This window comes from Nicotiana sylvestris, chromosome 1 (assembly GCF_000393655.2).
Source record: "Nicotiana sylvestris chromosome 1, ASM39365v2, whole genome shotgun sequence".
Lineage (NCBI taxonomy): Eukaryota > Viridiplantae > Streptophyta > Magnoliopsida > Solanales > Solanaceae > Nicotiana > Nicotiana sylvestris.
Genome location: NC_091057.1, coordinates 174790363 through 174862451, shown reverse-complemented (window position 1 = coordinate 174862451; position 72089 = coordinate 174790363). Strand labels below are relative to the sequence as shown.

The 72089-nt window shown below is 36.0% G+C and overlaps 4 protein-coding genes and 1 non-coding gene across 5 annotated transcripts in view; 2 read left to right on the top strand and 3 right to left on the bottom strand.

Moving 5' to 3' along the window:
- LOC138877119 (uncharacterized) overlaps nt 1-3064 on the bottom strand; it is a 3351-nt gene extending 287 nt beyond the window's left edge. Inside the window, exons 1-5 of the mRNA XM_070156679.1 lie at nt 2040-3064; nt 1697-1925; nt 1448-1591; nt 963-1036; nt 1-545 (exon numbers count right to left, since the gene is read on the bottom strand). The exon at nt 1-545 is cut by the window's left edge and continues 287 nt beyond it. Of these exons, the coding sequence (XP_070012780.1) occupies nt 1-545; nt 963-1036; nt 1448-1591; nt 1697-1925; nt 2040-3064 (2017 nt within the window). The remainder of the gene's footprint in view (nt 546-962; nt 1037-1447; nt 1592-1696; nt 1926-2039) is intronic.
- Nucleotides 3065-4295: 1231 nt separating this feature from the next.
- On the top strand, nt 4296-4369 carry TRNAV-AAC (transfer RNA valine (anticodon AAC)). The gene has a single exon. It is a non-coding gene; the product is annotated as a tRNA-Val (tRNA).
- A 416-nt stretch (nt 4370-4785) lies between these two features.
- Nucleotides 4786-6353, bottom strand: LOC104227034 (transcription factor bHLH84). Its single transcript, XM_009779164.2, has 5 exons — nt 6061-6353; nt 5708-5980; nt 5536-5601; nt 5366-5431; nt 4786-5215 (listed from the first exon to the last, which is right to left on the bottom strand). Exons 1-5 carry the CDS (start codon nt 6304-6306, stop codon nt 5120-5122), a joined length of 747 nt encoding a protein of 248 aa, XP_009777466.2. The 5' UTR covers nt 6307-6353; the 3' UTR covers nt 4786-5119.
- An 11682-nt stretch (nt 6354-18035) lies between these two features.
- Nucleotides 18036-24103, bottom strand: LOC104227033 (uncharacterized). Its single transcript, XM_009779163.2, has 9 exons — nt 23888-24103; nt 23437-23517; nt 22545-22665; nt 22348-22442; nt 21748-21819; nt 19931-20191; nt 19711-19819; nt 18708-18894; nt 18036-18469 (listed from the first exon to the last, which is right to left on the bottom strand). Exons 1-9 carry the CDS (start codon nt 23909-23911, stop codon nt 18388-18390), a joined length of 1032 nt encoding a protein of 343 aa, XP_009777465.1. The 5' UTR covers nt 23912-24103; the 3' UTR covers nt 18036-18387.
- Nucleotides 24104-32671: 8568 nt separating this feature from the next.
- On the top strand, nt 32672-37464 carry LOC104227032 (mitotic checkpoint protein BUB3.1). The gene is made up of 9 exons (XM_009779161.2): nt 32672-32982; nt 33143-33273; nt 33652-33734; nt 34266-34532; nt 35309-35384; nt 36161-36241; nt 36798-36876; nt 36964-37064; nt 37172-37464. The coding sequence occupies exons 1-9, from the start codon at nt 32866-32868 to the stop codon at nt 37257-37259; spliced, it is 1023 nt and encodes a 340-aa protein (XP_009777463.1). The 5' UTR covers nt 32672-32865; the 3' UTR covers nt 37260-37464.
- Nucleotides 37465-72089: the final 34625 nt, after the last annotated feature.

The window sequence follows — 72089 nt, the reverse complement described above, 5'->3', positions numbered from 1 at the left end:
ACCTTGCCTTGTACCTTTCAACAGAACCATCAGATTTCTGTTTGATTTTATACACCCACTTGCAAGGGATAGCCTTTTTGTTAGGTGGAAGAGGGACAATATCCCAGGTGTTATTGGCCTCTAATGCTTGAAATTCCTTTAGTATGGCCTCCTGCCAAGCAGGATGAGAAGCAGCCTGTTGATAGTACTGAGGCTCATGCAAGTGCAAATCTGTGGTAGACATTTTAGAAGCAGTAGATACAGGGGCAGAACAAACATAATCTGCTAGGTAAAGAGGAGGATGGGATACTCTAAGAGACTTTCTTAGAGGAGGATGTACAGGTGGAGGTAGATGGAGAAGAAGATGATGGTAATGATACTGGAACAGCACTATGGGAGAATGAGATGGAGAAATGGGAGATGAAATAGCAGGAGAAGGTGCAGAATTTGCAGCAACAGGTGATGCACCTTGTGAAGGAACATCAACAAAACTAGAAGGGGATGGACGATAAGTATTAGAGGAATTAGTGGAGAAGGGAATGACACACTCATGAAAAATAACATCTCTAGAGTAGAAAATAGATTGAGAGGACAAATTGAGTAATTTGTAGCCTTTCTTCCCACAAGGATAGCCAAGGAAAATAGAAGAGATTGCTCTAGATTGAAATTTGTCTCTACTATATTTAGGAGAGGTAGCAAAGCAAAGGCAGCCAAAAGATCTAAGATGATCATAAGTGGGTGAATGTCCATGTAGTTTTTCATAGGGGGATATGTTATTAAGAATAGTAGAGGGAAATCTATTAATAAGATAAGTAGTTGTAAGGACACAATCACCCCAAAATCTAGCAGGCAAGTTGGATTGGAATAATAGGGCTCAGGAAGTTTCTAAGAGGTGTTTGTGTTTCCTTTCCACAACACCATTCTATTGTGGTGTGTGTGGAATAGTGGTCTAGTGGAGGATTCCTTGGGAAGAAAATAAAGACCTGGACTCTAGACTAGAACCTAGTTCAAATGCATTATCAGACCTGGAAGTCTGAACAGAAGTGTGAAAATGAGTCTGTACCATAGAAGTAAAGGCTTTAAGCACAGACACGGCATTGTTTTTACTAGAGAGTAGGTGAGTCCAGGTTACCCTGGAGTAGTCATCCACTAAAGTGAGGAACTATCTAAAACCATTATATGTGACAGTGTTATAAGGTCCCCAAATATCAATGTGGACCAACTGGAAGGGAGCAGTAGAGTGAGTAGTACTATTAGAGAATGGCATCCTTTGCTGCCTAGCCATAGGACAAATGAGACATATAAAAGATTGTTTAGAAGAAGTTTGTGAGGAAATAAAAGGGATAGATTTCATTCTATTGAAAGACATATGACCCATTCTTTGATGCCAAAATAGATCTGTTTTATTGATATCAAAAGATGGATTACATGAGGGACTAATGGGAAGGGGATTGGCAGAATTGAAAACATGAGAAACAGTAGAAGCAGAAGTTGAAACATTACATGAATCATCAAATGTAAAAGGAGAAACTAAAGGGTTGTCATCAAGATGAAGAAAATACAATCCATTGTCAGCTTTATCAATTCCCAGTGGCCGCTTCAGAGAAGGGCCCTGTAAGAAACAATGGGAAGTAGTGAGAACTGCAATACAATAAAGTTGTAAAATAATTTGATATATTGAAATTAAATTGAACTAAAATGATGGAACAAGAAGAACATTGTGTAGCACAATATCATACTTAAGTTGTAAAGATCCAATAGATACAACATTTACTCTATAGCCATTTGGCAAAGTAATTAAGTAAGGCCTAGTTAGTGGTTGAAGGTTGTGAAGAAAGTGTTTGTGAAGTGTCATGTGGTTAGTTGCCCCTGAATCTAGAATCCAAGTGTCAACATTTAATTGTGAAGATGCAGAGGCATGAAAATCCACAGAGTTAACTACAGAACTGCAAAACAAACCTGCAAAGTGAGCATATGCATGATTATCCCTAGAATGAGAGTCACTTGAGTTTTCAGAAGAAATGTGTGATTACTTTAGGAGAGTAAGTAGGTGTTGATACTGTTCAGTAGTGAATCCATGATTGACAGGTGGAAGATGTTCCATGGGTGACCCTAGTGGGGTAGAAGCAGTACCCTCAACTCGAACACATGATGCTGATCTCTTATTTTTGGTGAACTTGAAGTCAGCAGGAAAACCATGAAGTTTATAACATTTTCCAACAGTGTGACCTAGTTTTTTGCAATATCTGCATGACATGGACTGTCTAGGTTTCTTTGGTTCAAACTGAACCTTCTGATTAAATGATCTTTGCCCAGTAGGATATTGTGAATATGATGAAGAAGTAGAGGATGCAGAAAAAGAGACAGAATCACTAGAAAAGCTTGGGGCTGGAGAGGTTTCCCTTTGTCTTTCATCATGTTGTAACATGGAATAAGCTTTACTAACTGATGGAATTGGTGAGATCATGAGGATGTTGCTCTTGACAGTATTATATGACTCATTCAGTCCAGCCAAGAACCAATACAGTTTCATCTCATCAAGAAATTTTGGTAGAGCACCACATGAGCATGTGGGACCTACATAAGCAGTCTGAAGCTCATCCCAAAGACTACGAAATTTGGTAAAATAAGAGGCTATGTCTAAGGTACCCTGGGAAATAGTTCCAATCTTCTTTTGTATCTGAATAAATTTGGAACCATTAGACTGACCAAACCTCTCATTTATGTCCGACCAAATCTCTTTTGCAGTGTCATATCCTAGAATACTGGTGGCAATATCTCTAGATAGGGAATTAGTGATCCACGCAACCACCATATCATTGCACCTTTCCCAGTAGGGATAGTAAGGTGAATCACTAGAAGGCTTAAATTGACGACTATCGATCAGTGCCAATTTATTTTTGGCAGAAAGGGAAACTAGCATACTTTTACGCCATGCAACAAAACCAGTACCATCGAAAGGAGGAGATACCAGATGAGTGTCGGGACTATCTGAGGGATGAATATAAAGAGGATGCGAGGGATCTAAAGTGAATACAGCGAAACCATCAGATTGACTAGAGAGATTCACACTCTCATCACCCATTATGTATCTAAAATTCTCAATCACAGTAGGAATTTACCAGAAATTGAAACATGCATTTAGGAATTTAAGAAGAGAATATCGTCCTTTTTCGCAATCCGAAAAAGACAAGGCCTTCAAAGTCGACTAAACTCCGGAGAGGAAGAAGAAATGCTGGTTGAAACCAGAGGAATATCGCGAGCGAACCGCCATTAGCCCTCCAGATAACATAGTTGAGATGAAAAGCCCCAAATCAGAACTAGGGTTTCGATAAAACCAAAATTTGTAATCAACAAGCTCTACGGGTACGATCGGATGGAGATAATCGATGACAGGAACTCATATCCTGCTCTGATACCATGTTAGGAGTGAGATTTTGCGGAAGCTAAGAAGTGTTCCCATGGCGAAAACTCAGAGAACGAGAGAGAGAAGTTGAGAAATATCTGATCTCCCTTATTGAAAATGAATAATCTGTCTTTCTAGAATAGTCCACAGTCTATATATACTTACAGAAAAATGGCTATATAAACAAATGTAAAATAGGCTATCTTCCTAAGTAATATACAACTGAAAATAGTATAGCTATTGGGTTGGGCCTGCTGTCATTTGGGTTGTGTGAGGCTGTGTGGAGTTGTATATGTCAACAGATGAAGGGGGATAAAGCAGTTAGCAATGGTCCACTTTAGTAAATTCTGACACAAGCATGTGAAGGTGTCTAGGACAGAAGTTTTATTGTGTGTCTCACACGACTTACATTAGTTGTGTGAGGCTCCTTCTGGGTCCAAAAAAAATCTGGGTCCACAAAATTGTAAGACAAAAAAAATGTCTCGTACAACTAGTGTCAGTTGTATGAGACACAAAATTAAATTTTCCGTCTAGGACAATGAAAGGAATTGTGGTACATCAAAATATTTTCTCTGTTCAAGCACGTTCATCTATGCTCTTTTAAGCTGTGTGTATATCTACTAGGACAAATGTATATCTACTAGGACAAATGCAGTTAAATGGAACAAATTTAGAATTCACTCGGTCACAATGTTTATAACCTGAGAATGTTAGTAGAAGATCACTGGTTTGGCATAATGAAGGTCACAAGCATGAAGAAGATTTGCTAGCATGAAAGAGGCAGATCTAAGTAGTTATCGCTTATGAATGATTTTAGTAACTTTTCTTCTTTTCCAATGTGCCCAAAAAAAGGGACCACTGGACGATTTATTCTTACATATATATTTTTGAGCAGATTCAAGTCAACGGTGGTTTCGTGGTGTAGTTGGTTATCACGTCAGTCTAACACACTGAAGGTCTCCGGTTCGAGTCCGGGCGAAGCCAAAAGCGTACATCATTTTTTTCTCCCATTTGTTGCATATAACTCACGAGAAACCATCAGATACTCTGTAAACACCTCCCAAAATAGTATAATAGCATAGGAACTTGGAACAAAACGTAGCGATTTTTCAGACAGTGAACTAGAAGTTCAGCTTTTTCTATACTGTTTTACGGTTTGTGCAGTGATAATTCATAAATTTCACACCTTTAGATTAAGTCGATGTACAATTTGTAACTTTTCATAAAAAGTTTGATATTGTAAGATGGACAACAGAGTAATTACTTGTTATATATAAGTAATACATTAAATTACATTGATATATCGTGTAGACATTCTTTATCTTGACAATGTATATAACTTAAACCATTTTTCTGATAACAACCTCTCTGCCCTTCCGGAGATAGGGATAGGGGTAAGAATACGTACATTTTACCCTCCCCAGACCCCACTACTAGGTTTGTTGTTGTTGTTGTTGTTTCATAACCCCAACATTATGAGACAATGCTGAACAAATAGAACACCTAAACCTCCATCATGTTGTGGTGGCAGCCAGAGAGAAAATTATTACACTTAAATCTTTGATTATTAGAATGATTAGTAAGTCATGGATAACAGAATAATAGCCAAAGTGTTTTAGTTAAGGGTTAAATAGCAAATTATAAAAGTGGCAATAATTTGCCATCGCGTACGTGTATGATAATGCTCTCAATCCACTAATATACCACAACCATGCCTTGAGCTTTAGTTTAAATTTATGAATTTGGAGTGCCAATCTTCAGGTCAAGTCCAAGGTCCATTCCGTTGTATGCAATGGGAGAATACATCCATAGATCATCAGAGCTCAAGAGCTGCAACATCCAAATAAAAAGAATCAGGATCTAAAGAAAATAAATTAAGAATAAATGTCACAACATTTATTATTATATTATAGCATTTGAGCTGAAATAAATGAGCTCAATTGAACCTGCAACCTAAATATTTTGTGAAACATATCTTACCTTGATTTGGAGTTGCAAAAATTTGACATACTGGACTGCCTCTTCAAGCATAGTGCTAATATCAACCTATATATCATGATTATCTTGCTTATCAGATTCAAATTTTCGTAGCAGATTAATTACATGAACATTATTGATGCAGTTTCAATGAGTACGACTACTCCACATACCTTTGTTCCGTTAGGGACGAGACTTTGCAAGATCCTCAATCTCTCATTAATTCTTTCTCTTCTTTTCTGTAATAAGAGAAAAAATTATCCTAATTTAGTCATATAGTACCAGATTAATAAACACTTTCACTACAAGAAAAAATCTTATTAGCGACTAACAGCTGATGCTTACCCTTGCATATAGACTCTGGGGATCAGTTGCTGAGCCCCTACTGGCTCTGGATTTACCATTTGAGTTGAGGGGAGCAGAAACTCCTTTTGAGTTATCGCTCGAAGCCAATCCATATAACTCATAATTAGAAACATTAGATTCATCTTCAGAGCAGCAACTAAATGAGCTCTGCCTGTGAAGCACATTACTATGGTTTTCCTTATTTCCAATCTCATCATCAGCATTACTCTTCATATTCTTCTTTGGCTTTACGCTTCTCTTGTTCTTCGGCACCTATATTAGATATCAGAAATATATTCAGAAACTAATTAATAACAAGATGAAACATTACAAGTTCAGATATTAACACTCACATCATTAACAGGCAACCGCGATCTTTTCTTAGAGCTCTCTGATGAACTGTCCATTTTATGATCTTGTTCGCGAACTTGCATTTGATCATATTCTCTTCCTAGCTGCAAGCCTTTTCCATGAAGATCAGATTCAGGCATATTTTCACCTGATTCTATGCTTTCATTGCATACTTCTTTGTTCAAAAAGTCAATTGCATCCGCCTCGATTACATTGTTAGGAGCCACCTGATGAGAAGGGTAACTCATTTTATCTTTAACACTATCATTTGTCAGCAACGTCGCGTGAAAATGGGGAAAATGAATGCCACTACCACCACTATTATCACTACTTCCTTGTGAAAAACCGTACATAGTATTTTTAGTCTCGTCTAAAGAATTATACATTGGAACCTGGTTAGTTAATCCTCCTACATTCATGCTTGATTGATCATGACTTGTCCAAAAATTGGGAAGTCGAATGTTAGAACTGTTAGGTAGCTCATTTGGACAGTTACCAAACAACTGTGCCATGAAATCAGCTTCCTCAGTAGAACATGTTCCACTCAAGGAACTCCATTCCCCTTCAGACAATATGGCTCCCACAGGTTCCATAATTTTGCTGACAAGTAGAGGAGTTGGAGATGTGCTGATTTGGTTAATGCTTTTAAATAGTTGGGATTAGAGGCATATACCATATAGTAATTATATATATATAAGCATATTCCCACCCATATAACAACACAAATGTAGGAATGTCTATGTTGACTTTGTTTGGTACTGTATTTCAATTAATATCTGGTACAGAGGCGGATCCGGGATTTAAACCTTATGGGTTCAGCCTTTAAAATTTTTAGCATTGAACTCATTATATTTTTAAAGCTATAGGTTCAAATCTACTATTTATTGTAATTTTAGTAGATTTTACACATAAATTTATGTCCCGCATCGACGCTACATACGTCCCTGCTTGGTAGCTATACTCCATCAGTTTCGTTTTATATTACAGTGTTTAACACGACACGAAGTTTGAGGAAACAACGAAAGACTTTTGCCACAGACCACAAGTATCCTTGGAACTTTGCAGCCTTAAGCATGTTATGACATTTTTATGACCATAAGAGTGTGTTAAGAGTCAAATGGAAGTTTAAAGTTATAAGGTTTCGAATATTAGAAACGTGTCATTCTTTCAGAAACAGACTAAAAGGGAAAGAATATCATCTAAAATGCAATATTAGGAGTAAATTTAATAATTAGAATAAGCCCCAGCTCATTTAACTAACAATTATTTGTTCAGAATGGGCCAACACCAACAAAGAGAGACTTGGTTCAAGCAATTATGGACAACATAATAGAACCACTCAGAAGCTTTTAAAAAAACACTTGAAATCAATATTAAACAATGATTTGGAATATAGTTTCAAATCATTGAGAAAAGGATAAACTGTTACTATCAACTAATTAAACACCAAGTTAGGTGAAGATGGAAATGAGATCTGGTGAAATATAGATACTGCAGAATCATATCTGGCATTCTAGAGGACTACGTGCGGGTCTTTTTCATTCGTTTATTAAGCATAATAGAGTTAACTAAATGAAAATGACATCATTAAAAAAAAACATAGATCATGATGCTATCTGGTATTTGACATAAAGTCTTCCAGCTTAGCTCCTGTCTCCTCCAAAACAATCTTCTTCAGACACATTATCGTATAAAATGTTTTTGGACACATTTTCATACAAAGTTCTAAAAATTGGACTTTTAATGACACTCAGCGGCCAGCGATCTTGTGAAAATAGACCAATAACAACATGTCTTAATCCGATAATCTACTAAATCTGAGATGATGCAAGTCACATCTAAAATTATCCAGTATTATGGAGAAGTTGGCATATTTTGTTAATCCGGATTTTAAAACTTTAGATAACTTGGATCTGGTGCAGAAATTCCACAAAAATAATTAGCCTTTATTTGGTTGATGTATTTTTTACATACTGTTTGCTTGGCTTGGGTGAAATGCAGCAGAGGATTTCAATAAGAAACAGACGAATTAGGAGATTACATACATATAATGATAATACAACAACAACCCGGTAAAATTTCACAGGTGAGGATCTGGGAAGAGTAGTGTATACGCATATCTTACCCCACCAAAGACATAAAGAGGTTGTTTCCGACATATACATATAACGATACAAATAAGGAAAATCTTTCTTGCAATAGCTAAAGTGAAGTCAATAGTTTAATTTAATGGATCTAATAAGCTAGCTAGCAACGTTGTTGGTGCAGAATATCGACGGACCTAATTCTATGTCTGCTTACGTTTGCAAATTACTAAACAATAGCTGGCTAACTGGTGGACCTATCTTTTTCCTGATTAGGAATGTGAGGTTTTTTTTTTTTTTTGGTTGATATTTAAGTTATAAATGTTGTCGGAGTAAAGAATTTTTAATAAGAATGTAGCTAATCAATCAGATTATGACTTGTCATTATCTCGATATGATAAATAATGCCAAAGAATCATAATTAAAATTATATCAACTATAGCTGTTATGAATTTTAAAAAAGAATTAAAGACGCCAGAACAGTCTTAATCGAATTTTATCCAAAGGGCATTAGATGTGTGCGTGTGTACATGTGTATGGAGGGGTAAATACTCATTCATCCTTAACCAAAAGTCTTGGTTTCGAACCTTGTGTATGGAGTTGCCTTTGTTAGGGAGCGCTTTATCCCCAATATGGGACTTTCCAGCGCGAATCCGGATTTAGTTGGGCCCAATATGGATACCGGACACCGAATAAAAACCCAAAAAAATTACTAATATATGTTGTCTTACCTCTTGGGATGCACTAATCTGAAATTAAGATGGAAACTGAATCATGGCTCTTCAACCAAAAAAAATGATTAGAACTTATACCGAGAATCAAAGGATCATTAACCCAAAGTATCTTTTGAACAACGTCCACTAATGACTTATTTGGGACTTCAACCCCAGAGATTCCCGGCGGTGTTAACGCTTCAACACGCGTCGAACCACCAGTCCTACACGGAGACCTTCTCCTCCACTAATTTTGAACCTTTTTTTTTCCGGTCCGATGCACAAAGAATCTCACGTTTATAGGTTCGAGAAGGGCCGCACTTCAAGGGTGTGATATAGACGGTTTATCCTAACTAGAGGCAGATCCAGAACTTATATTTTATGGGTTCAATTTTTAAGATATTAACATTGAACCCATTATATTTTTAAAGTTATGGGTTCATATCTACTATTTTTATAATTTTAAGGAATTTTTACATATAAATTTTTGTTTCGCATGGAAAATAATGGGTTTAATTGAACCTGTAATCAACTATCTACATCCGCCTCTGATCCTAACGCAATTATTATTGACTGTTTTCACGACAAGAACCAATGAATCATAAGTCACACGAAAATAACTTTACACTTTACAGTTGTTTAAAGTTCCTATTTTGAACATTTTCGAATATTACATTTCTAAAATGACTGCCGGGTGCCTACCGTTGCACGATCTACTTAAATATTCCTTCATACCCAATTACGATCATACTAATAAAAAAAACATGCATAATACATTTATGAACGAGTACTATTTCCGTTTTCTATATTTTATTAAATGAAAAGCCCACCGCACGAGTTTAACTGATTAAAATATTATGAATTCTCTAGATTGAAGGGAAGTGGAAAAACGGAAAGAATAAGAGAGTTTTGTATCTGTTAGGGACCTTATACGACCAACCAGTCCATGGGACATTTAGATTTGTACGTGGAAGAAAGAAACTTTTAGTTTGCATCTCTTTTTCTAAATATAAATAAATACATTATATTATCATTATCATTATAACGTATATATGGCCTCTTCCAATTATTAGTTCGCAAATATATCTAAGTGATTTTTCACATAATGAATCCATTGGTTAATTAATTATCACATTTTCACACGTAATTGTTTGATCAAGATACAAACTTTAGCAGTAATTACTAATTAAAGTATGTTCCAATTAGCGTGAATTATGAGAAAATCTATCATTAGTTGAAGTTCGTTCTGTTAGTCAAAATATATGCTCGAAAATAAAAACTATTTTTCTCTATCAACAAGAAGAATTAAAACAAAAATTGCTACAACCAACAAAATCAAATTGAGTGGTGGCCTGCACGTCTGCAAATATGTCCATAGTTCGTAGTTTGTTTCTTTAACCTAGTGCATTAATTATTTCTTCCTCTTCTAAAAAACAATTTAGTGGGAAATTTTTCAAAACCCAACGAGTATGAATATTTCCAAGTGAGCTGGAGATTTTTAGTACTCTTTTTCCGTGTTATGCACATTGAATCAAACCAAAGGCTCCAAATGGTCAGAATAGAAAAAATCAATCAACTTGCATGAATAAGCTTACAATAATTGTATTTATTAATCTTGGAATATCATTTATTTTCTTTATCTTGAGAATACATTTGAAAGCCTTAGTCGCTGGAAGAAAGTTTTGTTGGAAGATAAGAGACCAATAAGGCAACAAAAAAAAAAACATTACTAAGAGACCAATAGAATTTTGAAAATAATTTGAACAAATTATTACTACAATCCACAATCATAATATTTTATTTTCATAAAAGGAGTATTTTCACTTGTTTTCCCATTATCCTCTGTATAGATATTCTGGAATCGATTACCCAGAGGATCACTGAACATCTGAAAAATAGTTAGTAAAGTCATTTTTCTTTTATTTGTGACAAAAACGTCACTTATCTTTACCAATATCACTTGAAAAGTTCACTCTATTGGATTTGTGTGAAACTTCTGACCTACAAATCTGATGTGGTATTTTATTTAGTCCACATGGAATATTCTTTTTCAGTCCACTTCTTACCTACAAATCTGATGGGTTCTGAATTCCATGTTTATGTTTTTAACCACGAATTATACTTTTACAATTGTATTTATTAGTATGTTAAGATCGATCAATTTGCCATGAATATGAGATGGAGGCATGGATGATTATTGATTATATTACTGAATTGTTCAAAACAAGGTTGGTAACCAGCATATAACAGTCATCCATCTGAATTTTAGAAAGAAAAACGAATAACCAGCAAAAGATTGGTAATATTAGAATGTAAGTATGATAGAATTGGTTATATTAGGTAATTTATGTTCACCCGATTATTTTATCCCATGTCTGGTACAATCGAGTTAATTTTATCCATGATCATTGAACTTTTGTGTTTGTTATCCAAAAGTTACGTAAAAATCATTCAACTTTGTGTTTACTACACAAAAGTCAATTTTCTTTCTTTTGTTACACTAAAATTATTTTACTTTGCTTTAGTTATCACAAAAGTCACATTTTTACTTGAAAAGTCTATTATGCCCCTGATATTATATAAAGTTATAAACCTTCATATTTATGTAATACCTTCTATATTATATACTAAATAATATATTTTTAACTATGTATTTTACTTATAAATAAAATAACTTAATATTATTTTATTTATTATTTTTATAATATATTCGTATATTTAATTTTTTCTTAACGTTAGTTTTCAAATATATTAATAGCGTTATTAAATTTGTTAGTAACTTTAATATATATTAGTAGAGAAATAAATCGGCAAGTACATTTTCGTGAGAAAATTCGCAAGTAAACAAACAAAGAAAATGATGAAAAAATCATATATTAATCTGAAGGAAGGTAACTCCACATGCAAATTTAGCTGGAGATATTTTCTTGGGGATTTACTTTGGAAATTGGTTATTTGAAAAATTATACTACTAGAAGTTTGGGAAAAAAAGTCCAAAAAAATCGATCAAAGGTGGTCGGTAAGGGCCAATAACCGTCCAAACGCGACCATTAACGTGTGGTCGGTATTTTGAAGGTTCTGAATAACTTTGGTCGGTCAATTAAATTCAAAAAAAGAATTGCTGAAAAAAGTTATTTTATAACGCTACTAATATATCTTAAAAATTAAAGTTAGAAAAAATTAAATATACGAATATATTATAAAAATAATAAATAAAATAATATAAAGTTATTTTATTTATAAATAAAATATATTATATAGTATATAATATAGAAGGTATTACATAAATATGAAGGTTTATATAATATCAAGGGCATAATAGACTTTTCAAGTAAAAATGTGACTTTTGTGATAACTAGAGCAAAGTAAAATGATTTTTGTGTAACAAAAGAAAGAAAAGTGACTTTTGTGTAATGAACACAAAGTTGAATGATTTTTACGTAACAAATAAAAAGTGACTTTTGGGTAACAAACACAAAAGTTCAGTGACCATGGATAAAATTATCTCGGTACAATCTTTTTGATTCCGGAATAAACTTATACCACAATTGTTCAAATAGAAGAAATATAACATATTAAAATACACCAGTAATTAAAAGAAGACACCATTATAATCTGAAAACTCATTGGAAATTCGAGTAGACTTTTCAAAGATGTGTTAGATCAAAGGGACGTTCATGTCTCATGCGACGAGGCTACCCTAAATTTTTTCAGAGTTTCTTTCGGCCTCTTTACCTTTTGAGAGGGTGCAACTTCTAATCTAATTTACTTTTAATTTTTAACTACTAATTGATTGTGCTAGGATATATATATATACACACATATTATTTGTATTCAATCTTAAGTGTAATTACGCGTTTTCTCATGCATTATATTAATACTTCTTCCACTATATATATATAAAGTCAAATTTAAGGAGTTAATAAGGAGGATCAACTTGCTCAAGTAGAACAGGTAGTATTTTTACCTAAGGAAAAACAAAGAAGAGCTAAATATTTATCACAAAGAAAAGGACTTTGCTCAAGTTAATTTAAGTCATATTTGGAGGTCATAACTCAAAACTTAACTTTTAAATGTGATAAATATTTTTAGAAAATGGTGAGGTCCTCGGGGACCTACGACCCATGTAATGTTAGGTTGACGGGTGAAATTCAAAAATAACCAGATTTATAATTGGTCGTTCAAAAATAGCTCAGTTTCAAAAGTAATCGAAATTTAGCCATTTTTCATGTAAAGATAAATCTGAGCGAAAACACTGTTCAAAACCTGGAAAATACGTCAGCATATTATACTGGAATTCCAATATAAGTATGCTGGAACTCCAGCATAATATGATGGAGTTCCATCATAAGTACACTAGAACTCCAACATAATACACTGGAGTTCCAGCAAGTATATCGGTCCAGCATAATATACTGGAGTTTGGAGCATCGGTGCTCCAGTCTCCAGTATATTATATTGGAGCCAGCAAAGTATACCATTCCAGTATAATATGTTGGAGTTCATACACAGGTGCACCAAACTCCAGTATATTTTGCTGGACCGGTCTCTGCTGCAGCAAAATAGTGGCTATTTTTTATTAACTTGGTAAACGCTGGTTATTTTTGAATGACCAGTCCAAAAACTGGCTATACCGTTGACTATTTTAAGGCCCGTCAAAATGATAGGCTAATCCAGCCCAACCCATCAAATGACAAGGCCGTGTGGGCTGGACCGGTCCATATTGACACTCTACGAAAATTTCACTTTTAGCCATTCGGCTGAAACTTTTGACAAACACTAGCCCAAAAATCTATTATGCAGTTTGAAGCCAAAAATTAATTATCATAGCTAGCCAAAAACTTAAAGATCGGCACACCCTTTCCCTTTTTCAGCTTTTTTGCGTGCAAGTGAGTACACTACTAAAATTTCGACGGAAGAATTTATTGAAAAGAGATTAAAAAAAATCGACAACAAGCATTATATATCAGAGTTCAGCTCTTTTCATGAAGAAAAAGATCGCCACTAGAAAATGTTAACGACTTTTTCATTTACTTTTGGTTGATGAACTGGTTGGAGACTTTTGAATTTAATTTTCTGACAAGATGTTGTCAGGAATTTTTTTCTCAATTTGATAGTTTCAATAGTAAGATTGATATTACATGCACTTAATAGAATTTTATTTTTATTCAAGATATGGTTATACAGGGAAAAAATCGCTATACATGTCGGGTCATTTTACTATACATTACTCCATTGATAATGAAAATTTTTAGTTGCCAAAAAAGAATAATCAATTTTCAGTTTTTGCTTGTTTTGCATCTTTCCTTTTAAGAATTGTGGAGTATATTATTTTTTTTTGAGAAACTAAATTTTTTATTTATATAATACTATGTAAGTTCAAACATAACATCCGTAGAGTATACTCCATTTGTTACAATTCCTAGACTAACAAATAATAAATAATTAAAAATCACAGTAAGAGCATCTCATCAATTACAAATGTGTTGTCATTCAATATACAAAAATGATTGTCACTATATACAAGATATACAAATAGACTGCCTTTATACAAAAAAATATACAAAATAGACTATCATTATATAATTTATATACTAAATACACTATCATTATACAAAATAGATATCACTATACAAAATAGATGTCACAATACAAAATATATACAAGAAAGACTATCACTACATAAAAAATGGTAGGGTACAACCGTACAAGGGAGAAAGGTAGTGGAAGGTACATAGAAAATAGGTTGTCACTATTCGTAAAATATACAAAATAGACTCTTATTGTACAATTTATATACAATAGGCTGTCACTATACAAAAAATATACAAAATAGACTGTCACTATACAAAAAATATACAAAATAGATGTAACTATACAAAATATATACAAAATAGATGAAACTATACAAAATATATATAAAAAAGACTGTCATTATACAAAAATACATGATACACTCCAAATACACAGTGTGCACACATTACACATACAAAATTGTATATAATTTATATACACTATGTTTACATATTAGAAAATACACATTTGATACATTGTTCAGACAGATTATACATTCACGATACAAAATACATTTGGGGTACACAAATATATACACTTTAGATACACAAGCACACTCGAAATAGGCTCAATATACACTGTCGTACTTAGGATACAATATTTATACATTGCAAAATAAATTATTATATATTGCGCCAGTCAGGGGTCGAACCTTCGACCTTCATCTTAGGAGACAGACGCTCTATCCACTAAGCTATAGGTGCTTATGTTGTCATACTCATTCCTTTCGGTTACTATATGCAATATATTTGGACCGAATGGACATTTTTTGTAAGTAGGACAAAACATGGGCTATTAAAATTTTGAGGGGTTATAGAGGGTAGTTTTCCCTATGATTATTTAACACCAAATAGGAACTTTGCTGCTCATCTACCGCTTGGTTGGGTAAGTGGTATAGGTTCACGAAGAAAAAAAATAGAGAAATTAGTCAATTCATAAAATATTATTAATATTAGCCAATTAATTATTTGTAGCCAAAAAAATATTACTTTTTTACTTTCTTTTTAATGGGTGTTGTTGGAATTGATTGGATACATCTTATGGAGTTTACATCTCAGTTTTGAGATGATTTGGTAGAGTTTTGAGGTGGTTTGAATTGAAAATTCGAAGTAGAAGATGAATATGAAAAAAGATGATATGTGTATCACACTGCGTATCACATATGTATCATATTTGTATCAAAAGTGTACTACATGTATATCCATGTATACCTATATGTGAGATACATGCGTGATACCAAATCAGTCCAAATCACCTCCAATCTTCCTCAAATTTTGTATATTGACTCATCTATATATTTCAATGAATTTAAACCATACCCATTAAAAAATATTAATTTTGCTTAGATTTTTGGAATCTTGTATATATTTTTTAATATTTCATCACCTTGTTTGCTACCTCATCCATGAAATTTCCTTTCCGTCTTGCATCTAATATTGTTGATCACGCTAATAATATAAAAGAGATCTTTATGTGTGATTCTTGTAGAGAAAAATGCTTATATGTTTGGATCTTTAATTTTTATTTGTGCGTGGCTAATTTTGGTAAGTCTATGATTCATTGGTAGAGATTGGTAGTTAGGACTTATTTGGGATATTTCCGTAAGATTCCTTTCTTTTTTCTTTTTTCTTTTTTTGGGGGGGGGGGGGGAGCTCCTACAGTTCTCCTCCCAAGAATCTTGAAAAATGATATTGTATAGCCGTTGTCAAAATAATAGCCGAAAAAATATTATTTTTTTTTGTATATATGTACATTTTGTATGTTATATAAAAAAAATTATACAAATTTTATACGTTTTTTCAGCTACCAAATTTAAATAGTTTCTGGCGCGGGCTAAAAGTGATAATAACCCAAGAATCCTCTAAGGCCCAAATAGTAGAACGATTCTAAGGCCCAAATAATATATAAGATGAGAACCAAATGCTCTAAAACAAAAGGTCAACAATAACTGGGGAGAAATTAAAAAATAGCCAGATTTACAACTGATCGTTCAAAAATAGCCCAATTTCAAAAGTAATTGAAATTTAGCCACTTTTCATGTAAAGATAAATCTGAGAGAAAACACTGTTCAAAATCCGGAAAATACGCTAGTATATTATACTGGAGTTCCAGCATAAGTATGTTTGAACTCCAGCATATTATACTGGAGTTCCAGGATAAGTATGCTGGAACTCCAACATAATATGATGGAGTTCCAGCATAAGTACACTAGTACTGGAGTCAGCAAAGTATACCGGTCCAGCATAATATGCTGGAGTTCATACACAAGTGCACCGAACTCCAATATATTATGCTGGACCAGTCTCTATTGCAGCAAAATAGTGGCTATTTTTCATTGATTTCATAAACGCTGGCTATTTTTGAATGACCGGTCCGAAAACTGAATATACCGTGCTATTTTTACCAAAAACTGAATTCTCCGCGAGGATTGTTGTATATCTAAATTAGAGAATTTAATCTATATGCCCCCTAACAAAACCATTTCAAAAAACAATGAGGTCTCATGCCTGTCAACTAGTTTTGGAAGTCTAAATAGTAAATGGTTGGGAAGTGGAAAAGAAGCAAAGAAGCAGAGAAGGACGCGTTGGCCTTTGTAATAGAAAGGGGTTTTATGACCAAATTTGATAGCATTTTATAAGTAAGGTTAATATTGGTAGTTTTTTTGCTCTGGACTGGAACTCTTGGGTAAGATGCCTTGTGAAAATTGAAATGACTGCCTTACCCCAAGATGGGACCTAATAGCCTAGCTCAAGGGGTAGAGAAAATGAAGTATCAGCATCAGCTATAGCTCAAGGGGTAGAAAAAAAAAAATCCAGACTAACGAAACGAACAATTAAATCCATTTCCTGTAACAGATAAAGTTTAGTTCTCAGTTCCCTGCTTCTACAGAATGAACTAGTGAACTAAAGTACTAAATAATGCATATTTGTATTGTATGGCACGTTACTGACATTCTCTGTATTCGCATTTCTCTCTCTTCCCCTTAAGTTGCAAGAGCTCACCCCATCCCGGCACCCCCAGTCCCACCCCGTTCAACAGTTTGTTTTTTCCTCCGGAGGGGGAGTGGCAGTGAGAGGGCTCATGTCAGCCCTGGAGCAAAATATAACTGCACATATGAAAGCTGGCTGTGTATTCAATGTCATATTCGGTTGACTGGTGGTTACAAACAGGCATTATTGACATGATTGAAACTTTGAAAGTTGAACAAGAAAAGAGCATTATACAGTTATCAGGAGTGTAATCTTGAAGCTCAAGTACACCCTAGAAGAGGAAGTTTATTATTGATGCAAGTAATAGAAAAAAATTCCTTAACCTTCAAATAACATGCATGAAGCTTTGCTAAAGAAGTTTTCTCCTGGGACGAGAATGTTCCTATTAATGTGAGAGCCCAGGTCTGCAGAAAAGACTAAAAACATCTCTACATACTTTTTCCAAAATATCAAAAACATTTCTTGACATATTTCCGTCAGTATCATGATAGAGAAGTGTCTATCGTTTCTGATAGAAATGATAGTAACGATCTCAGGCTTGCATATCCTTGTTAAATCAGATTCTACATATTCTTCACATGATTTCATCAATTTCAAAGTCATTAACACAATCTAATTGATAACAATGAGAAGAGGTGATATTATTTCATTTCACTATGTTACTCCATTTAAATTTCAAACAGAAGTAACTAACAAAACAAACAAGAAAAAGAAATGTGAGGAGAGAGAGAAGGTTATCAATGAGGTACAGGAGAGCTGGGAAGGCATTAATCGTTGTCACAAGACAAGTTCTCTATAAATCACAGGCAACCAAGAATTCTGTGTTCCACCCAAAACAGTGACATGATGACAACAAAGACTGAGCGCGTACAAGCAGCAGAAGAATAAGCAACTCTGTCGGTCCTGTTGATAACTGATGTATAGCCATAACTCAGGCAACCAATGACTTTATGGCCATAAACTTACCACTATTCATTATCAGGCAGCTCCTCATCTAGACCACTCTGAGCAATTCTATAGTACAGGATAGCCATGGTTGCCATGCAAGCCCTGAACGTAAGAAGAAAGTAGAGAAGTTTCATGTCTACCAAAAACTAAACTAACGATAATGATAATAATGAACATAAACAACCTTTACGTTTTCATCTGACAACTAGCTTTGACCTGAATCTATAGGTAAGCTTAGGGTGTCAGCTATGTACAGTAAAGAAGCAGAATTCAACAGAATAAATTTGATCAAGAAAGGGAGCAATAAAATGGGGAAACCAAGAATCAGAGTTAGCATTACATGATTGCTATAATGAGGAGGAGTTTTCTTGGATCCATTCTTGAAGACTTATGATGGCGCTGACGACCTTCAGTGACTTCATCAGTATTTGATGCATCTTTTCGTGGTGGTGCAGTTACTGGTAGTGTTGGTAAGGAACTCGACCAAAATGGGAGCAATGATCTCAGAAACTTATGACGAAATGAACCTGTTGATAAAAGACATTAGTTTGACAACTACTACACCAGTTGGGTCGGCTACATGAATCATATATATCTAATCCGCTCTATTCGGGTTCGTCTCATTTATATACTCGGTAATTTATCTTTCAAGACAGGTGATGTTATCTTTAAAGCTGACAATTCGCTCATGCTTACCCTTACACTAACATACAACTCTTTATCTAAATTAAAGGACTCCCAACAAGTACCAGACTTAATGTAATCGCACCACAACGACTAAACTTAAAACCCAACTAGTTGATATCATTTATATTGATAATGTTCTTTGCTAAGATCATATGGACTCTGACAGATTATAGGTCTTCTCAAACAACTTTACTCTGAGTGATTTTAGGTTCAACTGATCCCTTTTAACACATTCAATCACATTGTGGCACAGACGGACTTGTGCATTTGGAGGTACACCTCATTTCTCTTTCAAAGAATTAGTTCGACAACTCTCAAAATCACAACACGACTTGCATGAATATAATTAATGGTTTCAAACGGAGGGAAATCTAATTGCATTCCCTCCATCGACAAGAAAAGCTCCAAGAAATAGAGAGAACAAATAGGTAGTTAATTGTACTTCCCACTTTTCAGAAAAGTCCCAATAGTTTCAAATTGAGACCATTAGATATGATTTCGGAAATACCAAGTGCTATCCAAGAAAAATACAAGCAACAATAAGGGCATAGGAAAAAGTATTAGTTGCAAATAGCAATGGAATTTTTTTCTTTCATTTGACCCATGGGAGCTCACGTAGGAAAAATATACACATTATGAAAAGGAAGAGAGCTCACCTCTCTTCGTGTACTTTTTCCGGTTTCCATCTTCATCATCAGCAAAGTACGAAATTTCAGAGTTTTGCCTTTCTACTTGCACTGCGGTCTTTCGTGTGGTGGCTCCAGGCTGCGAGGAGTGTCATTGTGAACAAGATGCAAGAAAAACCCAAAACAACACACAAAATCAAAATCTGATGTATGTAATACGCAGCTTGCAACATGAAATAAAATTGCTTACACCAGAAGGACTTGTGCTTTTCATGAAATTGGACTCGTGATTAGACATAGATGAAGGTGCTGAAGTGGGACCATCTATCTCCACAATGTCCATGCTTGCGGGTTTGGAAGAACCTGCGGCAATTGCAGCTAATCCTTCAGAATTTCCAGCAGCTGAAACATGCTTCAATGGATCAGAAGCAAAAGCCGGTGGAGGACCTCGAGGCTCTGTTCCTGGCAGAGTCACTGGATGGTTTCCAAACAAATTCTTCTCCAGGCCAGTCTGCAAAGCAGCAAAAGGTCAGTATGGCCTTGACTGCCACTGGATTCACAACTGGTTAATTCATCTAACAAGTTACAATCAGCTAATGGACAATAAATTCAAGTGTGATCCTTACTACAATCACAATCTGGTTTGCAGAAGATAGAAAGTTCACATGAAAGCAAATGAATATGATGGTACAGAGATATAACAGAATATAATTTGAATTTTCATACATGAAGAAGTTAGTACTACATATGGTGAAATGTGGAGAGTATATTCCAGGAAAACCAAGATAAGCTAGAAAGTTCAATTTTCCAATGTTCGGTTGAGGTAAATTGTTAAAGATGTTTTAATCTAACAATGACGTGAGAAAATGACTTGTAATATTTATGGGCTAATCAAATATAAGGTCTAAATCCATGTCACTTACTTCAACCAACACACAAACATTGTTGTTGAAACCCTTTAATACTCACCACTTACCATCCACGTACCATACAACCTACCTCTATGCCAACCAAATATTGAAAAATGACCTAAAGTAGTTCTCCGAAGTAAAATATTTTGCATGGTAAAAATTTCAAGTCACACAAATGTCAAAACACACTGGGTGCGCTTAAGAAATTGTTCAAAAAAGAGATATATTATTTTAAAAGAAAAACAAAAGAGAGCTGAAAATTAAGTTAATAACGAGAGGGTATGGATGGATAAAATTAAAGAGACAAGCACAGTTTATACTTCAACTTAAATGTGACTTCTTCATAAGACAGTTTTCCTTAACCACTTAAATAATATATGAAGTGCATTTCATCAGCAGGACAGTGCCTGTCTAATCAAAAGCCACCATGCATTTATCACTCTATTATTTGTCAACCCTTATTAAGAGGTTAACATGCTTCAGAAAATAAAACCTATTTGATACCTGATACTACTCTGTGCCAAATGTTATCAAGACAACTAACTATCGTTATATGCAACTGTTAAAACAAACCCCCTAGACCAGAAAGTAAACACAGTAACAAGGAAACATCCTCCGAATTTCAATTGGTGAAGGAGAAATAAAATCACGCTTTGATTGCTTAACAGCCATCATCTCGGTAAAAAATCACCTTAGCTGTCACAACCTTGCAAATGTGCACTTCAACAAGGAGACAATTAGAAGTTGAGAAAGATCCTTAAGGAGCCAACTAGATCAAAAGGAGGTTGTTTAAGCAGCATTATGATGGTCCGGATCAAATCCATTACCAGGTTGTTTGATGCATCTATATAGTCCACAACAAGGCATAAGCTACTTCCATGTGATTTTCTTCACCTCAAAGAAGCACAGACACAAAATCATAAACATTCATTACTAGAATCATTTACGAAGTTTGGCATAGTTAAAGAGGAGATTGAAGTATGCATGGGCCAAGATCCTATTCTTCATTTACATGATGATCCAATTAACATCTTATAATATTCTCAAATCAAGCAACAAAGAGAAGCACCTCCATAGTCATGATAAAGCAAACTATCCAATAAATAAATGACCCAAAGTGGATAAAGGCACTTGCTTGCAACTGACAACACACTACCTGCATAATAGCTTCTTTCAACTTTGTATGAAAGCGTGATCCTGAATCTTTAACACTTTTAGGAGGCCATATCTGCATTAACAAAGCACCTCCTGGACATGAATCGTGATTGAGAAACTAATATAGCTAAATTAAGCTTAAGATAATACACCAGAGCACGTGACTAAGAAAAAAAGATAATGCATCAGAGCAAATCAAAAGTTCAAAACACCACTAAGCATTGATGCCAATATATCCAAAGTGGACATTTCTAATGATGTCAAAATGGTTGTTTTTTAACAAATTTTTAAGTAATCATCTTTTTTTTTTATAACCAAGAAATCCCTGAGGACCAAAGGCACAAGGTTCAAACTTGGTAGATAATGGGCCTGCCCCTCTACCCTTCTCCACTTAAATACCAGGTTTTTTTCTACGGGAGGATTCAAACCCATGACGTGCGCCTAACCCACACATCACAAGTTGCGCTCTTACCACTAGACCAAAGCCCTGCGGGCCCTCGATCCAGCCATTTCTTCTGGAGAACTTTCTTGACAATCAATTTCTAATGCACAAGATCAACATAAAATAAATTGAATGATAATTGTGGATAGCAGACTGTACCGAAGTTGAACATGAAGGACACACATAGCCAGCTGGAGCAGTGTGTGGAGGAAACGATTTTATATGTGAAACCAAGCAATTTGTATGTATTACATCTGCAAAAGCAACCACAGGAGTAACTTATACTGTAAGAAAAGTTATCAACTTATTAAGGGAAGACATTTTATATATCGCAACGGATTAGCAAGATTACATACGCAAGCAACCCAACCGAGTAGTCCCAGCATCAGTTTCCTCTTCAAGCACAGAGTGACAACTGCAGCATTTTGGAGGCCAATCATACTCTCCATCTATGACCCACTCTGAATAGGTGCGGATCTGAAATTGGGATTTCTTAAAGGAAATACAAAATGATGGAAGACAGAAGAAAGCAAGCAGACCTCCAACAGCCCAACAAGAATGTTATAGAAAATAAAAATTGAATTGAAACAATGCAGGAAGGTAGATAGCATAATCTAGATTCCAAGAAGAAAGTAAGAACATAAAAGTCATCAGGTCTCATAAACATTAGTGCACAATACCTGACTACTACAAAAAAGTGAACAGCGATGTGTATATCTTGATCTCATGAACTTTGTTAGTGGATTAAGCGAAAAGATCAACATCGCCAATTACATCATAAAGTCAGAATGACTACTCAATCAGCAAATAGTACTGACTTTGATCAAAATCGTTAAAACTTAATGAGAAGATTGATTGTATTAGATCCTTCTGACCCCTTCAAACTAATTTCTCAAACAGCTTATTTCATGATATAACTGGTCATTGAAGATTAACCAAACATATGCTATCAAATAAAAAGGATCTCGCATTTAATGATTCCAGAGTTCCAGACAACTTCCTTTTTAGGATCGAAAATTGAAAGATATGGTTGTCTGATCCTCTGATGTATACAGATATCAGTGTAATCATCTGAACAAAGGTTCTATCACTCATCCTACTATCAGATCACCAATAAATACAATTCACACGTATACAAATGGAAATACAGATGTAAGCTTGGCACAAGTAACTGTAAGCAATTGGCTTCCAATACTAAAGCAACTTAATATGGTCAAAGACGATAGTAAAAATAGGAAAATACAATACCACGCATATACGATGCTCGGGAAAGCATATGCATTCTCCACAAACAGGGACTTTGTGCACAAAACAGTACAGCTTAGTAGCCTGCAAGCCAACACATTGACAAATCAATTAATCATACAAAAACATCACGACTCAAAGTCCTCAATGGCCATGAAGCATGCAACTATCAGTAAATTACACGTTTTTACCGCCCTCCTTGATAAATCTAACCAATCCATATATAAATTAACAAAAATACTAGCTGAAATTCAGTAAAATGAACAATGTGCAATGTAAATAACAACTATAAGCATCCGATCCGAATCAATTTTTTTAGAACGCACTTTTGTCTGAATTTCATCGAGTGCTAATATTTTCCGCACAGTTACAAATTGTTTGATCATCTTAACGAGCAACTCGTCTATCGCGAGAGAGAGAGAGAGAGAGAGAGAGAGAGAGAGAGAGTTAATACCTTTCGACATTTGCAAACCACCATTGCAGTGGCTAAAGTAGCAGTGATATAGATGAGTTGAAGATCGCGGATTTGATAAAGAATGAATTATTAGGGTTTACAATTTGGAGAAATCGAATTCACAATTCACAAATCAAAAGCAAAATTCAGAGACTCAGGCTCAAGCGTGTGTAGCGGAAATAACTTCAGATTTATGTTTAGTTTAGAAAGGTTCACAGATCCGTTAGATGTTTGGGAGTTGTGATTGGTCTGATGACGCTGGAGCTGGTTACTGGATCTGTGCAGTGTGGGCTCGATGTTGGGCTTTCTTATGGTACCCTTGACGGGCTTTTTTCAACCCAAAGTTTGGGCTGATTTACACTAATAGACAACTTTTGAGGCTTTGTATTTAGAAGTTGGCCACTTTCAAAATAAGATTTTTGGTAAGTTTAAAATTGAAAACTAATATTCAGACTCATTAGTCTAATACATAGATTGTTTCCATTGATTACACAAAATATATGTCCACTTTTTAAAATATATATTTTATATTAGTCCAGCATAGTTAATTGCTCAATTAATAAAATGTCATAATTTTAATATAGTGTGACTACTTTGATGATTGTTTCTCGGGCGATTTGCAGTCATACCCTATATTTATGTCACCTTTATATGTATCCTATTTTTAAAAACTGTTGATTTCGTAGCCAACTAACAAAAAATCTGTAATAATATGACCATTATACCCCTTTCAAAACATAAAAAATGCATCACGCATAAATTAATTTACGTTTCTCCTCCATCACTCCGTCTCTCCTCAGATCGCCTCTCGCAAACCAGATTTGAACGAGATTCAAATTCCAAATTCAAAATTACAAAATACATTGTAAGTATTCAAATTCATCTTCAGAATTCAAAATAGTTATTGAAACTGATTGATTTCAAGATATATGTTTCACACTTGAATATAAGTTTCGGATTGATTTATTGAAGTTGTTTGACGGATGAAACATGAACTCTTCACTAATATGCTAAATTTGCATTCTAAATTTGTTTCACGTTGAATTCTAACATTCTAATTCGACAAATTCAAATATGCTGAAACTTTTCACTGCATAATATGCGGAAGTTTTTGGTTTATTTGCTAAACAAGCTGAGTTTTTACATATGCTAAAGTATTTGTCTTGTAGTGTAATTAAGTTGGAGTTATTTAGTTTATATGTAAAAACTTCAGGAAAACGAGCTGAAACATAGCTGCACTGGGTAAAAATAAAACATAAATTAAAATTTAATATTGCACAAAAACTTCAGCATAGGATGATGAAGTTTTTTAGTTCATCTTTAAAAACTTCAGCAAAACGAGCTGAAAATTTCCTCCTCCATTGGGTAAAAAATAAAACATAAATTAAAATTACATATTGCACAAAAACTTCAGCATTTAGTTCATTTTTAAAAACTTCAGCAAAACGAGCTGAAGTTTTCCTTCTGCATTGGATAAAAATAAAACATAAATTAAAATTACATATTGCACAAAACTTCAGCATGGGATGCTAAAGTTCTTAGTTCATCTTTAAAAACTTCAGGAAAATGCTGAAGTTTTTTAGTTCATTTCTTGAAAACTTCAGCAAAATGAGCTGAAGTATTCCTCCTGCACTATGAATTTAATTATGATTTTTTGGAAAAACTTCATACTAAAAAATGCTTAAGTTTTCCGAAATATGTAAAAAAAATTGTCATATAGTTTTTAGTATGCTGAAGTTTTTTAGTTCATTTGCTAAAACATGCTTAATATTTTGTCCTGCAATATGTAATTTTTTAATGAGTTTTTATTAATGCCTACTGAAGTTATTTAGTTAATTTCCTCTGTATCTAAGTTTAAAAGGGATTAATATTAAAAAAACGCACAAAAACAATAAAACAAAAACATCATTTTTCATTAAATAAAATAAACATAAATTAAAATTACATATGCTGAAGTTTTTTAATTCATTCTTAAAAACTTCAGCAAAACGAGTTGAAGTTTTTCTCCTGCACTATGTATTTTATTATGACTTTTTGAAAAAACTTCATACCAAAAAATGCTTAAGTTTTTCGGAATATATAAAACATTTTTAGTATGCTGAAGTTTTTTAGTTCATTTACTAAAACATACTTAATATTTTGTCCTGCAATATGTAATTTTCGAATGAGTTTTTGTTAATTCGTACTGATGTTATTTAACTCATTTGCTTTGTTATTTTTCGAGTTTAAAGAGAATTAATATTAAAAAAAACGCATAAAAACTTAAAACAAAAGCAGAATTTTTCATTAAAAAATAAAACGATAAATTAAAATTACATATAAAGGAAATAACATAATAAACCTTTAACTAAAAGGATCATCCAAAAAAATAAAAAAAATAATCATCCATATCGTCATCGTTGTCGTTACTGGACGATGGACGAGCGTTTTCATCATCAAGATTATCAAATTTGGCCAGCATTACAAGCGTATCAAGCTTGTTATTGATTTCTTCCAGCTTTGTGTCGTACTTCTCTATCACCTCATCCAGCTTCAACTCAAACACCTCTATGATGTTTTGCTTAATTTCGTTAACTATTTGCCTGATGACATCATCCATTTTATTCTTTTTGTATTTTATCTGCTAAAATGTATGTGTTTGAGTGAATAAACTCAGAAGGCATAGCGTACTTATATAGGCGAAAAAAACTTTTGCATAGTATATAAAAAGGCAAAGAAGAATTTTAAACATCTAATAAAAAGCGTGCATAAATGTGATAGGAATGTAATTATTACACTAACACATACCCCTAATACAATATAATTACTACTTCAATTGTTTTTGTTACGTTTACTCATGTATACTATGCAATTAATGTTGAAACATGCTGAAGTTTATTTAATTTATTTGCTAAAACTTCAGCCCAATGTGCTGAAGTTATTTTGTTCATTTCTAAAACTTTAGAATTTAATAAGCTAAAGTTTTTGTCCCTGGATTCATTAATTTTGTCAGACAGTTTTTTTAAAAAACTTCAGCCAAATATGCTGAAGTTATTTAGTTTATTTCTAAAAAATTCAGCACTTAATAAGCTGAAGTTTTTGTCGTACATCTTTTTTTTTTAAAAACTTCAGCAGAAGATGCTGAAGTGATTTAGTTCATTTGTAAAAACGTCAGGACAAACAATCTAAAAGTTTTCCTCCTGCACTATGTAATTTTCTCCTGCATGCTGAAGTTAAATTTAGTTTATGCTCTAGTCTTGTCCAGCATTAATCGCCTTCTTCATGAGTTTTTTTCGAAAACTTCACTACAAACAAGCTGAAAATATTCTAGTACATTTGCTTAACTTCAGCTTCAATGTGCTTACATTTTTTATGAGTTTCATAATTAAATTCTTCTGTTCACTTTCCTAATACTTGTCACTAAACATGCCTCTGCAGGATGAGTTTGATTTGCGTTGTTATTACTTTCAATGGGAGGTGGACTCATGATTTCAAATACTTGATCATGATACAAAACTTGTTCTGCTTAATAAGCAAATATCATTCAATACTTTTCTGAAGAAAATTAGTGAAGTTACAAATATTGATTCAAGCAGATATTCACTAAAAGTATGGTTTGATATCAAACTAAATACAAGCAAAGGAATGCTTGTAACTTCAGATGAAGAACTTAGTACCTGTATACATTTGCTTACAACTGTTTCAGCCTACAAGAATTGACATTTCGTCATCGAAGAAATACAACATTCAAACAATCTCTTGCATATGCAATAGATTCAGAACCTTTTGCTGATTATCAACATGAACTAGGACAACCAATAATGGAAGTAGACAATGAGTAACAACCTTCTAACATTACAGCTGCTCCAGAATATATAATGCTGCAACAACTACCCGTTCCTCCAATAAATTTATATAATTGAAAATTTTATGACCAAACGCTGATCTCGGAAAAAAGTACAAAAAATCGGAAATAAAAGAAAAAATTTCTAATATCCAAACATGCTCTCATATTGTTCTTTTTCATAGTTACCTACCCCTAACTAAAAAGTTAGGCTATTTTTGAATTCCCTTTATTTCAGATATTCAGTGCTTTTGAACGAAATATTTTCAAATGAAAAATGTGATATTTAACTCTTTATTTAAATACTTTCTTTTTAATTCAATATTTATGTACGTACTACAATTTGAAGATGAATAGCTCACAATTAATGCACAAGGTTATAAAAGAAGGAAGAAAGACATAAACGGTCAAGAAACAAGTTAGGTTCGTAGAGGGGTCGTCCCATGTGCTGGTACATGAAAGGGGTAATAATCCAGTGCTTAGGTGGCTTGTCTTAGCAGAGCACTACTCTGTGAGCACAGTGCACGACGCAACTCCTGATAGTGGCAGATATCGAACCTGAGGGGTATCAAGGTACTCATCCTCTCTTAAATACTTCTCTCGAAGATCTGGGAAGCGCTCGTAGAACCAAGCACATAACGGAAATGGAAATCCACCAACTTTATACTCAGTTGAATGAAATTTGTTCTGCTTGTCCAATGCATCTTTCAGTAAGTAAATTCTGCTTCTCATAACACATATTACCCCAAGGATATTCAACACAAGCTGTATCATCTTCAATTATAGTTGCATACTCCTCCAGCACAAATGATTCAGTCGTTTTTTCAAACAAAATAGACTCCACAACAAGAATTTCCATAAGCTTCACAACATTGTCATCACTCTCGCATACGTGTCTGAAATTCACAACATTCTTTGGAATTGCATTCCGAGTCATAAAATCTCGAATATCCTTCAAGGTCACACCCTTAGACTTCCCAAAATAGCACTTCAGAATAGTGCTCTCTCGATTAATTATTTTTTCAATATTATGTGTTGTGATCCGCAAATCGCACATAATGTGAAAGTCTTCAAGGGTGAAGGAAACATCATGGCCAAAAATCTTGAAACTAATGGAGTCTCGATCATTGGTGAACATTCGAGAAAGACACAAATAATGAACCAACTTCATGCTGCATTTGAAATTCTCCATAGCCATAATATATATAAATGTACCATTATTAAGCTTATCCCGCTGTGCAGGAGTCAAGAAACTTGCAATTAAACTCTTCAAATTGTGGTTCCCCTTCCAGTAACCACGACAGTTAAACCAATCTCCAAACTAATAATATCTATCCCCTGGTTTTGTAGGTGGAACAACAGGGACTAAAGGACCTGGGGGTATTATAGGTGGTTTAGGTGTTTTCGGATCTTTAGATGCTTTAGCTGCTTTAGGTGCCATCTATTAAAAAAAAGTAAAAGATACAAAAAATAACATTAGAACATTATCAAAAAAATAAGGTAAAACTTCAGCTCTAAGAAGGCTGAAGTTCACTAGTTACAAAAACTTCAGTTCCTAGAGCTGAAGTTCACCAGTTACAAAACAAAAATTTCAGCTCCTAGAGCTGAAATTCATCAATTACAAAACAAAAACTATGAAGTTCACTAGTTACAAAATAAAAACTTCAGCTCCTAGAGCTGAAGTTCACCAGTCACAAAACAAAACATTCATAAAAAATATGTTGTAGTTTTTACAAAAAACAAAGCATAAATTCAATTCCAAAATAATGCTGAAGTTCATAAAAAATATAACAAAAAATACAAAACACTAAACAAAACTTCAGCTCCTAAAACCAAGGTATCATTGAAGTATTATAAACTTCACACTTTAATTGTATCATCTATTTAACTCTCAAAATTTTTAAAAATTTCGACGTCTCCAAACACTGAAGAATTTAGAATTTTCATCAAAAACACAAACACACGTTCAAAAAACATAAAAACACAATCGTAAAAGTAAAACTAATGCACTAATAAAACTAAACCCTAGGAAACTATTTTATCATAAACACATAACTATCAAAACCAAAACCAGAAATTAAATCGTAAAAATTATACTAAAATAAAACCCAGAAAGTTAATGCAATGTAATTGTGATTATACGTAATGTTATTGGGGAACAAACAATTGAAAAATCAAAAACAACGACGAAAACCGTCTGATTTTAGAGAAGAACAAATCGAAAAATGCGAATGACGGGAGAGAGAGACAGAGGCAGTAGAGGACTAACGTATACTTGGAGAGAAAATAGTCTTTTAATAAAGAAGGGCAAAATAGTCTTTTTAAAAGGCTTTTAACAAAAAAACAGGTGCGAGTACAAACAGAAAAACAAAGCGGCTACAAGTTAAAAAGGAACGACCAAATAAGGCGTCACATGCAATTTTTACTTGTTTCTTTCATTAAGTAAGTTTTAAAACAAAATGACAAGACAATCCATTTATCTTTTAGTTGTTTCAAACATTCACATAAATAAACCTTATCAAGTTCATCACAATCTTTTGATAAAAAATTAGACATGTTACAAGGAAACGGTAAAAAAAATAATTTTAAAAGCATAAAGTATTTATTGTCAAACGAAATTCATCTTAACTTGCTACAATGCTTAATGATACAATTCACTAGTTAATACATTATTATTAGAATTACATGGCATGAAATTGAATGTTAGTGGCTTAATCCTTTTTTTTCCAACCTAGTAGATTCATAGTCATAGTTGTGAAGTACGTTTTTCATATTAATTTAAAAGCAAATAGAAACAATGTATCAATCCAATTATTCCATAACTTTTTCCATATTCTGAATCATAGGAGCAGACCTATATATGAATTTTGGATGTTTAAGCACCCATTAACCTTAAATTGGAGTAGGTATAGTTCCATAGAAAACTTAACGAAGTGGATATAAAATGTCAGAAAGCACACAATAAACAAAAACCTTAGTGGGTGCTTTGGTTAAGAATGGATGCTGAAAGCTTAATTATGTTAAAGTGCGGGAGTTCGAAACTCAATCCTAGTCTGGTGTACTTTTAACCAGGCAAACTGTTTCTTTTTTCTTATATTCTAGGCTACTTTCTTCCTGTTTTTTTTTTTTTAAAATAAAAATATTTCCCTCAATAAATTAGATCTTTTTATTTTTATTTTTCAAGCACACTTTCTTAACCCACTACTACTTTTTTTTTAATTTCGCTTTTGCATGCTGACCTTTAGTTTTAACTTTTTATTTTTATTTTTGTTTTACCTAACTCTCTATAGCAAAGAAAAAAAATCTTCTTAAAGAAAGATCCACTAAACTTTTTTTCTTTCATCCAATTGCATTCTCAATGCAACACAGATTCATGATGTCCATAATATTAAATTTGAGTTTTCTTATTAACTTTTTTCACTGTCGTATTAAAATAGCTGTGTACTTATATAATGTGCAATAACTTTTCGTCAAAAACAATTAAGTACCCAGAAATTCAAAATTCTAGATCCACCACTGCTGAATCAAGAAAAAGGCATACTTGCCGTAAAAGTTCGAAAATATACGCTGAGAATGCATCAATTACATGTCTTTATATTTTTATCCTTTTAATATTTTTGGCAATTGCTACCTTTAGTTGAGAGAGATGGCTCCGACCTCCAGAATTCCATAAAACACTTCAATAGCTCATGAAATGACTAACTTAGGAGTTGTTTGGCCATGAATTTATTCACTTATAGCCCGTTTGTCCAAGCTGGAAAAATCAGTTTATTTTGAGAAGTATTTTCTTTTTTTCAAAAATGCCTTTTTCAAAAGTACTTTTGGTGAAAAACATTTGTGTTTGACTAATATTTGAAAAACACTTCTAAGCAACAATTTGTGTTTGGTCAAACTTTTAAAAAGTGCTTCTAAGTGTATTTTTCTCAAAAATGTGCTTATGGAAAGACGCTATTTTTTCTGCTTCTCCAATATTGCTTCTGCTTTTCCTCAAAAGCATTTTTTTTCTTCTAAAAGCTTGGCCAAACACTTCAACTTTGATTTTTTTTTGTTGAAAAAAGTACTTTTTAACTTGGAGAAGCTTGGTCAAACAGGCAATTCTTTCGGGAATAACTTATACTTTACTTCAAAATCATATAAAATTTTCAAATCCGACTTGGGGTTAGATTCCAAATTTGGAAAAATGCTCTATACCTATTTTCCAACTACATCTTCATAAATTTCATAAAGTACTCTTTTCTCTCCTTTGCGAAGAGTATAACCAAATACTACTGTAACTCCTCCATCTTCTAACTTCAACTTCATAAATTTCAAATAAAGGGAAAAATATTTGAAATTTATGGCCAAACGCCTACTTAGGACCCGTTTGGCCATAGATTTTGCCAAAATAAATTTAGGTTTATTTGGCAAACACATGTTTGACCATAAATTTTGCCTATATTTTGGAAAAATCCTAAATCCCAAAACTTGCTCAATAGCTGGTTTTGGGCCAAAATATTTACAGACGCTAATAATATACATGTTTTTCCAAAATAAATTTGGGAATTATGTTTTGAAAACGTATGTCCAAACGCATTTTCATCTTCAAACCAAATTTCACCCAAATCAAAATTTTCAAAATAAATTTGGGAATCTATGGACAAACGCTAGCTTAAATTATTAATGTGGTATTTTGTCGATCATCTTCTTAAAATATTTTTTAGAAATTTAAAATGGCCATGTTTGTTTTGCTAGTTTTTTTTTTTTTTTTTTAAAATGGTAGGTTAGGAGTACATTGCAAAACCTTCAAGTCAAGCAGATTGTTTGACTAATTTTCAATTACCAACTAATAACAAAATTAAATATTTTGGTGTTTGACACGTTTGAGTACTTCAGTTCCTCTAGTGCAGCAAAACGGAAAAGACGTTAGGCCCTACCCCGCTTTTTAAGCTCTATAAAATTCTTTTGCCAAAATTTAAAAACCCCAAAACAATCAGTACTCCTTACTCCCAATCTGGCCCCAATTTGAATTCAAAATCTGGAAGCATTCATGTGACTTTTTCATTTTTCAAAAACTCTCTCTCCCCCTCCCTCCACTCTCTGTGAAACCCTAGTCACACACTCCATACGCTCTCGCAACCTCTACCTCTCTTTTAAATCAGCAAACGACAGCGATATCATGACGGCGGTGCCGCAGTCTGCCGGAAGAGAGCTCGCAAGCCCGCCCAAGGACGGCATATCCAACCTCCGTTTCTCCAATCACAGCGATCACCTTTTAGTTTCCTCTTGGGATAAGGTTATTCACTCTCCCTTTTCTGTATCCCTAAGCTCATTTGACATAAATTTCGACTAATTCATTCGATTTCTAATTTTTATCTATTTATTTTTTTTTGGTTATTAGATCTTAGTTTGTTTTAGTGTGATTTTTTAAGTTTAGTTGCTTTGCGTTTTGTTAGACGGTTCGTTTGTACGATGCGAGTGCGAATGCGTTGAGAGGAGAGTTCATGCACGGAGGTCCAGTGCTCGATTGTTGCTTCCACGATGATTCATCTGGATTCAGTGCTAGTGCTGATAATACCGTTAGAAGGTAATTTGATGTTGTGATTTTTTATTTAACCTAGTGTGTGGATTCGGTGCATTGCTGCATTATCCTGGTTAGACGAATTGGAATAGTACTCTATTGCCTTTTTCTTTGATTCAGTGCTCTATGCTAATTTTTAGGTTCTCTGGTTGGTGAAAATAATTAGGAGATGAAAAACTGTGATAATGTTGGAAATTAGATGATGGATATGACCTTTTCATTTTCAAATGACTTCCTGATGATAATTATCATCATTTTGTGCGAAGGTCGTAAATGGATATCGTAGTTTGAGAATTAGTCATTGTACACTCATATATTTAATGTTATTTCTTATTTACTAGTATTTTGACATTGACCAGTTGAAAATGTTTTCCCCTACTTTAGGCTTGTGTTCAACTATGGAAGAGAGGATATCCTGGGAAGGCATGATGCACCAGTTCGCTGCATTGATTACTCATATGCAACTGGTCAGTTTAGATACTCGTGACACTTGTAGAATTTCTGATTGGCTGTCTAAGTTTCTTATTGTTGCTTATTTTTCTCCAAGTCAATTCTTATACATCTGAATGCGTTGAATGTTATGTTCCACGTTGTAAAGCTACGAAATAGAACTCTGAACCATTATTTACTTTCTGTGTGAATTTCTTAAGCAGTTCATTTGCTTGGACTCTTTTTTTGCCATGTTGTATTTCAGCTGAAATGTCAAACATTTTATACGTGACAATCCATTTGTGACTTTGTAGAAGTTCCTGTAAAATATCATTCTCGCTCATACTAATGCATATTTTACATCTGTCACTGTTGAGGTCAAATGTCAATCTCATTCTCATGCATTACTTAGTATAATATGGTCCAAACCATGAGTCTTAGTCCATGATGACTGTGTGAATCCTATAAAATGTTGATTGGAACTCTCAACGTGGTGTTCTATTATTTCAACTCACAGTCAGTACACTTTCAAATCCAATAGAATTATGTGACTTTCTTCTGTGGTGCAGGACAAGTGATAACTGGCAGCTGGGACAAAACCTTGAAATGCTGGGATCCTAGAGGTGCAAGTGGACAGGAACGTACTCTTGTTGGAACGTATACACAACCAGAGCGTGTTTATTCTCTTTCCCTTGTTGGGAACCGTTTAGTAGTAGCAACTGCTGGAAGACATGTAAATGTCTATGACTTGCGGAACATGTCTCAACCTGAACAACGCAGGGAATCTTCCTTGAAATATCAAACGAGATGTGTGCGATGTTATCCCAACGGAACAGGTTTATTTCTTAGTCTCTATTTTCTGCTCTCTTGTGGAACTCTAGTGGTTCAATATTGGACTCTGTCCAGTTTCTGCATATTTTGACTCGATTATCAATTAACACAACTCAAAATTTTCAAGTAATGCCTTGATGTCAAGGACCTTTTTTGAATTAAATTAGTGAAAGGAAAAATGGAAACCCATTGAATCTGTTTCATAAGCTGTATTTCGTACGACAATAGAAAGGAATGCAGAACATCTTCAATTCAAGGTGACTAATTAAAGTCCTCCTTCTGTTGTTTAAGATTTTCAAGTCAAATTAATGAACAGGCACTAGATGTATCAATTATTGTGTTTTCTTGATCTTAGTAGTCAATAAAATTATTATAGCTCTGTGAGGCTTCAACTGTAAATCACTCATCTATACTTGCAGTTCCGAAATATCTGGTGTTCTTCGTAAATGAGCTAATCTGATTCAGTCAACTAAACGTCTGGAGAATCCTAAATGAAATTTATCACGGAAACATATTTACATTGCTATTTGTATGTAAAGCGTAATGATGCATAAATAATCTCTGAAGTCTTCCATAATGAATAGTATTGAATATTTGAAGCATACTTAATGGCAGCTGAAGTTTTGTTGTAAATCTTTGGCATTAAGAAATTAACTCGTTGGTTATTGAATGCTAGAGCTTCGACACAAAATTAGATTCAGTTTAAGATTTGTGTTATCATCGATTTTCTAATATCTTTGATGCATTGCCTAGCCGTTCTCACTGTAAGAGGAATTTGCAGGTTATGCTCTAAGTTCTGTTGAAGGCCGGGTAGCGATGGAATTTTTTGATCTCTCTGAGGCCGGTCAGTCGAAGAAGTATGTACTTTTCCTAACAATCTTTATCCATATTGTAATTCTTTTCAAGAGATCGCTATTTTAGTTTTCTTGGTTTTTCTTGGCACTTACCAACATTCCTAAACCTGTGTAGTTGCATATTCTAGTTGGCACTTTATACCTAAAACATAGAATTAAAAAAGGTGTTAATTTAGAAATTGACACCTGTCTCCGCTACCAAATAGAAAGAAGCTATAGAAGAGAATTTTTACCACAGAGATCCATTCTACTATCACGGGAAATTGAATGGGAAATAAAACCTTCACATGTTTTTACTTTTGCTGTATTGTTTCTTCTTCTAAGATATGAATTTTTATGTGGCCATTCATTACGTTATCAATAAACAGTGAATTTTTATGTGGCCACTTGTATATTCAAAGGTTGACGAGACTCAGACACCCAGTCATCCTGAAATTGAAAATAAAAATGGTGAACCATGCCCCAGTCTGTACAAACAGAGTTCCATTCTGCAGTCGAGGGAAATTGAACGGGAAATAGAAACCTTCATGTGTTGTTACTTCTGCTGTAATGCTTTCTTCTTCTAAGATAGTATGAATTTTTATGTGGCCATTTGTATGTTCAAACGGTTGAATGACGAGGCACAGACATTTAGTCTTTCCTGAAATTGGAAATAAAAATGGTGAACCATGCACCAATGTTTTTCCAAAACCTGTGGATATGAGGCGATTCTGCAGTGAACTAGGCGGATAATTTGTCACTGTTTGGCATTTACTGATATATAATGATTTTCTGTGCAGATATGCATTTAAATGTCATCGGAAAACTGAAGCTGGAAGGGACATAGTCTACCCTGTAAATGCAATTGCGTTTCACCCAATGTGAGTTCCAACTTTGCCTCAACTTTAATTATTCCTGTGGAAATAAATGGAATCATTTCACATTCAGCAAATGCATTTAATATTATTTTGAAATATATTGACAAATACCTGCATAGAAAGTGGAGAACTACATGTATGTATACTTTCTCCAGTGGACCAAGCTTCTTAATGAAAGTAGAGATGAAATTGTTTTTATTAGCATGCTTGAGACTGAACAATGGCTGATGCTTCTTATGATAAATCTCATCTGAACCATCACTGCCTTCAATTATGAAATTTCTGAATAAGCAGTCTACCTAAAATATCTGAAGTTTTACAATTAACCTCTGTACTGGAGTAGCTAACTAAGTACTTCAGCAATGTTGTCTGTTATTACTAACATTTCATGTTCTATCTGGTAATTTCGAATTTGATTACTTCCTGTTTTGTGAAAATAAATTTCCTTGAGTTTGTTTGTTTGGTTCGTCGACATTTTGATGAGCGATACATGCTTTTGATTCCACGCTGTTGACTTTGTCATAATATTCTTGGCTAACCCTTTGCATGTGAACTGCAGCTATGGTACTTTCGCCACTGGGGGTTGTGATGGTTATGTTAATGTCTGGGATGGTAATAACAAAAAGAGATTGTATCAGGTAAATAATTGTTAACATGCTTTTGATCTCTATCACTCTGTATCTGACTAACTGATATGCTGATTGTCTTTACTGGTCCAACTGCAGTACCCTAAATATCCTTCAAGCATTGCAGCATTGTCATTTAGCAGAGATGGTAGACTCTTGGCTGTAGCATCAAGTTATACATTTGAAGAGGGAGAAAAGCCGTAAGGATGAACTCATCTTATCAGGCTCTTTTATTGTGAAATTTTTTAACTCGTTACTCCATATTTCACTTAGCCATTAAGACTTAAACTACGATTTACCCTTGCAGCCACGAGCCAGATGCCATAATTGTCCGCAGCGTAAATGAAGTTGAAGTGAAGCCAAAGCCAAAGGTTTTGCCGAATCCTACCACTTGAAAACTATTTCAGAAGCTCCTCCTCGATCCTCTCGAGTTGACTAGTTTATCATACTTTAGAAAACAAAAAAACTCTTATGTACTTAATATTTCAATTTGACTTCCAGGACTCATTTCTCTAGCGGGAAATTCTGGAGAACAGTTATAAATTTGTAATTATCCAGTTAGCAATTGTACCTTTTCGACTCCGTAGTCTCATTTGCTGACCCGCTTGTGTTGATCCTAAATCTGGAAAATAGAGCAATAGGCGTAATGGCCTTTGTTTCTAAACCGCTCTGGGTTCAAATAGTCCAGGAATGGGAACAGATTTTGACTATCAACCTATATTTGTTACCCAAATTGCTGTGCGCATAGCTTTTATTTTTGAGAAACATCTATATCAGGATTGAATGCCAGTTCAGAGAATACATTCTTGCGACGCTAAAAAATCAAAGGACTACAGTGGGAAAGAGCAGGTCAATGTTGCATGTAACTTTAAGAGCGCATAAACCTAAATATTGGAAGTGCCATCCAGTGGAAACCTTGAATTATCCAGTGGACATTGCTTTTCATAATGCGTGGTATACATTCATATCAAGTGATCTCACTAGTACAGCCCATCTGCATTCTGGACATTGCTTTTCATAAACCTGCGTACAGTATCTGAAAACTTCCATTATCTTCAAGCTCAAGCCAGGTTGCTTAGAGATTTTTCTTTAGCTTTTGGGATACAACCAAAGCCCGGGTTAACAGCCTTTCATTCATAAAGTATATTGGAAAAGCTTTTTTTTTAAAAAAAAAAAAATATATTCCCCAGCATGGTCACTAACATTTCAGTCACCAAAACCCAGACGAAGCTGCTTGAGCACCTGGTACAGCAGCTCTACTCGTACCTCTAGGCTGGGCAAGTATCTCGTCAATAGTTCTGGTCACCAATATCATCGTGAGAAACATGAAGGAAGAGTATGCAAGATGTAAAAGAATATAGAAAACATACTCGTTTCTCAAATGCGTTCACCCTTTCTTTGTTGCTTGTTGAGTTCAAAGTAGGATTGTTCATTCGGATCGGATATTCGAAATCCGAACCGATCCATTCAATTTCGGATTGGATCGGATTTCGGATTGTGTTTATTAAAATTTCGGATTTCGGATCGGATGCGTATTGGTATATTATAATCCGATCCGATCTGAAATTCGAAATCCGAAATTATTAGGCAATGTATAAATACTACACTTTAATTTCGGATAGTCAGTACTTTCTTTACATTTTTCTCCAAGTTATTACCTTTACAATGGCTAGATTTAGCTATATTGGCACCATAATACTCTCATAATTGCATAAACATGAATTTTTCTTAATGTATTGCCTCTTTTACAAAGAAAATATACATATTAGTTTGCAATTTTGAGGCATAATACAATATGAAACCCGATCCGATCCAAACTTTAAAATCCGATCCGATCCAATATAATTTAAATGGAATTGCATTTTCTAGAATCTGAAATCCGAAAGCCGAAATGTACTAAATCCGATCCGTGCACAGCCCTAGTTCAAAATACTCTTTCTTGCAGGGTGATTGATGAGGACGAAGGCAGAGACTTTGCTGGGATATTTGAGACTCATGATATGTGCTTATCATTGACAAATGAAACGGGGGCTTGATTAGTTGTGTGAGGGTCTTTTTTGTCTCACAAATTTGTGGACCCCAATCTTACACTTCTGGGTTTACAAAAATCTGGGTCGACAAAACTGTGAGACAAAAAAAAATGTCTCATACAACTAGTGTCAGTTATATAAGACACAAATTAAAATTTCCCTGCTACAACAGAAAGTAAACTTCCACTATTGCTGACCCAAAATTTTGAGCCCCATGATTAATTTGTGAATTTAGATAGAATTGGCTGCAATTCTAGATTGATTTGGTGGCCTTGCACATTTGCTACCTATACCCTTGGGCCTTGACAGGCAAAGGCCCAAAGTTTACTCAAGGAGTCAAAGTTACTTTCATCTTAATGGAATTGACTCCCCCTACGGAATTAATATAGTGGGGTAGGGAAAAGAAATTATCAAGAGTGCTTATCCTTGCTAACAAGTTGTTGTTTTAACAATACAGTACAGAAAGGAATAACCGGGAAAGCCAATAATGTTAAGCAACTTACAATTTGAGTCCATGTTCAGAATTACTACTATAATTACGCTTAAAAAGAACCACGAAAGACTGCCATTAACTACTCATTCAGTTAATTCGGACAAACAAATGAAAGATTCATGTCATTTGTTGAGAATTACTGGCTATAGTACGGAAAACAATAGGGTCAAATTAACCAATTAATACACCAGCGATTCGGTGAATGAAATCTTAATAATAAACACATGATAAATACGTCTAAAACTTAGAAACGCAACTCTTTTGTTCTCGCATTCTGACAAGTCATTAACTTTACTTTTGTTTACCTTTTCCCCGGGAATCAGTCAGTAATTCCCGATGCAAGAAACGAAATGTACACATCTTACAGAAATAGCTAAAAGCCAAACTAATACTACACATAAGATATCGATTTAAATAATTATCTTAACAGCCTAGCTTAGTAGCTAGGGTATGTTAAAGGTACGTAACTATACAAGTATTTGTTAAGTTCATATCCAGTCGGTGCATATATGGTATTACACATATTAACTTAATTAATATCTTAGAACTACGTACTTGCTCAGTGAAAAAAATAAAATGCAGAGTGACCTGAAAAATGTGTTAGTGAAAGTAAATGATATCGATGAAATAGTCAAGGTGCATACAAATTAACACGATACAAATTATTCGAAAAAAGAAAGTAAAGCAAGAGAAAATAGAATAAAGTGAATGGCAAGGAGGGAATTCAATTGTGTAAAGGAATGAGTTGAGAAGGGCAAAAGGGATTCCTTATACTGTATTCCAATCTTGGTGAAGTGTATATCTGGTGTATGAGTAAATATGCCGTATACTACTCTTTGCTGATTCAGAGCTCACGCAATTAGCTTTGCTTTTTTGTTGTATCCCTTTCAGTATTGGAGTTGAACGAGAAACTCAATTGGTAAAACATCTGCTATTTGTGATATCTTCTAGTTTATTTGCAAAAGTGAAATTCAAAGGGTTTAATATTTCTGGGTTAATAATTATAAGGGGATAAGAATTATATTTGAATGGATAAACACTACCTACTACTATTGAAGTCCCTGAGTCATACACTAATGAGTCACGTAACTTCCACATTTTAAAGGATTTTTTCCTTTTTAATTTTTTATATTATTCCAATAGTTTGATACACCACGTGTTTGTAATCAGTTAAGGAACAGATTCAGTTGATTCAGGGGTCGACTTACGTGATAAACGTTTTTACCTTCATTTTAGGAGTCGCGGTCATGTCACATTAATTTGAAGTAATTAAGTTAGAAATCAAGTACAGTACTATGTTAATTATACAAAGGAATTGAGGTGAAAACAACAAAGAAATCACAATTTCGCCTAAATATTGATTATATCATTGTTTGTAAATTGAGATAGATCATATTATAATTATAATTATTATTGTCAATACTGAACTTTAGAAAAGAGTAATACCAACTATTGTATGTGTTTTTTCCTTCTTTTGAGTGAAGTGGGTGAGTTGGCTAGGTACCAAGTGGTTTATTCTCATGATAATTGCCACAAATGATAAGCCAATTGTACTAAGTGAAAAAGAAATCAAGAGTTGTCGATGAGTTGGAGTGGTGGCAGTTTGCACCCTTTGCTGTATTGCTTTTGCCAAGTAATTTGCGTTTGCTCCAAACTATACAGAGAGAAACCCGATCATGTTTAAACTCTAAGTCCTGAACCAAGCACTTAATTTTTTATTTTATTTTAAACAAACCATATGTATCGGGTTCAATTAAAAAGTAGAAAGATAATGGATAAACCATATAGGTGAAAGAATTCAAATATATTGGTGAGACACATGCTATTGAAAACACTCTCTCTTGAACTTGTGAATAGTTTGTTGGAACTGTTGCAACTCTATAAATGTTGTTGATATTGTATTGTTATTGAATTGTTTTATTATTAAATTATTTTATTATTGTTATTGTTGTTATTGGATGTGGTTGAATGACATCAATGCAATGCTGCCATTATAGGTTGTTATTGGTAGGTATTGTAGCTTAAAATCAGCAGTATTCTGGATCGCATACCGATCGAAATCAGTAAGAAATTTCAATATTAAAATCCCAAAAAATTAAAATACCAACCGAGATTGGTCGGTATCTGCAACGTGAAATCTCCAGGACTAAAAATTTACCGACCGATTTCGGTCGGTATTTCATTTTCAAATAAGATGTAAAATTAATATATCGACCGATATCGGTCACTAAATTAAAAAATAAATCAAAATTATTTTTCAATATACCGACATCCTTCGTTCGGTATCTTTAGTTTTTCTAGAACATGTGTCAGTTAATTTGGTCAATTTTTGGTTGAATAAACCGACCACTATCGACCGGAATTTGCGACCGACTTCAGTCACTACTCGTTACCAACCAACCTTATTTGGACGGATTAAAGTCGGTCGGAAAGTAGTCGATTTTTCAAGATTTTTGACTATTTTCGATCAGTATTCCTGGACGTTTTTTGGCAGTTTTCTAGTAGTGTCATTTTATATGGTAATATTTGACTGAACATGATTTTAAAGAAGGAATTTTTACCCCCAATAACAAAGGTTAACACCTTATTTATTTTAAATAAATACCTTTTAAAAAAATTATATTCTATAGATACATTTTAATGTTTATAGCAAAATATCTAATTTTGGTTACCTCTTAACCCTAAGCCACTAAATACGCTATTAAGTTACACTATTTTCTTTCTCTCTCTACTTTGATACATGCCATTCTCTTCCCCCATTCCCAAAAAACACGATGCTAAATCTCAAAATTTCTCTCACCCACATCACCTATGTTCTCTCCGATCCCAATTTCTCCAATTCTATCGGAGCATGCATATATGTTGTAAGCACGTGATTTTAGCCCTATATGAGAATTACTCCCAAAAAATCCAAAAATAAAATGATTTTTCTTTGGTGTGCAATTTTGTGATATTTTGTGATATTTTGAATAATTATTTGTATTTGTCTGTGCGTGTTTATTTGATAAATTAATAAAAAATACAAAAATATGTCGCATTTTGCATGTAGGATTTAATTCTATAGTTGTTAGTAATTAAATTTGTTTTACAAAAATTAAAAAATTACAAAAATAAGCATCGTTTGCATTTTTAGCATTTAATGTCCAAATATACAATTTTATGCTTAATTAATACTTAATTGTGCGTTAATTGTTATTGGGAGTTAATTTGCGCTTTTATAACTTAATTTAATTCTTAATAATAGTTTAAGTATTTTTATAATTTAGTTTTAGAGAAATAAAAGAAGAAAAGAAAGCAAAAATATAAAGAAAGTCGGAATTAGGCCTCTTCTTCAATTTCAAGCCACAGGCCCAAAAATTGGCCCAATCTTCCCTACGACCCAGTCCATTTCGAACTGGGTCGACCCAGTCCATAACCCAAAAGACTCAAACCCCATTTGTCTTTCATTTTTACAAAACAAAAACAAAAAAAAAAATAAGAGAAGAAAACCCTAAAAATCTAAACCATCCGCCAAATTGGCGTGAGGGTCATTCATGATAATGAGAGTGTCGCCCAACGATGTTTTAGAAATAACAAAGGGAAAAGCAAATGTTTAACATAATTGTCAAGCCCAGCACCGTCGGAAGAGACTATAAATCTATTGTTTGTTGTGTTGTTTGCATTTGGCATGTTTTGAAGACTGGAATGACGAAGGCATTTTGTTCTGCTACCTAAACACTTTATCCTTCGTTACCCCTTTTTGAGCCTTACTTATTTTTCTTTCATACCCCTCGTTCGGAATCAGTAAAAACGACTAGAAAACGCGAGCATGGCATGAAAACATGAAAAAAAAGGAAGAAAAAAAAAAGAAGAAAAGAAAACAACAAAACGAAAAAGAAAAGAAAAGAAAAGTGATAAAAAAAAAAAGAAAGTCAAATGAAAAAAGAGGAATTGGGAACTACGTTTGACCTGATTCCTCAAAGAGGATACGTAGGCGCTTCACGGCTCGGTCATAGTTTTGAAAAAATATAAATCAATCAAGTAAAATATCCCCAAGCAAGAAACTGGGGCAAAAGTTGCGTTTGTGGTAAATAAATCTAGTTCCGAAAGTTGTAACTAATAACCCAGAATTAATGCATTTTTGAGCCTTTAATACCCTTTTTTTTCTAGCCCTATCCAAAACCCACATTACGGTCCAAAGAAAGACCTTCTGACCAGTCTTCAAAAGATGCCAAGTCAGACAAATGAGAGTCTTACCGGCGAACATAACATTCTGTTCCACAGCAGAAAGGACTCTAATCTCCAGCAGAGAGAGTCATACCGGCAACACTCCAAATCCCCAGCTGGAAAGTGATACAAATGAGAGAGTCATATCGGTGAAAACCTTCACAGGCACCATAAGGCGATGAAAGCTGAGAGAAGAACAAAAAATGAGAGAGACTTGATAGTGAAAACCCTTTGGGCACTACAAGTCGAATAAGATTAAGAATCCAATGGGGAATCGCCAATTGAAGATCTTGAAAGATGATTGACGGTAGAGGATAGGCCACATACGCATGTCATGGCCATTAGAGTCGGTATCTGCGTTTGATAGGTTTTTATTTATAGTTTCTTTTGTAAAAGAGTCATCATTTCCTTTGTCTTTTATTTTGTTTCTTTTATCTTTCTCCTTTCATAGAAAAACTCCCCAATAGAGTCTGTCTGGTCATAACAAGTGTGAATTGACTTCAAAATATGTCATCAGCTTCCCAATTATACAAAATGAGATCTGACTAGTGCATCCAAATGGTGTAGTCAGCGAGGAACAAGCGCGAGGCCAGTGTCAAGAAAATATCCCCAGCAAAAGGGAATTGACAAAAGGATTGACGAGTGTCAAAAGGGATATCCTTGCCAAAACCAAAGTTATAAACCTCAAGGCCAAAGCCAGTGGGCAAATCAAGGAGAGCAATGAGCATGATTTGGGAAATTCATACTAGGACTAAAAGGTCGGGGAAATGTCAGCTTCCGAGTTATGTCACAAAAGAAGACGGATATCCCCAGCAGGAAGGGATTATCCCCAGCACATAATATCATCCCCAACAAGCTGTGGAACACAGAGCAAGGAAGGAGAAAGGGAAAAGCCATCCCAGTAGGGGTATCACAACCAACCACCATGTTTTAAACTAACAAATTTTGTTTGATTTGAAACAGGTAAAGGAAATGGCATTGATGCCAGAAATGCATGCCGCAAGGGATATTATCAAACTGGGGCAGAAAATTTTCCTTCCGCTTAGAAAATTTTCTGGAAGTCAGGTACCCATGCGGGAAAGAATAAAGATAACGCCAGTCTCAAGGGAAGTGGTCTTAGAACCAGTGTTGCCCCCAACATAATAAGTTCTATGGAGGAAGTTGTTCCCCAGCAAAGGGATGAAACTTGAGCTCAGTGAAGCACTAGTTCTGAAAGAATCAGAATCCCCCAACAGTGTTATCCTCGACAGCGTTATCCCCAACTGATAACATTTTACCCCCCAACAGGTAAGTAAATAATTCCCCAACAGTGTTATCCCCAGCAAGTATTCGAGGTAAGACATTTTCAAGTCTTAAGGATATTTTGGGTTCATCCGCCCTCAAATAGGATATTTTGGGTTCATCCGCCCTTGAATAGGATATTTTGGGTTCATCCGCCCTCGAATAGGATATTTTGGGTTCATCTGCCCTCGAATAGGATATTTTGGGTTCATCCGCCCTCGAATAGGATATTTTGGGTTCATCCGCCCTCGAATAGGATATTTTGGGTTCATCCGCCCTCGAATAGGATATTTTGGGTTCATCCGCCCTCGAATAGGATTTTATTTTCAAAGTTGTTGTTGAAGCCAGGCGCCCACCTGAATAACGAAAGGAATACTTTTCTTGTCTGTCCATTGCATATTTTAGGCGCCCACCTGTATAACAAGGGAATACATTCCACGCCTTTGCCAATAGGAGACGCACTTCCTAAGTCTAGTTCTGCCAATAGGAGACGCACTTCCTAAGTTAGTTTCACCCATAGGAGACGCATTTCCTCCTAAGTTTAGTTTTACCCATAGGAGACGCATTTCCTCCTAAGTTTAGTTTACCCATAGGAGACGCATTTCCTCCTAAGTTTAGTTTACCCATAGGAGACGCATTTCCTCCTAAGTTTAGTTTACCCATAGGAGACGCATTTCCTCCTAAATTTACTTTTACCCATAGGAGACGCATTTCCTCCTAAGTTTAGTTTACCCATAGAAGACGCATTTCCTCCTAAGTTTAGTTTACCCATAGGAGACGCATTTCCTCCTAAATTTACTTTTACCCACAGGAGACGCATTTCCTCCTAAGTTTAGTTTTACCCACAGGAGACGCATTTCCTCCTAAGTTTAGTTTACCCATAGGAGACGCATTTCCTCCTAAGTTTAGTTTACCCATAGGAGACACATTTCCTCCTAAGTTTAGTTTGCCCATATGAGACGTATTTCCTCCTAAATTTACTTTTACCCATAGGAGACGCATTTCCTCCTAGTTTAGTTTACCCATAGGAGACGCATTTCCTCCTAAGTTAGCATTGAAGTTGGGAGCCCGCCCATATAATAGAGGCATACATTTCTGTCCTTTTACTTTCAGTTCTAGGTCGCCCACCAGTAAAATGCGGGAATACATTTCAGTTCTAGGTCGCCCACCAGTAGAATGCGGGAATACATTTCAGTTCTAGGTCGCCCACCAGTAAAATGCGGGAATACATTTCAGTTCTAGGTCGCCCACCAGTAGAATGCGGGAATACATTTCAGTTCTAGGTCGCCCACCAGTAAAATGCGGGAATACATTTCAGTTCTAGGTCGCCCACCAGTAAAATGCGGGAATACATTTCAGTTCTAGGTCGCCCACCAGTAGAATGCGGGAATACATTTCAGTTCTAGGTCGCCCACCAGTAAAATGCGGGAATACATTTCAGTTCTAGGTCGCCCACCAGTAAAATGCGGGAATACTTTCTGTTCTAGGTCGCCCACCAGTAAAATGCGGGAATACATTTCAGTTCTAGGTCGCCCACCAGTAAAATGCGGGAATACTTTCTGTTCTAGGTCGCCCACCAGTAAAATGCGGGAATACATTTCAGTTCTAGGTCGCCCACCAGTAGAATGCGGGAATACTTTTAAGTTCTAGGTCGCCCACCAGTATAATGCGGGAATACTTTCTGTTCTAGGTCGCCCACCAGTAAAATGCGGGAATACATTTCAGTTCTAGGTCGCCCACCAGTAAAATGCGGGAATACTTTCTGTTCTAGGTCGCCCACCAGTAAAATGCGGGAATACATTTCAGTTCTAGGTCGCCCACCAGTAAAATGCGGGAATACTTTCTGTTCTAGGTCGCCCACCAGTAAAATGCGGGAATACATTTCAGTTCTAGGTCGCCCACCAGTAAAATGCGGGAATACATTTCAGTTCTAGGTCGCCCACCAGTAGAATGCGGGAATACTTTTAAGTTCTAGGTCGCCCACCAGTATAATGCGGGAATACATTTCAGTTCTAGGTCGCCCACCAGTAAAATGCGGGAATACTTTCTGTTCTAGGTCGCCCACCAGTAAAATGCGGGAATACATTTCAGTTCTAGGTCGCCCACCAGTAAAATGTGGGAATACATTTCAGTTCTAGGTCGTCCACCAGTAAAATGCGGGAATACATTCATGTTCTAGGTCGCCCACCAGTAAAATGCGGGAATACTTTCAGCTCTAGGTCGCCCACCAGTATAATGCGGGCATACATTTCATAATTTTGCATTGAAGCAACTTTTTAGTCTTGTATTACAGAGTTTGGAATCAGTAACCCCACCAGAAGGCGGAAGGTTACAACAGGAATCCCCAGCAGTAAACAATAAAATCCCCAGCACCGGGAAGCAGAAGGTTGCAACAAGAGGTCCCAGCATAAACTCAAGTCCATGTGTCAAAAGGAAGAAAAGCATCGGAAGAAAAGCACCGGAGGAAACACAAGCCGACAAGAAAGCAAGGCAACAAGAACAAATTTTAGTCTAGCCTAGCTTCTTGTTTTCTTTTAAGCACGGTGTAACAAGGAGATCGGTAAGCAGTGATAACAGCATGCAACAACAGTAACATCGCAGTCCCACGGTAGTCCCAGCTACCAAAAACTTCCCGAACTACATTGACCTGATTCCTGTTTAGCCCAGGATATGTAGGAAACCTTTGAAGCAAAGGTTCGGTCAAATCTTTTTCAAAAAATGCTTCACACGGAGTACTCGGATGGGCAAAAATCGCTCGCTTTATCTTTGCACGAAAACCCTTCGTGTATCCGGGCAAAGAGGGGCAGCTGTAAGCACGTGATTTTTGCCCTATATGAGAATTACTCCCAAAAAATCCAAAAATAAAATAATTTTTCTTTGGTGTGCAATTTTGTGATATTTTGTGATATTTTGAATAATTATTTGTATTTGTCTGTGCGTGTTTATTTGATAAATTAATAAAAAATACAAAAATATGTCGCATTTTGCATGTAGGATTTAATTCTATAGTTGTTAGTAATTAAATTTGTTTTACAAAAATTAAAAAATTACAAAAATAAGCATCGTTTGCATTTTTAGCATTTAATGTCCAAATATACAATTTTATGCTTAATTAATACTTAATTGTGCGTTAATTGTTATTGGGAGTTAATTTGCGCTTTTATAACTTAATTTAATTCTTAATAATAGTTTAAGTATTTTTATAATTTAGTTTTAGAGAAATAAAAGAAGAAAAGAAAGCAAAAATATAAAGAAAGTCGGAATTAGGCCTCTTCTTCAATTTCAAGCCACAGGCCCAAAAATTGGCCCAATCTTCCCTACGACCCAGTCCATTTCGAACTGGGTCGACCCAGTCCATAACCCAAAAGACTCAAACCCCATTTGTCTTTCATTTTTACAAAACAAAAACAAAACAAAAAAAAATAAGAGAAGAAAACCCTAAAAATCTAAACCATCCGCCCCCCCTCTCCTATCTTCTTCTTCTTCCTCAAGCCCCAAGCTCCTCCCATGGCAGCCCTTCCCCCTCACACCCCTGCCCCCCTCACGTCAACACACACACAACACAACCACTCTCACCCCCACGACATCCCCTCGCTGCCATGGCTGCGTTTTTCAAGTTCGTCGAGCAACTTCTACGCCACCATTGTTGCCCGTAGTTGCTTCTCCTCCTGCTGTTGCGTTTTCTTCTTCTCCAACACTGCTGCTGCTGCGTTTTTCATCCTTCATGTTGCTGCTGTGTCGTCCAAACAAACCACCACAACTGCTGCCCGCCGCGTCCAGCCATGGACGAGCTTCATCGAGCTCGAACTCGAGCTCCCATGGCTGTCGTTGCATCTTCTCCGACACCGCTGCTGCCACTGTTTCGTGCTGCTGCTCCAGCAGTGTTGCTGCTGCTGCCTTCTGCTTGTGGCGGGCTGCCATTCTTCGTTTTAAACGATGCCAAACGACCACCTTCTTTGGTCGTCCGTTCGTAGTCGTCTTCGACGTCAAGTTATCTTGGTGCGAGATTCGTTCTCGGACAGATTTGTTTACAATCAAAGTTCGTCGTTGATTCATCTCCGGTTAGTTGTTTTTGAGTTTTATTTTTGTCCATATTTTTGTTTGATATTTTCCGGATCCAAAATCGTTAAAGAATTCAATTCTTGTTTTGTTCGTTGTTCATCGTTGAAATTATTTTTCTAGTTTGTTCATGTTCATGTGCTTTGTTAAAATTAATTTTCAGATTTCAAAATAGAAGTTTAATTAGTTGTTTTCATGTTTATTTCATGTTTGTATTATTGTTTAAGTAAGTATTTGTTAGTTTGATGTTTGTTAGATTCAAATTGAAATTTAATCAACTATTTCTTCAATTTGTTTCATGTGTTTATGTATTGTTAGAAATTGTTAATATTGTTAAGTTCAAGTTTAAGTTCATAATTGTTTCTTCGTCGATCTTGTTATTTGTTTAAAGAATTTAGTTGTATTAAAGGAATATATTGTTTTAATCGTTTAATCCGTCATGTTTGTTGTCTTAAAATAGATTCATTCATGTTCATACTTTGTTTGGATGATCTTGAATCCGAATTTTATATAGTTTGATTTCTTGTTTACCATTTATGATTATTGCTTGAATTGTTCTCATAATCTTGTTTTAAGTTTAATATAAGAATTGTTTGTTGTAATGTTGTTAGAGTTGATTTTAAGTTCAATATGATTGAATTTAGAAATCTTCATACTTTGTTTGTTGTTGTTGTTGAATCCGAAAATAGGATTGTTTGTTGCTAAAATATTGTTCAATCAAATTTTAGTTGTTCTTGGTTGTTCAATTTGTGTTCATGTGATTTGTTGTTGAAATGTTGTTAAAATCATGTTCATGTGATATTGTTGTTATGATGTTCATCCGTGTTCATATTGTTGTTTGAACATTGTTAGAAATTGATCATATTGTCTATATTTTGGTTAAGTTTGATTAATTGATGTGTTATAGCTGATGGGTAGTTTGGTAAATTTGTAATACGTTCAGGGGTAGTTTGGTAATTTCAGTAAGGTCGGAAGGGGTAGTTTAGGAATTGTACATTTTGTAATTGTTTATTTGAAGCATGGGGGACAAAATGAAATGGGGTGGGTTGTGATATGATTATTTAATATAAAGGGGGGACAAGATTTAATTTAAAGGGGAATCTTGCATTATTTTAAATAAGGCATGGGGGACAAAATGAAATGGGGTGGTGTGATATGTTATTTAATGTAATGAGAATGAGTGGGAAGATAATGGGTTTGGTAGAGAAAATGGGTTGATTTTAATTAATGGAAAGATTTTATGAGAGGGGTTATAAGAAGTCTTGAAATCAGAATAAAAAGGGAGGAGAGGAGAAATACACAGGCAGAAAAAAAAACGGGAGAGAGAAACAAATCTGAAAAATAAGAGAGAGAAAAGGGTTGAACATTTAAGAGATAGAAAATTCCGAAAAATATTTAAGCTTTCAAATATAAAAAAAAAACTAAATAGGATATTTTGGGTTCATCCGCCCTCGAATAGGATATTTTGGGTTCATCCGCCCTCGAATAGGATATTTTGGGTTCATCCGCCCTCGAATAGGATATTTTGGGTTCATCCGCCCTCGAATAGGATATTTTGGGTTCATCCGCCCTCGAACAGGATATTTTGGGTTCATCCGCCCTCGAATAGGATATTTTGGGTTCATCCGCCCTCGAATAGGATATTTTGGGTTCATCCGCCCTCGAATAGGATATTTTGGGTTCATCCGCCCTCGAATAGGATATTTTGGGTTCATCCGCCCTCGAATAGGATTTTATTTTCAAAGTTGTTGTTGAAGCCAGACGCCCACCTGAATAACGAAAAGGAATACTTTTCTTGTCTGTCCATTGCATATTTTAGGCGCCCACCTGTATAACAAGGGAATACATTCCACGCCTTTGCCAATAGGAGACGCACTTCCTAAGTCTAGTTCTGCCAATAGGAGACGCACTTCCTAAGTTAGTTTCACCCATAGGAGACGCATTTCCTCCTAAGTTTAGTTTTACCCATAGGAGACGCATTTCCTCCTAAGTTTAGTTTACCCATAGGAGACGCATTTCCTCCTAAGTTTAGTTTACCCATAGGAGACGCATTTCCTCCTAAGTTTAGTTTACCCATAGGAGACGCATTTCCTCCTAACTTTACTTTTACCCATAGGAGACGCATTTCCTCCTAAGTTTAGTTTACCCATAGAAGACGCATTTCCTCCTAAGTTTAGTTTACCCATAGGAGATACATTTCCTCCTAAATTTACTTTTACCCACAGGAGACGCATTTCCTCCTAAGTTTAGTTTTACCCACAGGAGACGCATTTCCTGCTAAGTTTAGTTTTACCCATAGGAGACGCATTTCCTCCTAAGTTTAGTTTACCCATAGGAGACGCATTTCCTCCTAAGTTTAGTTTGCCCATAGGAGACGTATTTCCTCCTAAATTTACTTTTACCCATAGGAGACGCATTTCCTCCTAGTTTAGTTTACCCATAGGAGACGCATTTCCTCCTAAGTTAGCATTGAAGTTGGGAGCCCGCCCATATAATAGAGGCATACATTTCTGTCCTTTTACTTTCAGTTCTAGGTCGCCCACCAGTAAAATGCGGGAATACATTTCAGTTCTAGGTCGCCCACCAGTAGAATGCGGGAATACATTTCAGTTCTAGGTCGCCCACCAGTAAAATGCGGGAATACATTTCAGTTCTAGGTCGCCCACCAGTAGAATGCGGGAATACATTTCAGTTCTAGGTCGCCCACCAGTAAAATGCGGGAATACATTTCAGTTCTAGGTCGCCCACCAGTAAAATGCGGGAATACATTTCAGTTCTAGGTCGCCCACCAGTAGAATGCGGGAATACATTTCAGTTCTAGGTCGCCCACCAGTAAAATGCGGGAATACATTTCAGTTCTAGGTCGCCCACCAGTAGAATGCGGGAATACATTTCAGTTCTAGGTCGCCCACCAGTAAAATGCGGGAATACATTTCAGTTCTAGGTCGCCCACCAGTAAAATGCGGGAATACTTTCTGTTCTAGGTCGCCCACCAGTAAAATGCGGGAATACATTTCAGTTCTAGGTCGCCCACCAGTAGAATGCGGGAATACTTTTAAGTTCTAGGTCGCCCACCAGTATAATGCGGGAATACTTTCTGTTCTAGGTCGCCCACCAGTAAAATGCGGGAATACATTTCAGTTCTAGGTCGCCCACCAGTAAAATGCGGGAATACTTTCTGTTCTAGGTCGCCCACCAGTAAAATGCGGGAATACATTTCAGTTCTAGGTCGCCCACCAGTAAAATGCGGGAATACATTTCAGTTCTAGGTCGCCCACCAGTAGAATGCGGGAATACTTTTAAGTTCTAGGTCGCCCACCAGTATAATGCGGGAATACATTTCAGTTCTAGGTCGCCCACCAGTAAAATGCGGGAATACTTTCTGTTCTAGGTCGCCCACCAGTAAAATGCGGGAATACATTTCAGTTCTAGGTCGCCCACCAGTAAAATGTGGGAATACATTTCAGTTCTAGGTCGTCCACCAGTAAAATGCGGGAATACATTCATGTTCTAGGTCGCCCACCAGTAAAATGCGGGAATACTTTCAGCTCTAGGTCGCCCACCAGTATAATGCGGGCATACATTTCATAATTTTGCATTGAAGCAACTTTTTAGTCTTGTATTACAGAGTTTGGAATCAGTAACCCCACCAGAAGGCGGAAGGTTACAACAGGAATCCCCAGCAGTAAACAATAAAATCCCCAGCACCGGGAAGCAGAAGGTTGCAACAAGAGGTCCCAGCATAAACTCAAGTCCATGTGTCAAAAGGAAGAAAAGCATCGGAAGAAAAGCACCGGAGGAAACACAAGCCGACAAGAAAGCAAGGCAACAAGAACAAATTTTAGTCTAGCCTAGCTTCTTGTTTTCTTTTAAGCACGGTGTAACAAGGAGATCGGTAAGCAGTGATAACAGCATGCAACAACAGTAACATCGCAGTCCCACGGTAGTCCCAGCTACCAAAAACTTCCCGAACTACATTGACCTGATTCCTGTTTAGCCCAGGATATGTAGGAAACCTTTGAAGCAAAGGTTCGGTCAAATCTTTTTCAAAAAATGCTTCACACGGAGTACTCGGATGGGCAAAAATCGCTCGCTTTATCTTTGCACGAAAACCCTTCGTGTATCCGGGCAAAGAGGGGCAGCTGTAAGCACGTGATTTTTGCCCTATATGAGAATTACTCCCAAAAAATCCAAAAATAAAATGATTTTTCTTTGGTGTGCAATTTTGTGATATTTTGAATAATTATTTGTATTTGTCTGTGCGTGTTTATTTGATAAATTAATAAAAAATACAAAAATATGTCGCATTTTGCATGTAGGATTTAATTCTATAGTTGTTAGTAATTAAATTTGTTTTACAAAAATTAAAAAATTACAAAAATAAGCATCGTTTGCATTTTTAGCATTTAATGTCCAAATATACAATTTTATGCTTAATTAATACTTAATTGTGCGTTAATTGTTATTGGGAGTTAATTTGCGCTTTTATAACTTAATTTAATTCTTAATAATAGTTTAAGTATTTTTATAATTTAGTTTTAGAGAAATAAAAGAAGAAAAGAAAGCAAAAATATAAAGAAAGTCGGAATTAGGCCTCTTCTTCAATTTCAAGCCACAGGCCCAAAAATTGGCCCAATCTTCCCTACGACCCAGTCCATTTCGAACTGGGTCGACCCAGTCCATAACCCAAAAGACTCAAACCCCATTTGTCTTTCATTTTTACAAAACAAAAACAAAACAAAAAAAAAATAAGAGAAGAAAACCCTAAAAATCTAAACCATCCGCCCCCCCTCTCCTATCTTCTTCTTCTTCCTCAAGCTCACATCCCTTCCTCCCATGGCAGACCTTCCTCCCTCACACCCCTGCCCCCCTCACGTCAACACACACACAACACAACCACTCTCACCCCCACGACATCCCCTCGCTGCCATGGCTGCGTTTTTCAAGTTCGTCGAGCAACTTCTACGCCACCATTGTTGCCCGTAGTTGCTTCTCCTCCTGCTGTTGCGTTTTCTTCTTCTCCAACACTGCTGCTGCTGCGTTTTTCATCCTTCATGTTGCTGTTGTGTCGTCCAAACAAACCACCACAACTGCTGCCCGCCGCGTCCAGCCATGGACGAGCTTCATCGAGCTCGAACTCGAGCTCCCATGGCTGCCGTTGCATCTTCTCCGACACCGCTGCTGCCACTGTTTCGTGCTGCTGCTCCAGCAGTGTTGCTGCTGCTGCCTTCTGCTTGTGGCGGGCTGCCATTCTTCGTTTTAAACGATGCCAAACGACCACCTTCTTTGGTCGTCCGTTCGTAGTCGTCTTCGACGTCAAGTTATCTTGGTGCGAGATTCGTTCTCGGACAGATTTGTTTACAATCAAAGTTCGTCGTTGATTCATCTCCGGTTAGTTGTTTTTGAGTTTTATTTTTGTCCATATTTTTGTTTGATATTTTCCGGATCCAAAATCGTTAAAGAATTCAATTCTTGTTTTGTTCGTTGTTCATCGTTGAAATTATTTTTCTAGTTTGTTCATGTTCATGTGCTTTGTTAAAATTAATTTTCAGATTTCAAAATAGAAGTTTAATTAGTTGTTTTCATGTTTATTTCATGTTTGTATTATTGTTTAAGTAAGTATTTGTTAGTTTGATGTTTGTTAGATTCAAATTGAAATTTAATCAACTATTTCTTCAATTTGTTTCATGTGTTTATGTATTGTTAGAAATTGTTAATATTGTTAAGTTCAAGTTTAAGTTCATAATTGTTTCTTCGTCGATCTTGTTATTTGTTTAAAGAATTTAGTTGTATTAAAGGAATATATTGTTTTAATCGTTTAATCCGTCATGTTTGTTGTCTTAAAATAGATTCATTCATGTTCATACTTTGTTTGGATGATCTTGAATCCGAATTTTGTATAGTTTGATTTCTTGTTTACCATTTATGATTATTGCTTGAATTGTTCTCATAATCTTGTTTAAAGTTTAATATAAGAATTGTTTGTTGTAATGTTGTTAGAGTTGATTTTAAGTTCAATATGATTGAATTTAGAAATCTTCATACTTTGTTTGTTGTTGTTGTTGAATCCGAAAATAGGATTGTTTGTTGCTAAAATATTGTTCAATCAAATTTTAGTTGTTCTTGGTTGTTCAATTTGTGTTCATGTGATTTGTTGTTGAAATGTTGTTAAAATCATGTTCATGTGATATTGTTGTTATGATGTTCATCCGTGTTCATATTGTTGTTTGAACATTGTTAGAAATTGATCATATTGTCTATATTTTGGTTAAGTTTGATTAATTGATGTGTTATAGCTGATGGGTAGTTTGGTAAATTTGTAATACGTTCAGGGGTAGTTTGGTAATTTCAGTAAGGTCGGAAGGGGTAGTTTAGGAATTGTACATTTTGTAATTGTTTATTTGAAGCATGGGGGACAAAATGAAATGGGGTGGGTTGTGATATGATTATTTAATATAAAGGGGGGACAAGATTTAATTTAAAGGGGAATCTTGCATTATTTTAAATAAGGCATGGGGGACAAAATGAAATGGGGTGGTGTGATATGTTATTTAATGTAATGAGAATGAGTGGGAAGATAATGGGTTTGGTAGAGAAAATGGGTTGATTTTAATTAATGGAAAGATTTTATGAGAGGGGTTATAAGAAGTCTTGAAATCAGAATAAAAAGGGAGGAGAGGAGAAATACACAGGCAGAAAAAAAAACGGGAGAGAGAAACAAATCTGAAAAATAAGAGAGAGAAAAGGGTTGAACATTTAAGAGATAGAAAATTCCGAAAAATATTTAAGCTTTCAAATATAAAAAAAAACTAAAATAGGATATTTTGGGTTCATCCGCCCTCGAATAGGATATTTTGGGTTCATCCGCCCTCGAATAGGATATTTTGGGTTCATCCGCCCTCGAATAGGATATTTTGGGTTCATCCGCCCTCGAATAGGATATTTTGGGTTCATCCGCCCTCGAACAGGATATTTTGGGTTCATCCGCCCTCGAATAGGATATTTTGGGTTCATCCGCCCTCGAATAGGATATTTTGGGTTCATCCGCCCTCGAATAGGATATTTTGGGTTCATCCGCCCTCGAATAGGATATTTTGGGTTCATCCGCCCTCGAATAGGATTTTATTTTCAAAGTTGTTGTTGAAGCCAGACGCCCACCTGAATAACGAAAAGGAATACTTTTCTTGTCTGTCCATTGCATATTTTAGGCGCCCACCTGTATAACAAGGGAATACATTCCACGCCTTTGCCAATAGGAGACGCACTTCCTAAGTCTAGTTCTGCCAATAGGAGACGCACTTCCTAAGTTAGTTTCACCCATAGGAGACGCATTTCCTCCTAAGTTTAGTTTTACCCATAGGAGACGCATTTCCTCCTAAGTTTAGTTTACCCATAGGAGACGCATTTCCTCCTAAGTTTAGTTTACCCATAGGAGACGCATTTCCTCCTAAGTTTAGTTTACCCATAGGAGACGCATTTCCTCCTAACTTTACTTTTACCCATAGGAGACGCATTTCCTCCTAAGTTTAGTTTACCCATAGAAGACGCATTTCCTCCTAAGTTTAGTTTACCCATAGGAGATACATTTCCTCCTAAATTTACTTTTACCCACAGGAGACGCATTTCCTCCTAAGTTTAGTTTTACCCACAGGAGACGCATTTCCTGCTAAGTTTAGTTTTACCCATAGGAGACGCATTTCCTCCTAAGTTTAGTTTACCCATAGGAGACGCATTTCCTCCTAAGTTTAGTTTGCCCATAGGAGACGTATTTCCTCCTAAATTTACTTTTACCCATAGGAGACGCATTTCCTCCTAGTTTAGTTTACCCATAGGAGACGCATTTCCTCCTAAGTTAGCATTGAAGTTGGGAGCCCGCCCATATAATAGAGGCATACATTTCTGTCCTTTTACTTTCAGTTCTAGGTCGCCCACCAGTAAAATGCGGGAATACATTTCAGTTCTAGGTCGCCCACCAGTAGAATGCGGGAATACATTTCAGTTCTAGGTCGCCCACCAGTAAAATGCGGGAATACATTTCAGTTCTAGGTCGCCCACCAGTAGAATGCGGGAATACATTTCAGTTCTAGGTCGCCCACCAGTAAAATGCGGGAATACATTTCAGTTCTAGGTCGCCCACCAGTAAAATGCGGGAATACATTTCAGTTCTAGGTCGCCCACCAGTAGAATGCGGGAATACATTTCAGTTCTAGGTCGCCCACCAGTAAAATGCGGGAATACATTTCAGTTCTAGGTCGCCCACCAGTAGAATGCGGGAATACATTTCAGTTCTAGGTCGCCCACCAGTAAAATGCGGGAATACATTTCAGTTCTAGGTCGCCCACCAGTAAAATGCGGGAATACTTTCTGTTCTAGGTCGCCCACCAGTAAAATGCGGGAATACATTTCAGTTCTAGGTCGCCCACCAGTAGAATGCGGGAATACTTTTAAGTTCTAGGTCGCCCACCAGTATAATGCGGGAATACTTTCTGTTCTAGGTCGCCCACCAGTAAAATGCGGGAATACATTTCAGTTCTAGGTCGCCCACCAGTAAAATGCGGGAATACTTTCTGTTCTAGGTCGCCCACCAGTAAAATGCGGGAATACATTTCAGTTCTAGGTCGCCCACCAGTAAAATGCGGGAATACATTTCAGTTCTAGGTCGCCCACCAGTAGAATGCGGGAATACTTTTAAGTTCTAGGTCGCCCACCAGTATAATGCGGGAATACATTTCAGTTCTAGGTCGCCCACCAGTAAAATGCGGGAATACTTTCTGTTCTAGGTCGCCCACCAGTAAAATGCGGGAATACATTTCAGTTCTAGGTCGCCCACCAGTAAAATGTGGGAATACATTTCAGTTCTAGGTCGTCCACCAGTAAAATGCGGGAATACATTCATGTTCTAGGTCGCCCACCAGTAAAATGCGGGAATACTTTCAGCTCTAGGTCGCCCACCAGTATAATGCGGGCATACATTTCATAATTTTGCATTGAAGCAACTTTTTAGTCTTGTATTACAGAGTTTGGAATCAGTAACCCCACCAGAAGGCGGAAGGTTACAACAGGAATCCCCAGCAGTAAACAATAAAATCCCCAGCACCGGGAAGCAGAAGGTTGCAACAAGAGGTCCCAGCATAAACTCAAGTCCATGTGTCAAAAGGAAGAAAAGCATCGGAAGAAAAGCACCGGAGGAAACACAAGCCGACAAGAAAGCAAGGCAACAAGAACAAATTTTAGTCTAGCCTAGCTTCTTGTTTTCTTTTAAGCACGGTGTAACAAGGAGATCGGTAAGCAGTGATAACAGCATGCAACAACAGTAACATCGCAGTCCCACGGTAGTCCCAGCTACCAAAAACTTCCCGAACTACATTGACCTGATTCCTGTTTAGCCCAGGATATGTAGGAAACCTTTGAAGCAAAGGTTCGGTCAAATCTTTTTCAAAAAATGCTTCACACGGAGTACTCGGATGGGCAAAAATCGCTCGCTTTATCTTTGCACGAAAACCCTTCGTGTATCCGGGCAAAGAGGGGCAGCTGTAAGCACGTGATTTTTGCCCTATATGAGAATTACTCCCAAAAAATCCAAAAATAAAATGATTTTTCTTTGGTGTGCAATTTTGTGATATTTTGAATAATTATTTGTATTTGTCTGTGCGTGTTTATTTGATAAATTAATAAAAAATACAAAAATATGTCGCATTTTGCATGTAGGATTTAATTCTATAGTTGTTAGTAATTAAATTTGTTTTACAAAAATTAAAAAATTACAAAAATAAGCATCGTTTGCATTTTTAGCATTTAATGTCCAAATATACAATTTTATGCTTAATTAATACTTAATTGTGCGTTAATTGTTATTGGGAGTTAATTTGCGCTTTTATAACTTAATTTAATTCTTAATAATAGTTTAAGTATTTTTATAATTTAGTTTTAGAGAAATAAAAGAAGAAAAGAAAGCAAAAATATAAAGAAAGTCGGAATTAGGCCTCTTCTTCAATTTCAAGCCACAGGCCCAAAAATTGGCCCAATCTTCCCTACGACCCAGTCCATTTCGAACTGGGTCGACCCAGTCCATAACCCAAAAGACTCAAACCCCATTTGTCTTTCATTTTTACAAAACAAAAACAAAACAAAAAAAAATAAGAGAAGAAAACCCTAAAAATCTAAACCATCCATCCGCCCCCTCCTATCTTCTTCTTCTTCCTCAAGCTTCCCCAAGCTCCTCCCATGGCAGACCTTCCCCCCTCACACCCCTGCCCCCCTCACGTCAACACACACACAACACAACCACTCTCACCCCCACGACATCCCCTCGCTGCCATGGCTGCGTTTTTCAAGTTCGTCGAGCAACTTCTACGCCACCATTGTTGCCCGTAGTTGCTTCTCCTCCTGCTGTTGCGTTTTCTTCTTCTCCAACACTGCTGCTGCTGCGTTTTTCATCCTTCATGTTGCTGCTGTGTCGTCCAAACAAACCACCACAACTGCTGCCCGCCGCGTCCAGCCATGGACGAGCTTCATCGAGCTCGAACTCGAGCTCCCATGGCTGCCGTTGCATCTTCTCCGACACCGCTGCTGCCACTGTTTCGTGCTGCTGCTCCAGCAGTGTTGCTGCTGCTGCCTTCTGCTTGTGGCGGGCTGCCATTCTTCGTTTTAAACGATGCCAAACGACCACCTTCTTTGGTCGTCCGTTCGTAGTCGTCTTCGACGTCAAGTTATCTTGGTGCGAGATTCGTTCTCGGACAGATTTGTTTACAATCAAAGTTCGTCGTTGATTCATCTCCGGTTAGTTGTTTTTGAGTTTTATTTTTGTCCATATTTTTGTTTGATATTTTCCGGATCCAAAATCGTTAAAGAATTCAATTCTTGTTTTGTTCGTTGTTCATCGTTGAAATTATTTTTCTAGTTTGTTCATGTTCATGTGCTTTGTTAAAATTAATTTTCAGATTTCAAAATAGAAGTTTAATTAGTTGTTTTCATGTTTATTTCATGTTTGTATTATTGTTTAAGTAAGTATTTGTTAGTTTGATGTTTGTTAGATTCAAATTGAAATTTAATCAACTATTTCTTCAATTTGTTTCATGTGTTTATGTATTGTTAGAAATTGTTAATATTGTTAAGTTCAAGTTTAAGTTCATAATTGTTTCTTCGTCGATCTTGTTATTTGTTTAAAGAATTTAGTTGTATTAAAGGAATATATTGTTTTAATCGTTTAATCCGTCATGTTTGTTGTCTTAAAATAGATTCATTCATGTTCATACTTTGTTTGGATGATCTTGAATCCGAATTTTGTATAGTTTGATTTCTTGTTTACCATTTATGATTATTGCTTGAATTGTTCTCATAATCTTGTTTAAAGTTTAATATAAGAATTGTTTGTTGTAATGTTGTTAGAGTTGATTTTAAGTTCAATATGATTGAATTTAGAAATCTTCATACTTTGTTTGTTGTTGTTGTTGAATCCGAAAATAGGATTGTTTGTTGCTAAAATATTGTTCAATCAAATTTTAGTTGTTCTTGGTTGTTCAATTTGTGTTCATGTGATTTGTTGTTGAAATGTTGTTAAAATCATGTTCATGTGATATTGTTGTTATGATGTTCATCCGTGTTCATATTGTTGTTTGAACATTGTTAGAAATTGATCATATTGTCTATATTTTGGTTAAGTTTGATTAATTGATGTGTTATAGCTGATGGGTAGTTTGGTAAATTTGTAATACGTTCAGGGGTAGTTTGGTAATTTCAGTAAGGTCGGAAGGGGTAGTTTAGGAATTGTACATTTTGTAATTGTTTATTTGAAGCATGGGGGACAAAATGAAATGGGGTGGGTTGTGATATGATTATTTAATATAAAGGGGGGACAAGATTTAATTTAAAGGGGAATCTTGCATTATTTTAAATAAAGGCATGGGGGACAAAATGAAATGGGGTGGTGTGATATGTTATTTAATGTAATGAGAATGAGTGGGAAGATAATGGGTTTGGTAGAGAAAATGGGTTGATTTTAATTAATGGAAAGATTTTATGAGAGGGGTTATAAGAAGTCTTGAAATCAGAATAAAAAGGGAGGAGAGGAGAAATACACAGGCAGAAAAAAAACGGGAGAGAGAAACAAATCTGAAAAATAAGAGAGAGAAAAGGGCTGAACATTTAAGAGATAGAAAATTCCGAAAAATATTTAAGCTTTCAAATATAAAAAAAAACTAAAAAAATATTCTGTTTTCTTTTGTTGTTTGAAATCAGAATTAATTGTTGTTTCATAAAAGCTGGAAGTTTTTTTTTTTGGATTACTACTCCACCGGTCTGTTACTGGGTTGTTACTGTTGCTGGGCTATTGTTGCTGTGTTGTATTGATTTTACTGCTGCTGCTGATTCTCATATTCATTTTCTTTTGCTTCCAATATCAGGTACACAACTGAAAAGCTGTTTATTGTAATCCGAAATATGAAGCGTGAATACATATGAAGAATGAAAATTTGAAGTTTTAATTTCGTTTTTATTTCTTTGTTCCTTTTGTTGATTGTATTTAAGCTATCTCATGAATTACTAAATAATAACTGGAATAAGAAAATAATATCATAAGTTAGTCTGTAATAAATCAGTTCGGCAAAATAGGTTAATTCACTAGTTATGAAGGCTTCAAGATTATAGGTTGATCATGAACAAGTAGCTAAATTTAGCTAAGACACGAATTTAAATTAAACATCGTAAATTAGGCATTAAGGCATGACTTGAGCTTAAGCAAGATTAAGAGAACGTTTAAGTCTAATAAACTTTCTAATAAGCTTTAGTAATTATGGTTAAATCTAGTTTCAAATGATTGTGAATAATTAATCTCAATAATTTTTTTAAAAAAAATAACAATGCTGAGTTTTAATCTAGCTATATTTGTTTATTTTGAATATTAGTTGTTGAATTTTTATTTTATTTATAATTTCGAAATTAAGAGTGAAATTCCTTTTTCATCAATATTTGTATTAATCAAGCAATTAGCATGTCATGTCTTCTTAAAATAATAAAAAGCTAGTAATAAATTAGGATTTTCTTTCTTTATTTTAGAGACTCATTTTTATAGAAAAATGTAGTCGTTTTAAGATTTGTCCAAATAAATGAGATGAGCCTCGCTTAATGAAATGTATAGATTGCGGGGCCCTCAATAAATGTACATTTAATCGCTTAGAATTAGGGAGGAGCCGTTTTAGCAAATTTCACGGCCCTACCCAAAATAATGATACGCTAGACTCTTTAGGCGCGATTTAATTAATTTTACCTTCTTAAACTCGGATGCGCATTTCATGCGACCCAAATCTAAATCCTAAAACATTGAATAAAAATGTGTTCCGGATTGCGGGTGCATTTCATGTGACGTAATCCAAAGACATGTTTTAAACGATGTTCACAATTTTTTTTTAAAAAAATAATAATAATAATAAAGTGGTAAAGAGTTAAAATTGGCACATCGGTTCATAATTGTATTAAAATCAGATAAATAAGCCAAATATGACAATTTAGCGACCGTGCTAGAACCACGGAACTCGGGAATGCCTAACACCTTCTCCCGGGTTAACAGAATTCCTTATCCGGATTTCTGGTTCGCGGACTGTAATATGGAGTCATTCTTTTCCTCGATTCGGGATTAAAATTGGTGACTTGGGACACCCTAAATCTCCCAAGTGGCGACTCTGAAATAAATAAATAAATCCTGTTTCGATTGTCCTTTAATTGGAAAAAACTCCTACGCCCTTCGCGGGGTTGTAAAAAGGAGGTGTGACAGCTCTGGCGACTCTGCTGGGGACTTAACCCAGAACCACTGGTTCAGGGTTCAAGAATTCGAGCTTAAAATAATTGTTATAGTTGGCTTTATTTATTATCTGATTTTTTTACATGATATATGCCCAATGTGCTAAATGACACTTTTACCGCTTTAATATTATTTGAATTATGAATATATACAACTGCTACGAAACCCCCTTCTTTCTGAGTCTTCTAAATTTATGGTGCACACGTGCGCGTGGCCCACCTTTCTGTTAAAGTCATACCAAATAAGACGAAGTTGGGACAAGTAACTAGGCCGGGTAGACTTTCGTGCTCCCGGTACGTTGCCCCCGCTTCGGCTCAAACTGTCCGTTTGGGTAAGCCAGGGCTAGATCAATATGCCTCAGGTTTTTTCACTTAGAATAACTCAGCTTCATGCCGGATCCCTAGTAGGAGCGATTGTTTGCATCACGTGCATTTGACTTTGGAGACTCAACACAGGGGTTGGGTCTGTCTAGGACAGGTGTACCAAAAAAATGACCATCCTGATGCATCTTACTTGCTGCTACTTGCGCATTTATTTGATCCGGATTTGTGTGTTGACTGACTTTTGAATATCATGAATAATATTTTAAAATTGAAAAAAAAATAGCGGTTAGGGAATTGACTGTTTATTTTTGAAAAAAAAAACCAATGCCCAAATAACTATCAAAACTCTGCCGAAATTTTGAGAAAATGAAAAAAAAATGTTTTATTAGTTTGTTTTATTAAAAGCAAAGGAAAAATAGAAAATGAAAATAAAAAAAAGAGTCTTATTTTTAAAATGGTTTTTTATTTTATTTTATTTGCTTATGAAAATGCAAAAAAAAAAAGGTCTTTCATTATTTGTCGCAAATATATATATATATATATAAATCCGAAAAGTTTTTTTTATTTCCAAAAGATATATATATCTTTATTTGTTGCAAAGAGTATTTTTCTTGCCAAGAAAATTCAAAATAAAATTCCAAAAAAATATGTCTTGCAAAAAATAATATAAATATCTTTATTTTCCATTGTTGATAAAACAAAAATAATAAAAATGTTTTCTTTTAAGAAAAAAATCCGAAAATATTTTGATTCCTCTTTCAAAATTGAAAAGAAAATTCAAAATTCAAAAAAATATTTTTTAGAAGCATTTCTTTTATCAAAAGTAAAATTCCAAAAATATTTTTTTTCTTTAGAATAAAAAAAAAGACAAATGGAAATTCGAAAAAAAAACTTCCTTTTACTTTTGAAATTCTCAAAGTTCAAATCAAAAGAAAATGAATTTTTACGAGTTTTTCTTTCAAAAAGAAATCAATCAAAAAAATATATATATATATATATACTTCCTTTGAGCAGTTCTTTCACAGTTCCAATAAAAAAAAATATTAGTTCATTTACTTATTCACGATACCCGAACTACGCCAGTTTGATTCTCACCGGATGTGAGATACGTAGGCAACCCTCGTTGGGTCCAACCCCCATTTTTGCTAAAATAGCCAAAAACCAATAAATAAAACATGTCAAAATTTTAATTTTTTTTTTCATAAATAAGTCGGGCAGTGTCCAGCCTCCACTTTTTGCTAAAACAAAATAGCCAAAAAAAATATGTCAAATTTTAAGAGTCATAAAGAAGTCGGGTGACGTTGTTTTATCAAGACATAGCCGAATGTTCCCGAATGGGACGCCAGAAGGCCGACTTTGCATAAACAACCACCTTTTGGGTCATGTTTAGGATTTTGGTCTAGTTGACCCACACAGCCTTAAAAATCTTCGTCCCCGAGGCGCTGAAGGGCCGTGTTTGCAACACCAGGTTTTTATTGTAATTTGAAAAAAAAAAATAGTCGGCGGTCAGGTGAATACCGTTTGAATTTTGTCATAATAAGCCGAGCCAGCTTCGGCCGCGTCTTAAACCGTTCTTGCCGAAATAGCCTCAGAGTATCTTTCAGTTGTCGAAAGGCTATTTTCGTAAAAGAACGGACAAGTGTGTAAAGTGTCATAAAATAATCCTCTCCGGCCTCAAAATTTGGACGGGGCCACATTTGCAAAAATAACCGTTTGGTTGCATTTGTCAAACGGAGAAAGGAAGCTGGCCGTTTGTTTTGGAGTTTGTAAAACTTTTGATTATAATATGTGGGTCGTTTGATTTTCAAGTTTGTAGGTCATTTTTAAACCTTTGAAACCCAATATGAAAATTGAAAAAAAAATGATTAGTATTGCTTATCTTTTATTGGTCCGAACTACGCAAGGTCTGATTCATGCGGGGTCATGATACGTAGGCAATCTCTATAAGATTCGACCACCACTGAAAAAGAAAAAAAAAAGGAAGAAAGAAAAATAAAGGAAAGCGCAAGTGCATCGCATTTCTGATAGAACAGTTTAACTGCTTAGGTGCATTGCATCTCTAATATATGATTATCTGTCAAATGCCCTGACACTAACATGATGGCTTCCCTTTGCTGTGTTCATATATAGAAAAGTGGTTGGTTGTGGTAACTCCTCCCTGCAAAGCAAATGACACAGAACCTCAGAACAGGATGGGTCGGTACTGATGACCGACAACAATTGGTCGAACAGAACAACGGGTTGGTAGAAGAAGTGAAAATGCTGAGACAACATGTGGCAGACATGTATCAAGCATGGATAACTGGGAAAGCACCACCCCCACCACCGCCAAGCTTTTCAAACTCTGGCATTACCCATCCCCCATACTCTCCATCCCAACCCACTTATGACAGTTTTCCTAGCTACCCGAGTAGCTCCATCACTCGCCCACGCTACTCCCCTCCCCAATGCTACTTCTCTCCACGAGGTTCCCAAAGATGGGCTTCACTTTCCAAATACCCAGCTCCACAGAAGGCCTATCCACCCTCACAAGCCTACCGGAAGCCCCCTGGATCAGGTTTCCGGCCCAATCAAGCATTTAGGAACGAAAGGTTGTTGAAACAAGGAAAGGCTCTCACCCCTATCGGAGTATCTTATGCAAGTCTGTTTGAAAGGCTAAAGCATGCTGGCTTGATTGAGCCACTCCCCGCATGTACTCCAAATCCACTTGCAAGGAGCTTTGATCCGGCAACGCGATGCGCCTACCACTCCAATGTCATAGGGCACAACATTGAGAGTTGTCATAGTTGGAGAAGGGAAGTAGAGAAAATGATCCAAGAAGGGCGGGTTGTGATTAATAACAGTGACATGGTGCACTCGAGCCCCCTCGAGAACTTGCCAACGGATGTTGATGATATTGAAGCTGGTAATGGTCTTGGCAGTATCGATGCAAAGCTCAGTGGCTAAGATGCCAGTCTTGATAAAGTGGAAGGACGCTCTGTTCCTTGGTTAACAAGAGAGAAGCTTGTGGTGGCTTATTTTGTTGACATTTATGTTGTTCGGATTATTAGGGTTATAAGTCGGATATTGTCTTGTCCAGTTTGTTTTAGGATTTTGTTCTGGATTGTTTTGTTTGTTTTGTTATTTAAACCATTTCACCGGTAGTCTAATACAAAATCCGGTCTTTCTTTATTTCCAGTCATCTCTTTGTTTAGGCCTTTTATCATTTTTGTTCAGTGCCGATTCTAGTGACATGACATGCGCACACAGTTTGGGCCAAACCTTAAAAGTTAATCGTAAAACCCTGGAAAGGCGATCAGACCATTTAAAGGAAATAAGAACGGTTTGGGATTATTTGAAGCCCGAGTCATGTGGAACTGGGGCAAGTTAAACACAAAGAAAACCGTTAAAATCAAGATTCGCCAAATTGGCGTGAGGGTCATTCATGATAATGAGAGTGTCGCCCAACGATGTTTTAGAAATAACAAAGGGAAAAGCAAATGTTTAACATAATTGTCAAGCCCAGCACCGTCGGAAGAGACTATAAATCTATTGTTTGTTGTGTTGTTTGCATTTGGCATGTTTTGAAGACTGGAATGACGAAGGCATTTTGTTCTGCTACCTAAACACTTTATCCTTCGTTACCCCTTTTTGAGCCTTACTTATTTTTCTTTCATACCCCTCGTTCGGAATCAGTAAAAACGACTAGAAAACGCGAGCATGGTATGAAAACATGAAAAAAAAAGGAAGAAAAAGAAAAAAAAAAGAAGAAAAGAAAACAACAAAACGAAAAAGAAAAGAAAAGAAAAGTGATAAAAAAAAAAAGAAAGTCAAATGAAAAAAGAGGAATTGGGAACTACGTTTGACCTGATTCCTCAAAGAGGATACGTAGGCGCTTCACGGCTCGGTCATAATTTTGAAAAAATATAAATCAATCAAGTAAAATATCCCCAAGCAAGAAACTGGGGAAAAAGTTGCGTTTGTGGTAAATAAATCTAGTTCCGAAAGTTGTAACTAATAACCCAGAATTAATGCATTTTTGAGCCTTTAATACCCTTTTTTTTCTAGCCCTATCCAAAACCCACATTACGGTCCAAAGAAAGACCTTCTGACCAGTCTTCAAAAGATGCCAAGTCAGACAAATGAGAGTCTTACCGGCGAACATAACATTCTGTTCCACAGCAGAAAGGACTCTAATCTCCAGCAGAGAGAGTCATACCGGCAACACTCCAAATCCCCAGCTGGAAAGTGATACAAATGAGAGAGTCATATCGGTGAAAACCTTCACAGGCACCATAAGGCGATGAAAGCTGAGAGAAGAACAAAAAATGAGAGAGACTTGATAGTGAAAACCCTTTGGGCACTACAAGTCGAATAAGATTAAGAATCCAATGGGGAATCGCCAATTGAAGATCTTGAAAGATGATTGACGGTAGAGGATAGGCCACATACGCATGTCATGGCCATTAGAGTCGGTATCTGCGTTTGATAGGTTTTTATTTATAGTTTCTTTTGTAAAAGAGTCATCATTTCCTTTGTCTTTTATTTTGTTTCTTTTATCTTTCTCCTTTCATAGAAAAACTCCCCAATAGAGTCTGTCTGGTCATAACAAGTGTGAATTGACTTCAAAATATGTCATCAGCTTCCCAATTATACAAAATGAGATCTGACTAGTGCATCCAAATGGTGTAGTCAGCGAGGAACAAGCGCGAGGCCAGTGTCAAGAAAATATCCCCAGCAAAAGGGAATTGACAAAAGGATTGACGAGTGTCAAAAGGGATATCCTTGCCAAAACCAAAGTTATAAACCTCAAGGCCAAAGCCAGTGGGCAAATCAAGGAGAGCAATGAGCATGATTTGGGAAATTCATACTAGGACTAAAAGGTCGGGGAAATGTCAGCTTCCGAGTTATGTCACAAAAGAAGACGGATATCCCCAGCAGGAAGGGATTATCCCCAGCACATAATATCATCCCCAACAAGCTGTGGAACGCAGAGCAAGGAAGGAGAAAGGGAAAAGTCATCCCAGTAGGGGTATCACAACCAACCACCATGTTTTAAACTAATAAATTTTGTTTGATTTGAAACAGGTAAAGGAAATGGCATTGATGCCAGAAATGCATGCCGCAAGGGATATTATCAAACTGGGGCAGAAAATTTTCCTTCCGCTTAGAAAATTTTCTGGAAGTCAGGTACCCATGCGGGAAAGAATAAAGATAACGCCAGTCTCAAGGGAAGTGGTCTTAGAACCAGTGTTGCCCCCAACATAATAAGTTCTATGGAGGAAGTTGTTCCCCAGCAAAGGGATGAAACTTGAGCTCAGTGAAGCACTAGTTCTGAAAGAATCAGAATCCCCCAACAGTGTTATCCTCGACAGCGTTATCCCCAACTGATAACATTTTACCCCCCAACAGGTAAGTAAATAATTCCCCAACAGTGTTATCCCCAGCAAGTATTCGAGGTAAGACATTTTCAAGTCTTAAGGATATTTTGGGTTCATCCGCCCTCAAATAGGATATTTTGGGTTCATCCGCCCTTGAATAGGATATTTTGGGTTCATCCGCCCTTGAATAGGATATTTTGGGTTCATCCGCCCTCGAATAGGATATTTTGGGTTCATCCGCCCTCGAATAGGATATTTTGGGTTCATCCGCCCTCGAATAGGATATTTTGGGTTCATCCGCCCTCGAATAGGATTTTATTTTCAAAGTTGTTGTTGAAGCCAGGCGCCCACCTGAATAACGAAAGGAATACTTTTCTTGTCTGTCCATTGCATATTTTAGGCGCCCACCTGTATAACAAGGGAATACATTCCACGCCTTTGCCAATAGGAGACGCACTTCCTAAGTCTAGTTCTGCCAATAGGAGACGCACTTCCTAAGTTAGTTTCACCCATAGGAGACGCATTTCCTCCTAAGTTTAGTTTTACCCATAGGAGACGCATTTCCTCCTAAGTTTAGTTTACCCATAGGAGACACATTTCCTCCTAAGTTTAGTTTACCCATAGGAGACGCATTTCCTCCTAAGTTTAGTTTACCCATAGGAGACGCATTTCCTCCTAAATTTACTTTTACCCATAGGAGACGCATTTCCTCCTAAGTTTAGTTTACCCATAGAAGACGCATTTCCTCCTAAGTTTAGTTTACCCATAGGAGACGCATTTCCTCCTAAATTTACTTTTACCCACAGGAGAAGCATTTCCTCCTAAGTTTAGTTTTACCCACAGGAGACGCTTTCCTGCTAAGTTTAGTTTTACCCATAGGAGACGCATTTCCTCCTAAGTTTAGTTTACCCATAGGAGACGCATTTCCTCCTAAGTTTAGTTTGCCCATAGGAGACGTATTTCCTCCTAAATTTACTTTTACCCATAGGAGACGCATTTCCTCCTAGTTTAGTTTACCCATAGGAGACGCATTTCCTCCTAAGTTAGCATTGAAGTTGGGAGCCCGCCCATATAATAGAGGCATACATTTCTGTCCTTTTACTTTCAGTTCTAGGTCGCCCACCAGTAAAATGCGGGAATACATTTCAGTTCTAGGTCGCCCACCAGTAGAATGCGGGAATACATTTCAGTTCTAGGTCGCCCACCAGTAAAATGCGGGAATACATTTCAGTTCTAGGTCGCCCACCAGTAGAATGCGGGAATACATTTCAGTTCTAGGTCGCCCACCAGTAAAATGCGGGAATACATTTCAGTTCTAGGTCGCCCACCAGTAAAATGCGGGAATACATTTCAGTTCTAGGTCGCCCACCAGTAAAATGCGGGAATACATTTCAGTTCTAGGTCGCCCACCAGTAAAATGCGGGAATACATTTCAGTTCTAGGTCGCCCACCAGTAAAATGCGGGAATACTTTCTGTTCTAGGTCGCCCACCAGTAAAATGCGGGAATACATTTCAGTTCTAGGTCGCCCACCAGTAAAATGCGGGAATACTTTCTGTTCTAGGTCGCCCACCAGTAAAATGCGGGAATACATTTCAGTTCTAGGTCGCCCACCAGTAGAATGCGGGAATACTTTTAAGTTCTAGGTCGCCCACCAGTAGAATGCGGGAATACTTTTAAGTTCTAGGTCGCCCACCAGTATAATGCGGGAATACATTTCAGTTCTAGGTCGCCCACCAGTAAAATGCGGGAATACTTTCTGTTCTAGGTCGCCCACCAGTAAAATGCGGGAATACATTTCAGTTCTAGGTCGCCCACCAGTAAAATGTGGGAATACATTTCAGTTCTAGGTCGTCCACCAGTAAAATGCGGGAATACATTCATGTTCTAGGTCGCCCACCAGTAAAATGCGGGAATACTTTCAGCTCTAGGTCGCCCACCAGTATAATGCGGGCATACATTTCATAATTTTGCATTGAAGCAACTTTTTAGTCTTGTATTACAGAGTTTGGAATCAGTAACCCCACCAGAAGGCGGAAGGTTACAACAGGAATCCCCAGCAGTAAACAATAAAATCCCCAGCACCGGGAAGCAGAAGGTTGCAACAAGAGGTCCCAGCATAAACTCAAGTCCATGTGTCAAAAGGAAGAAAAGCATCGGAAGAAAAGCACCGGAGGAAACACAAGCCGACAAGAAAGCAAGGCAACAAGAACAAATTTTAGTCTAGCCTAGCTTCTTGTTTTCTTTTAAGCACGGTGTAACAAGGAGATCGGTAAGCAGTGATAACAGCATGCAACAACAGTAACATCGCAGTCCCACGGTAGTCCCAGCTACCAAAAACTTCCCGAACTACATTGACCTGATTCCTGTTTAGCCCAGGATATGTAGGAAACCTTTGAAGCAAAGGTTCGGTCAAATCTTTTTCAAAAAATGCTTCACACGGAGTACTCGGATGGGCAAAAATCGCTCGCTTTATCTTTGCACGAAAACCCTTCGTGTATCCGGGCAAAGAGGGGCAGCTGTAAGCACGTGATTTTTGCCCTATATGAGAATTACTCCCAAAAAATCCAAAAATAAAATGATTTTTCTTTGGTGTGCAATTTTGTGATATTTTGTGATATTTTGAATAATTATTTGTATTTGTCTGTGCGTGTTTATTTGATAAATTAATAAAAAATACAAAAATATGTCGCATTTTGCATGTAGGATTTAATTCTATAGTTGTTAGTAATTAAATTTGTTTTACAAAAATTAAAAAATTACAAAAATAAGCATCGTTTGCATTTTTAGCATTTAATGTCCAAATATACAATTTTATGCTTAATTAATACTTAATTGTGCGTTAATTGTTATTGGGAGTTAATTTGCGCTTTTATAACTTAATTTAATTCTTAATAATAGTTTAAGTATTTTTATAATTTAGTTTTAGAGAAATAAAAGAAGAAAAGAAAGCAAAAATATAAAGAAAGTCGGAATTAGGCCTCTTCTTCAATTTCAAGCCACAGGCCCAAAAATTGGCCCAATCTTCCCTACGACCCAGTCCATTTCGAACTGGGTCGACCCAGTCCATAACCCAAAAGACTCAAACCCCATTTGTCTTTCATTTTTACAAAACAAAAACAAAACAAAAAAAAAATAAGAGAAGAAAACCCTAAAAATCTAAACCATCCGCCCCCCCCCCCTCCTATCTTCTTCTTCTTCCTCAAGCTCACATCCCTTCCTCCCATGGCAGACCTTCCCCCCTCACACCCCTGCCCCCCTCACGTCAACACACACACAACACAACCACTCTCACCCCCACGACATCCCCTCGCTGCCATGGCTGCGTTTTTCAAGTTCGTCGAGCAACTTCTACGCCACCATTGTTGCCCGTAGTTGCTTCTCCTCCTGCTGTTGCGTTTTCTTCTTCTCCAACACTGCTGCTGCTGCGTTTTTCATCCTTCATGTTGCTGCTGTGTCGTCCAAACAAACCACCACAACTGCTGCCCGCCGCGTCCAGCCATGGACGAGCTTCATCGAGCTCGAACTCGAGCTCCCATGGCTGCCGTTGCATCTTCTCCGACACCGCTGCTGCCACTGTTTCGTGCTGCTGCTCCAGCAGTGTTGCTGCTGCTGCCTTCTGCTTGTGGCGGGCTGCCATTCTTCGTTTTAAACGATGCCAAACGACCACCTTCTTTGG

What these genes read in the sequence shown, in the direction of transcription:
- LOC104227034 (XM_009779164.2), bottom strand. Translation starts at nt 6,306, where the DNA reads ATGAGTTACCCTTCTCATCAGGTGGCTCCTAACAATGTAATCGAGGCG. An exon ending in CCCAGAGTCTATATGCAAGG is followed by an intron (nt 5,602 to 5,707) that starts GTAAGCATCAGC and finishes CTCTTATTACAG; the next exon opens with AAAAGAAGAGAAAGAATTAA. An exon ending in TTTTGCAACTCCAAATCAAG is followed by an intron (nt 5,216 to 5,365) that starts GTAAGATATGTT and finishes TGGATGTTGCAG; the next exon opens with CTCTTGAGCTCTGATGATCT.
- LOC104227033 (XM_009779163.2), bottom strand. Translation starts at nt 23,911, where the DNA reads ATGGTGGTTTGCAAATGTCGAAAG. An exon ending in TACTCGGTTGGGTTGCTTGC is followed by an intron (nt 22,443 to 22,544) that starts GTATGTAATCTT and finishes TTGCTTTTGCAG; the next exon opens with ATGTAATACATACAAATTGC. An exon ending in GAAAAAGTACACGAAGAGAG is followed by an intron (nt 18,895 to 19,710) that starts GTGAGCTCTCTT and finishes TTTTATCAACAG; the next exon opens with GTTCATTTCGTCATAAGTTT.
- LOC104227032 (XM_009779161.2), top strand. Translation starts at nt 32,866, where the DNA reads ATGACGGCGGTGCCGCAGTCTGCCGGAAGAGAGCTCGCAAGCCCGCCC. An exon ending in GCTGATAATACCGTTAGAAG is followed by an intron (nt 33,274 to 33,651) that starts GTAATTTGATGT and finishes CCCCTACTTTAG; the next exon opens with GCTTGTGTTCAACTATGGAA. An exon ending in GCAATTGCGTTTCACCCAAT is followed by an intron (nt 36,242 to 36,797) that starts GTGAGTTCCAAC and finishes TGTGAACTGCAG; the next exon opens with CTATGGTACTTTCGCCACTG.